This window comes from Meleagris gallopavo, chromosome 10, assembly GCF_000146605.3.
Source record: "Meleagris gallopavo isolate NT-WF06-2002-E0010 breed Aviagen turkey brand Nicholas breeding stock chromosome 10, Turkey_5.1, whole genome shotgun sequence".
Classification (NCBI taxonomy): domain Eukaryota; kingdom Metazoa; phylum Chordata; class Aves; order Galliformes; family Phasianidae; genus Meleagris; species Meleagris gallopavo.
The window spans coordinates 23,839,154-23,897,235 of record NC_015020.2 but is presented as its reverse complement, the minus strand read 5'-3'; the positions used below and the strand labels follow the sequence as shown (position 1 = coordinate 23,897,235).

Sequence of the window (58,082 nt, the reverse complement as noted above, 5' to 3'; positions counted from 1 at the left end):
TTTTTTGTGGGTTCCCCCCAGAATTATGCAACATGGGAAATGTTCACAGCTTTTCAAGAGGATCACCCTTCCACTTCTTTCTCCAGTTTCTTGTACATTTCAAAAATGCATGAGATCCTGAGAAAGAAAGCTGTAGTACGACACAGGGCATCAGCTTTAGCTCTTCATTTTCCCCCGTGTCATTGAATCCTTATTTCTTCTTCCTTGGTAGGAAATGTTCCCTCCCTCCTCTAATCCTTTGCTGATCTAGAACTTGAATTCCTCGGTAGTCTTCAACTGGCATTTCATCATCTCCCATTACTCATATGTAGACCCAGTTCTCTGAGTCATCTCTTATGGGATGGACTTCCTCAAACAACTGCCTTTTTTTTGGATGTAGTTCTGAGGACTAGCTGAGTCCTGTGGCTATTTACTCCTTTCTCTGCTAGTGGGAGATGTATGTGATGCATCACACTTTTCCTTACAATTTATATGTTTTATGCTTCTATTTGGTTTGTTTTTTGTTTAAAGAAGTATTGCTACTATAGCAACTGTAGCATCATGTGATACTTTTGATATTATCAAATGCCAAATACTTGTTAAGGAATAGATCAGTGTATCAGATGAAATTCACTGTTTCTTTCAATGTTTCTAAATAAACATATTTTTTCAGTGAACATACTTAGCACTGTTAATTTTTTCAGCATTTTTTCCTTTATGGTGATGAGTATTTTAGTGGAGAGGTTAGAAATTGTAAGTACAGTAAAAAGAGTAATGGATATTATTTTTTTTCCTCCTTTACTGCGTTTGAAACACAACTTGCATCTTTTTTCTTCTTTTATGTAGGAAAACTCTTCATACCTTCTTGGATATTTTTGGATTCACTAAAGGGATACAAAAAATTCAATTTCCATTTGCATCTGACAAGAATATATATCCTTGGAGGTTGTCCATGTTTAGGTAATAAATAAATATTCTTGAAGTAAATAACGAAGTTACACTTTTAGGTTCAAGACTGGAAAGAAATATTACCTATAAAACAAAAAAAGTCATATTCTCTTTTCCTACAAACTCCTAAGGTAATACCAGTATCTGGGAATGAGGGATCAATGTTCAGAGCCAGATGTTGTCTTCAGTTTTCTTCACTTGGTTTCAGAAAGGAGGTATAAATGACCTTGGTCTGATAATTGGATCTCTATCTGGATCCATTTTTTTTTTTTCTAAGATTTCTCATCATCTTTTCATGCTTAATCAGCCAGTAAGTTAAGTTGACAAGCACCTTTATGTACTTTTTTGTTTTTGCTTCCTTTTGGGCCTCCTACTGTCTGCTCAAAGTGAGCACTCAAGCAAAATGTCCTTTGCAGTACTACCAAGCCCTTCATACAGACTTCATGTGAACATCACTGATTATTGTACTTTGATATATTTGCATATAAGAACAAGACTTTTTCCACTCTCAGTTTTGATGCCATTCCTCTGCTTAAGTACATCAGTTTGGACACATATATCGAAGGAAGCATGAGGTATTTAGGTGTACTTGGCCTTCTGACTCAAAAGAAAAAGTTAATGGTGCATTAGCCAAGGAATCGCATTTAGAAGGTTAAGAGGGTCTGTTGCCTGGTAGCCTCTGTAGAAAAAGAAGCCTGCTCAGTAGAAGTAAAAACATACAAAAATGAAAAACAAGTAATGGCAATGCTTCCTTCTTATTTGCACAAGCTACCATACGCTTTTTCTAGTTGTTAACATGAGCTGGCAGTTTATTTTTCCTGAGCAGTTTCAGAACCTTTGCAAAATTCAGAATTTACCTGGTAATCTCTGCAAAAATTGCGTTTGTTTTTATTTTGTATGCATTCTTGGTTATGAATATCTTCTTGGTGTTGTGAGACAGTCTCTTGACAAGCAGTCTGTTGGTCAAACTGTGGGAGTAAAGTAATTGAAGTGACAATTACTGTAAAGATGCTACATTTCAAATTGTGTTTCTAAATAATAATACAAGATGTTACTATTTTTTAGAACTAGACCAAGCTGTGAGAGAATGTGGTATTATGGCATTCTAATTGTTTTGCTTGATCTGTAAAGCAGGCAGAAGTAACAGTGTGGGCACACAGTACCTGAACATGAGACATCAAGTATGCTTGGTACCTGGAGGGTATTTTTCCAAAATCTTGGGATCTGTAGTCTGAATGTAATTTTTCCTTTTCTCTTCTGCTTACAGATTGTGTGAGTTAAGTACACTTCAGATTGACAACATTATGCAGTGTGTTTAGATTCTGAGGATCATGCCCAGTCCCTTCTTCAGGATGTGTGGTTGTGAAGACCAAACTGACAATTGCTTTTTCTTCTCTTTCATTGCATTTTTGAAGCCAGTGGAATTGGAATTCCAAGTTCCTGACTGTTGCTGCTCATAGAATTTGTAGGATAGCTATAGAGCACTCAGAACTTGTAGCAGACATAAGTTCTACCAGTGTTGCAGAAGCTAAGGAATATTATTATCTGAATCTTTTAATTAAAATATTCAAAGAAAAGTGGAACATAATGAGCTATTAACAATACAGATTTCTTGGAATTCCCCTATAAATGCAGATATAAAATAATTTTGATAATATTACACTGTTTGCAGTTTTCTGATTGGTGGAGAAAACACTGTTATTGACATATCCTTCATAATAGTTTCTAGTCCAAAACATAAGTTGAATAAGATTCACCTATGGACTTGTTACATTCAGAAGCTATTAGGAACTATTGTTAAACACCTGAGCAAATTTCTGTTTATTGCAGACTGTACTGAGAGTCCATATTCACTTCTTTGTATGGGTTTACAACAACTGTATTGTTCAAGGCTGATGATGGTCTTTGCTACAATACTTGGAAACTCCTCTTGGCCTCTGGAGGATGAGAATCTGGTTATTAGATCTTTAAGCAGTGTAAGTTATCATCATAATTGGCCAATATCCAGATAGGGGAAAATTCTATAACAATTTTACTCTATTTGGCATTAATTTAGCCAAGTTTCAGGAAGTCACTCAAAATAAAACAGTTTTCACTGTGTATATTTTAGACCTATTGACTTGATTTTGATGTGTGTATGGGAACTGCTGAGTCACAGCCTGAAGCACTGATTGAGCACCTGGGGAAAGGACGGGCTCAGCCCTGGGAGCACAGGTGAAGGCAATTCAGCTGTGTGACCAGAAGGGGTGGAGCCTGGCTGCACCTCTTTAGACCTCATTTAAGGGATGACTGGCCCTGAGGAAAGTTCTCTGGTTGGAGATCCCTCTCTTGCGGTGTCTTTCTAGGTCTTTGGAGATAGGTGAGCACCTTTACTTTTCTTTTAAACTACCATACTATCCATGCAAGTCCCTTTCTTGTTACATTCCTGTACCGTCCTTCTACTGTGTTAATCTTTCCGATTGTAACAATGGGTCATTCAGAATTCAATTCCTATTCTGGACAGAATTCAAAGTAGAATATTTAGATTGTTCACAACTGATTAAAAGAGCCAGTCTGTGCTAGATTTGTAATCAAAGGTGAAGCAAGTTTGTTTTGCTGATTTCTTGTGAAGAGCACTGGATTTTTTTGACTTATTTTTTGACTGTACATAAGAGATGAAATTAACTTGAAAATTGCCGTATTTGGAAACCAATTTGTTTGCTCATCCTATTGTTAAGAGCGATAATTTAACAGCTATAGAAGTTCTCTTTTGTGAACAACAACAATCCTTATTTTGGTCCTGATAACAGAACGAGCTGAGAGATGTCTTGATGACATTTGTAATATTTAAAGAAACACTTTGACAAAGATCAGTTGCAGCTATTGGGTCTTTTCAGGTTATCTTACTTTACCACTTGTTTATACCTGTTAGGCGGTAAGCCTGATTATGAGTATGATGTGGGTTTTCCAGGCGAAGTTCTATCTGTTTTCATGCAGCTGTGCTCTCTGCTATTTAATGTTGCATGGGGATAGCTGCTTGCTGCCATCTCCCTGGAGTCTGAAGTTCATCACAGCTGGAAGTGGGTTTGTTATTTACCCAGTGCAGGGAATAACTATTACTTACTTTCTCTAGAAGCTGCAGGTATTTTTTTTTCTAAATGTACCTAAATTAGCATGATGTTTACTGTAGCAAATACCGTTTCCAGCCTTGCCTAAATTAAAAAATTGTTTGCTTTACCCTTTGAACTTGAGAATAGTAAGAAGCTCTGGAAGTTTCCAAAGTCTTCCTGCTAAGACAGGAAGTTCCTTGTAACTGATTCTGTTCATTCTCACTATTTTGATGTGAAGCTTCACCACAGTGACCATAGTGGTGCAGACACTGGAAGACACTGTCCAGGTTGTATTTTAAAAACTTGTATAACAAAAAACTTGTATAACAACTTACAGAGATTTTGTATACTTACAGATTTTTTTCTTGTTAGAAAATTGCCATTGAAGTTTAATACTGTGGTAGAAGTAAATGCTAGCGATTTGCTGGGGACTTCAGGTGTTTAAGATACAGAGAAACAGTATAAATAGCCATGTGCCTTTCAACCTATAAGGAAAATAATTGACCAAATAAGACCTACATTATGAGAGAATTTCTTTGCTAAGTTACTTTTGCCTGTTCTTGTTTTATCTGACCTTTTTTCCAAAGGACAACTTGTTCTTGAGAATAGTGCAATATGTTCTTCAGTTAATTCTCTTCTTCCCCTTTCATTTGGTTGAGGTTGGAGTGCTACCCTACCCCATAATGTTCAGTTATGCATCCTTGCCATCATCCAGGAGTAACTACATGGGGTTCCTAATTTGTGAAGGGAAGGGGCCTTCAGCACCATGTAACATGGTTCTCACTATCTAAATATTGTAATGTATTACAAGCAACACTTGCTGCATCTGCTGATCAGACAAGTGTGAAGCCATGTTTCATTTTGTAATACAGCAGTGCAAGTTCAGCTTAAGTGCTCTCTGTATCAGGTAAGGGAGACAGACCAATTGGGACATAATGTTGTGTAGTGTGGTCTGTTCATCCTACAGTAGTCTTGAAGTGGCAGTGCTGTTACCTTTCCTCATTTCACCTTTATCTAAGTAGTATTTCCCAGCAATCTTTTAAGAATTAGAAGCCTATAATTTTCAGTTGAGACTTGCAAGAGAGCATTTACGAAGAGAAGTTCAGTCTTCTTACTGCTGTACTCAGCTGCCTCCCATCTTTCACTTTGGTCCTTGGCTACCCCAGCATTCTTGGGGGAGATCTGCAGGTTTTCCCTGAATGTTGTTTTGTATTTTGGACTTAATGTGTTGAATTGTAAACAAAGATTTTGACTAACTGCTACAGATACGTGGGATCTCTTAATCAAAGTGGCACTGAACTGCAACTTAGGAGATTGTTTTTCTGTGGCTGCTGTTATTAATTGCATGATTCAGAGGGATAAGTTGCATTGAGTGATATGATCATGGCCATACAGACATATGGATGCCCTGTTCAGGTCTAGGTCTGCCTCTGGTGTTACCAGCCATTAGCAGCATTGCTGACATATTTTGCATAGACTCTACAGTGTTTTGTTTTTGTTTTTTTTTAAGGATGAAAATATGGTTCAGCAAATGATTTTATATTTAAAGAGAACAGTTATCCACAAATTGCTATCTATGGGTAATCATTCATTCTAAAACTAATAACCTTAAGGTTGCGAATAATAATTTGGCTAAAAAATGTTAGCACACAGTATTTAAGTTCTCAATTTTTGTATTATGATAAAATAGAAAAATATCTAAATTCTCTGTTCTATTACAGGACTTCTTGAAGAAAATAAGTTTCAAATTTCTTCTATGGAAGACTGCAAATTTGTATGCCAAGTATTGACATAGATATACGTATTTCTAAATCTGGATTTATATGCCTCTGAAAATATGGGTGTATAATGGAAGGGCTGCCAGACCCTTTAGCTGTGGTGTCACTAACACACTGATGTAATTTGTTACCTCAGCTAAGGTGTTTTGCCTCAAGAGGTAGAATATATTTATGTATGGAAAGGTCACTTTTAATTAATAAGCTGTTTTCATCATTCAGGGCAATATGAATTGCTTGTAACATTTGTGTGAAATAGTTTTCAATATAAAAATAAAACAAATTGAGCTTTATGTCACATTCATCATCGCCTATAACCCATTTAAATGTCAAAAAATCAGTTCAGACCAGAAGTCTATTTCTAGAAGCCTCAGTAGCTGTATTTATCAGAGTGAAATAAGATATTATCATCCCATTATTCCATCATGCACCTTTTGCACTTGAAGACATAAAGTTTACTTCTAGTTTTCCCTAACACAGAATATAGTTGTTTTGTTGTTAAGTATTGTTGTCCAAACAGTAATTAATGAAGAAAATGAGCCAGTGTTGGAAGAATGAACAGCAAATTATGTTATTATATATATCTTTCATTAAAATATATAATGCAATATACAAATATTAAATTATTTTCTTCTACATCTCTCAAACGAAAAAAATCACTGTTTTTGCATTTGTATTTGAAAACAAATTTTGTACACACTGTAATTTACTAGGCAGTGTAATTTGACTGAGAGGACAAGGTTTTCAATATGAGCACTATTGTGCATTCTGACAAAAGTTATGTGGTGGTATAAAAAAAATTGTCCTCATATTTTATTTTGAAATAACTGTATATTTTGAATTTTTTCTCTACTCAAGTTCACTTTCTGGCCTTGCTTGTTGAGAAAGCAAGGTTTGCACGATCACCCCTCCATGAATGTGTCTCTAAGAAATTTAAATCCACAAATGGGAGTGGGACCTGACTGTTCTCGGAGATTCTAAGTTTACAGTGAGATGCATGAAAACATGCAGTGGGATAGAGGAAAAAGATCCCATTAATGTCCATAGGAATATGATGTGATAGGTGTTCAATTCTAGGCAGTCCATGCAAAGAGTGTGTATTAGAGAGTTCCAGTCAAACTAGATCCAGCTGAAGATTAAATTTCTTTGTGTAAGGAAGTTCAGCTGTAGGACATGGAAAAGCCAAAAATCAGGCTGTGTGGTTTGTTAGAGAAGCTTTAATTTACAGTGTAATTTTAACCAAATTCTTAAGAGAGCTTTGAAAAGAGCTCATTGACTGGTGGGAATTCCATATTATTTAGAGAAGCACATTCATTTATTGGTTCTTAATTGTGTTTTTTTTTTTCCATGCTCATGCTTTATTTCTGCTTTTGCTGCCACAGGTAGTGACACAGGAGGTGATGAAATCATAGCAGGGAATGTGAACAAATACACTGTTCTCCCAGCTGGTTATTCTGGACAGCCTAAAAAAGGACATCTTGTATTTGATGCCTGTTTTGAAAGTGGTAAGCATTTTCAGCATTTCTTTGTTACCAAACTGTCAGTATAGTAACACATACATCACTTTTTGATAAAAAGCATATTAATTTAAAGACTTGTATTAAACACTGTTTTACTCACTGATTCGCTTCAGAGATGACATGGAGTGCCCAATAAGAGAGAATGTGAAGTCTCTTACTTACAATACACATTTGAATGGGTCTTTCTCTCTTATTAAAGGTAGATACATAAATGGGTTTTCCTCTAGTGCTACATGGATTATTATACATGCAGTACTTCTAGAAACAAATTGAAGATTCGGGATATTATAAATGTTATTAAAAAAAATTCTTAGGTTTGCTGCAGAGGTTCACCTAACAAAGTATCAAGCCCATCCTTATGTAGTTAAAAAAATGTTATAACAGTGTACTTATTTTCTTCAAATATATTTTTTGTGTTTCTTGTGGCTGAGTTCTGTGTTGCTGTGGTTGTTCCAAGTTCTGCCTCTGATGTCAATGGGAGCAGATTTAGTTTTTAGGAAGCTATTTCAAATTGAAAGAAACTATTTTTACAAAAGTTATAGTTAGTATACTAATTTAAATAATCTTTTTAATTGTGTGTTTATATGTATGTGAAGGTGTATAGATAATATATATATGAACAGATAGCTCAGTTTAAATCTTCATGTTACATATATGCTTGTCTCTAGATTTTTTAGCTTACATCTATTGTTACTGGCTTACAGACCTGCAGAGTGCTGTTAAACACCATATGTACAAAAGACATTTGGCAAGATAAACTATAGTTTCCAGCATGGTTTATATGAGGGATGTTAGTAATGCCAAAACTGCTAGAGTGTCATGTAAAATGAGGTTTTTATGAAGAGTTACATGCCTCAGGGTAGAATAGTGGCTGCCAGTTCCTGGATAAATATTAAACTGAGTTATTTAAATCCTCTGATTATTTTGTGTAAAAGGTGACAATGACAGTTACTACTAAATAGTATCACTTCTATCTCTGGAAGTTCTAACATTAGCACATTTCTTAAAATATTTTGCATGCTATTTCATAAGTTATCAATTTATGAATTTGTAAATCTAAAAATAGTTCATGAAATTTGTTCATTAGCCAAGTTAAGAAATTGAGTTTTTTGTATGAAGCTGCTGTGCAGTGAAAAGGAGGATCAATTGCAGCCATGAAATTATATGTGAAGTAATGTGAAGAATGCTGTGGTGGTTAAATTGCAATTCTTGAACAATAGACTTAACAGTATTTTTTAAAAATAAAGCTCTGATGTAGTTCAAAGGTAATGTTCTTAATTTGACAGTTATAGCATGTGGTAGAGGCAGATGCTGTATGAAATACTGTGTTTGTTCACACTGTAGCATGATGAGTCTCTGTTGCTTTGCATATTCAGACACCTCCAAAATAGAAATATGAATAAAATTAATAACTTCATTTATTTTTGCATGATGATGATGTATTAGAAAGAATACTAATAATGTTTTTATTTAACAATGAAGTGAATTTACAAATTATGTCAGCCAAATAATTGTTTACAGTAACTTAATGGGTCAAAACAAATTAACTGCTTATTGAATATTTGATCAAATTGTTTTTAAGGTTACAGTCTATCCCTTATATTAACCCAAGAGTAATATACAGCATTTCATAGAATCATAGAATATTCTGACTTGGAAGGGACTTACATGGATCATGGACTTCAACTCTTGACTCCTTACAGGACCACAATGAGAGCATTGAACTCCTGCAGGCTGGAGTTTTTCCCTGGAGGTTGTGGTCCTGATAAAATTGACAGGATGAAGCAAAACTGACTGACATTGATACCTGGAGAGTAACTTGATGATTCCCTTTCTAAATAAAAGCTATATTAAATGCAATTCCAGAAGTGGCTTTCCTATCCTTACATTCTGTGTTTCCTTGAAATATCTGGTTGATAGAACTGAAGGGTCCCTTCTGGATTTATTTTTCAATGACTCTTTAATTTTTATATTGCAGAAATGGAGGTATGTACCTTTTTAGAAGAGAAAGATTATGACACTTGTAGAAAACAGGAAAAATATTAACACATGTAAAAGAAATGTTAGTAATTCTTTGATTTTTTTTTTTGTGATGGCTGTCACTAATAAGTAGTATTGAGGTGTGTGAATTTGAGGCAGAGGTGTGTTCATGTAGTCTGAAAAGCAATGCCTATTTAGCTGTTTAAAAGGACCTTGTTTTATAAAATCATAAAATCGAACTGAAATAAATGTAGTTTCTTTAGTCCACTCTTTTATTGAAAAGCAAAATATACTACCTATACTATTCCTGACAGATATTTATCTTCCCTTCTCGCAGAGACTTAGTGAGGAATGTTTCAATAAGAAAGCAGCAATCCACTCTGATAGTTCTGTTTGCTCATTATAAGAATCTTTTTCTTTCAATGAGAGATGTTCTCACCGAAAATGCATTAGTCCTTTTCCAGTATGATGGGTACAAAAAGGAGATTACTCCTTTCTTTGACTTAGTGGAAAGTTGTTATCTTCCCTTGACCTTTCACTCCTCAGGTTAAATAACTGCTATTTTTTTCAATAGTTCCTCACTGGCCATATTTCCCAAATTTCCTATCGTTCTTTATTTCCTCTGCACTGCTTCCAGCTGTTCCATGCCTTTCTTGATGTGCAGTGATCCTAGATGAACATGATATTCAGATATGCTGATGCCAATACCTTGTAGACTTTATTGCATGATATGCTTTGCAATCTGTTTACTTCTGTGACTCAGTCCAATCTTTTTCACAATAGCATGGCACTACTGACTTTATTAAATTTGTGATCCTTTATATTCTCCAGATCCTTTTCAGATGAGCTAGCAACTAGACTGTAGCTTGCACTTAACTTATTCTAGATAATTTTAATAGTAGTGAAAGAATATTTACTGTAAAATAAATAAATAATTGAAAAGGAAGAATAGAAGTTGAATCATTTATCTTATAAATAACAGATGAAAGAGTAAAGCAGAGAGAATATAATCAACTTGCAAATATCTAAAGAATTTGAATTTGTGTTCCCATAGTTCAAGCTAATGTTCTAACAAATGGAATCTTCCTTGTTGTCTTTATTAATATTTAAGAATATGAGTCCAATAGGAACTTGTCACATTCACTTATCATTAGCATAAAAGAAGAAAATTTAGATTTCTTGTACTCATATGTCACAATGTATTTTTTTGGGTGCTGATTTTCCCAAGATATGAGTTGGTTGTGTTCCTATTCCATCCCAAAACTATCTCTACAAAGAACTTATAAAAGGTAATAAATCTCATATTTGAAATGTATGAGTTTGGGTCAGTCATAGTTTCTTTTTGCTATTATTCATTAAAACATTATCAAATTATCCTGCTGGAGTGTAGTGCTCTGTACTGTAAATGTTTCTCTTATCTTCTGCTTTAGAAAAACTGAGAATTTTGCAAAGTAAAATCCTTCTAGGAAAGGGTTGTGTTCACCCCTGCTGTTTGAAGAAGTCCTTCCTAATTGTGTCCAGTCCAAACTTTGATGTTCTTTAGGGAATCAGGTACTTTAACATCTTCAGGGCAAATTGGTATTTCAAGCATTTTATTTTGTGAGGACCTAAATGAAATTAAATTTAGTTTAGCTAGTTACCTGTACTGTCTTGTTTTGGCTTAGAACTTATTTCTGATGGGATTGGTTCGGTCAGTGGTCTCTTTAGTGTTGTGGCTAGGGTTTATTTTTATTTGCTCAATTTTGGAGATTATAAACTAGTATCCCCCAGTGATGAGAACTGTTTTTTCTTCTGGGAACTTATGTAACAGCTTTGCTTTCTTTTGCAGAAGGTAATAATTCTTTATTAATTTCATGTGACTCACATGAAACCTTTCAAATCTGTTTTGCGAAGTGAACAAAGAAAACATGAAGCAAATGTCTTGGTCTTTAAAAAGAATCTGGTATTTTTATGGTACAGATGCCAGTTCAATCTTTTGTGAAGAATGCCAGTCTGATGTTCCCTCTCTACAAAAGGAAGGGTTTGGGCAATAATCCTGCAGCATGGGAACTTCAAGGGTTTGACCATAAATTTTCCAGGCTACAGAAATGTTTTATCAGGACTCGGATAGAAGGAAGGACCTGAAAGGGACATCATGACTTTCTTCTAAGCCCAAAAGCATGACTGAGGAGGCCAGAGTATAATATTGTAAGGTATTAGAAATAATTCTGTAGCTCTGAAATGGACTACAAAACATGGAGAGATTGAAATCTGTGCATTTGAATTAATGGTTTTCTTCTGAGAGTGGTGGTTTATTGGGTTTCTGGGTGTTCAAACAGACTTCCTTGCACAATCAGCTCATAAATACGGAGAAACCTCAAGTGTGCTGGATTCTTGGATTACTCTAGAGGGTGCCATCAGACAACATGGATGACTTGTTCTTTTGAAATGCTGTCTAGAGACTGTTCCAGGAGGGTACAAAGCATGGCACATGCTGGCATGTATTCAAACTGTGTTTCTACAGCCTTGAAAAAGCCTGCAAGAGGTGACATCCACTGGGCAATCATCTTGCTCACTGCACTGGTCATAGTGCTTTGATAGGACCAAATTTCCCCTGAGCTGAGAATGCATGTGTACCAGAGAGGCTTGCAGACCATTTTTTGTACTATGCAAGGATTGTCTTTGCATGTTAGTCACAGGCAGAATCAAAACAAATGTGTCTTTTTCCTTCCCCTGATTTTTTGATGTAGAGACCTGGCAAATGAAAACTGTTGACACTGCCAGCTATGTCTTCACTGAAGGTCAAAGCAATGAGAATTCAAGTATTGCTCCTTTTGTTTAGTATATCTGGATTGTCAGTCTCCATAGGAGTGCTGGTTGGTCAGTCTGGCCTGTACATGTTTGTGCATTAACCACAGCACATGGTCTTGCCTGGAAGGATGTCATGGGAAGCAGGAGTTAGCGATGGACTGTTAGGTGCTGAATTGCAGGGACAGCTATGGCAGTAGAGGAAGGAGCAGTAAACAAAACCCTGATGTCCCAAACCTGACAAGTAGTTTCTGCTACTCGTAGCTCAAATTGCTTGCTTTATCATTACGTTTGAGGATTAAAGAGTAAGACTGGCTCACAGTGGTTCTTAAATCTCAGCGTTCATGCTGTTAAATACAGGGGCCTGTTCTAAGGTTTTGAAAATACATATTTTGGCTTGTTAGACGAATATAATGCTGTTTAAATGTTAAAAATACTGTGTTTCTTGAAATTAGAAATGAAGCAGCCGTCTGCTTTTATTCTCATTTCAACCAGAAGTGGAACTCCGCCAAGAGTCATTAAATCTTCCATCCTTTGGATGGATTCTTATTTTTTATGAAAAAAATGTTGTGATTGGGTAATTTGTGTATTGTGGCTTATGTTCAAAAGGTTGTAATTAAAGTTCTGTGAAATTTGAGATTCAACCTCAATTACTGTAAGCCTCATTATTATGTTGATAGATATACCACCACCTTACAGTGAATGTTTGACAAACATTGATGTGTCTTTTCCTGCAGCTGGTTTATAAAATATTTCATATTAGAAATCTGATAAAAAATTCAGTGCTGATGAAAACTATTTTAATCAGCTGGAAAAAAATTAAAACATACAATGTATTAAAAGATCCCACGTGACTGAGAAGTACCCTCATATCTTTTTTGTTAAGGTTTTAAATATCTTTCTGTATTTCAAAAATAGGATAATGCACTTATAAAACACTTTAAGCAACACTTAAACTTAAAGTAAGTGATTGTAATTCTGCTGATCTCATTGTAGCCACTTACAAGTGTGAAATAGGCCTTTAAGCTTTACCACCAAAGATATCTTTTGAACAAAACCCAAGATGGTGTAGGATGAATTGCCCTTTGGGGATACTTGTGTCCCAGTTGCTAAGGCTTGACATGTAACTTTAGATAGGTAATATTAGATGAGATTAATCTTACCCATGATTACAAAATTACTGTAAAATTTGAGTTATAAGAAATTTTCTGAAATGGGTGTTTGTTTGCATAAAAGTTTAAAAAAAAAAAAAGGAAATTAAGATGATACAGAAGATGATGCTTTTAATGTTATGGACAAAGAAAAACTAAAGCACGCCGTAGGAAGTAGTTGCATTTTGTCTATCTAATGAACTATTGTAATATGCTTCCAAAATTGTCAAACAAAATACCCTTCTTTCACCTTGATTTCACTGGCACTACTATAATGTACTAGATGGTGAATAAAACAATGCAAACAAGACTAAAAATAACATAGTAATAGAAATAGTTTTTTTTAAAAAATTACTGGTTATTTTCTTCCAGCACATTTAAACATTGCTGGTAGGAGACCAACCTGCTTGTTGGAGCAAAAAGTTATTTTTATTCAGACTTCCTATTTCATGGTAGGCCCTGTTTAGTTAGAATCGCTAGATCAGGTAGATTTTTTTTTAGTTTTTCACTTCTATAAGAATGCTCACATGCAGTGTAGAAGCAAAATAAATGAGCATTGATATATTATAATTAGTGATGATGCCTGTTTTCAGCCTAGTTTTGTGGCATTGAGGTGTATCTGATTAATGAAACAGTTTATTTTAGTTATTTTCTTATTTGTTGGCAGTAATTTATACCATATTTCACATCAAGATATTAAGTGGTTATTGCTTCCAGCAGGGATAATTTAACAAATGTTTCCCTCCTCTGAAAATGTCTGTTCCCAGTTCAAAGCAGTGTTATTCTATCAGAGTATCAATACTTGTGGGCTACTGCAGGTTAGAAGTCACAAAAAAATTAAGAACAAAAGATTGATTTAATATTTTTTATTTTTTAATGATGACCCTGGGCATAGATTAATGGATGTAGCATGCACAAAGTGATATCAGTTAACATATATGACATTACTCAGATGTCTCAAACTCCGGAAAAAGCATGTGAATGATTTATGGAATTGATATTAATCTCTTTCCAGTAAATGCATTACTAAAGTTACATGGGAAATTGATGTTACTGCTGTAATGCCAAATTAATTTCTTTCTTGCTAGGTCAGCATTTCAAATTGAACTAAATATTAACCTTTTAAATATCTAAACAGATCAAGTATGGAAGACTTTTACAAATGGAGGAGTGCTTTGTGTTGATGTGATATCAGTTAACAAATACAGTTTTAGTCAAGTATTTTAACTTAGGAGAAATGGATATCAATGACTTATGGAACTAATGACAATGTGTTAAGAACTACAGAGTATAATGGTATTGGTAAAAAGTAGGGGATTAGCTGTAGTTAGTGATATACATTTTCAGTCAGTTTACTTGATAATCTTCAAGACTTAATCTTTCCTTCGCCTCTTACCATGTTTGCATCCCCACAGCAAATACAAACACCGAAGTGGTTGATTTGTTGTTTGACTGGCCTGAAGAAGGTTGAGAATAAGCAGCTGGAAATGGATACAGAAGTGTCTTAGATTGGATAATTTTAAGTTCAGAGCAGAAATTCAATATCCTCTGTATGAGGAATAACCAAATAGAGTAGGACTCCTTAGTCAGGAAAATAGACAACTGACAAAGCATATATTGGAGGTGTATAAAATTATAATTCTCAGTCAAAATGACACTGAATATTGAGCAGTTGCTCCCTGTCTCTTTGTACAAAATGTGGGGGCTATTGGATGAAAGTAGCAGATAATATAAGAAAGGCAAACAAAGGGCAATGGTTACTTGCATGTTGTTTAATTAAGTTGTGGAACTTGTTCCTTTGTGATATTGTGGATGCTAGTTTGTGTCATGCTTTCTACCAATAAAACATCTGATAAGACCAGGGAAGAAAAATCATTTGAGAGCTACTATACACTGACACCATCTCTGGCTCAGAAGTTTCATAAGATGTTTATTGTAAATCGAGGGATTAATCAAAAGAGAGAGATTTAAATGACTGAATTGTTCCTGCTCTCTTATCTAGGGATCCCTTTCTGGCACTGTTTCTGCCTAGAACTTGATCTCACTAGGTAGATACATCTGGTTAAATGCTTAGTCATTTTTAGTTCATATGTTAATATTTTATATTTGACTATATTCTAAAAATAGATTAAAAGCTATAATCACAACATTAGCATCATTCAAAACTATAATTTGATAAGATAATTTCAAGATTTTCCTTCCAATTAATGTTTCCATTCAAAATAATTTCTTATGAAGGTAATGGTTGAAAATGCTTTGCTATCATTATCAGCAGTTATCCAGAAACACCTTTGATGCAGATCCTTTAAGATTTAATGCTATGTATTCCTAGTTCCTACTTAAATACATTTACATCAAAATTTCAGATTTTGGTGTTTTTTGTTCTAAAATTGCTCTTTGACATAAAATTAAATTATAGAAGATCAACAAGAAAAATATAGTGTACAGAGATGATAATGATGTTTTTCAGAATAAGTAGAAGAATTTTCATGTATACTGGGTTCTGAGATAAATTTCCCAGTTTCCTTTTTCTGGCTCCATTCAGATTTTTCCATCTGGAAAAATGATAAAGGGAAGTATAAGAAAGAATAACAATGTCCTTGCCAGTATGAAGGAACATTACATTACATTGAGCAAATACCCTTATCTGAATGTACAATCACTGAAATAAATGCAGCTGTGTTTATTTCAGCATAATCAGATATATTTGAATATAAAATCATTGACATAAATGCAGCTGTGTTTATTTCAAACTGCTCATGTTAATACGAACATGAATATAACATCAGTTAATCACTCATGAATGTATAGAGATAGGTATATACAGTGACACAACAGAGGGGCCTGTAACTGTTGAAAGTACCAAAAAAAACCCACACCCAATTGAGTTTGTGATTTACCTAAGAATATTTATAACAGCACTGGATGTGGAGATGCAGAGTTCTTTGAAATCCCTGGATTTGAATAAACCTACAGTTACTTCACAGAGAAACAGGTGATCTGTTCTTTGGTTACTAAGGGAATAATCACTTTGAAATATCGATTCTTCAAATAGAGAGCCAGGTTAATTTTCAGTCATAGTTGGGTTTGGGTCAATCTCTTCTGGTGGATGTAATTGATAGCATTGCAGACCCTATCTTTACCTTAGTTTTTTTCTCTGATTTTGAGCCTTGAGAAGAGCTGTGAACCACTATTACAGAATTTCATCTTAGTGAGTTCTCAAATCAAGGGAAAATCCAGAGAAGAGCAGTGCCAGTGGGGAAAAAAAATCAGTATTTTTTGTTTTATTAGGGATGCTTCTTGCCCTTTCCTCATTGTAGTTCTCTGCCTTCCCTGTGCTGTTTATTCTTCTCTTCCTTTTTGAATCAGAGCTGTCCAGAATTAGAATAAATTTGTAAATGTACTTTATGCAGATGATGGTATGTAGATGGAGGAGAAAGAATGGCTGTACTCAGAATAAGGTGAAGTGCTGTCAGAGTAGTAAATATTTTGTAGCTAAGAGGTAGTTGTAAAGCTTTATTTCCACCTGGGAGAAGGCTGGAATATTCTGCAAGACTCAATAGTGGTATTTTGTTCAGTTCAATAACCTGCATTATTATTCCTGTTATGAAGAAGATAGCAGCACAAAAGACTTGGTTCTTGACTGCCTAGCAGCTTTGTGAAATGAGTGCAAAGTGGTTGAGAAATGTTGAGTGCCTTGCATTAGTTTTGTATAAACCAAATGATGAATGAAATTTAGGAAATTTCGTATCTTATCTTGTATTATATCTAGTAGGATTTGATCCAGCAGTGATGTTATAAAGAATAAGGAGAGGGGCTGAAGCAGTGAAAATACAGCGTGATCTGAAGATTTCCATCGAGTCTGCACTCACAGGGATACTGTCCACACAGTTTGGTGCTGCTATTACTCTGCTCTCACTGACCTTGAACTGAATGTTCTTGGTCATTTCCAGAGGTCCCTCAAAATAATCTAGAAGATAGTCATCTTTTTTAAAGTTAGAATACATCTCAGGTAGATTGTGTTCATTTCCTTCTCCCTCTACATTGTTTAAAAACTCTCAACTGCCTTCTGTTCCAAAGTTAACAATCCAAATTAAGAGCTTTACTGTCTTTAGCTGCCACTGTAATGTATGAAGAGGCAAAAGACTGAGATAGGTAATGGTCTGTAGTCCTGAAAGAATAATTGTTGAAAAACATAATTCAGAATTGGTGTTTCTACATCAAATGCCAAATTTTTATTCTCTGAGTGATACTGTTTGATTTTTAACATCAAATATTTTGCTCAGCTTAACAGTACTTTAAAAACATTTTGGGTACATTAAAGGTTGGTTTGCATTTATTGATTCTGTCTAGTAACCTAATTGCCTTCTAGGTTTGGCCTTTAGCATACTAATTTTGATTTAGTGTTTGTATTTCTGAAAACAAACTGGGAAGAAACCATATGTTATCACATGTGCTCTTTAGGCAGCTACTGGAATTCCAGGAACTACTACGTACCATAATGGGAAGGTAAATTACCCTAATGCATTAAGGATTTATTATTATATTCCAACAATTAGTGGTAGAATCACATTTCTGTTTCTTTCAACTAAATCTATAACTCTGTGTTCATAGGCAGTATGATTTATTCTGTTTTTTAAACATTGTTTATTGTTGCTACTGTACTGTAATGAATAATTTATTTCCAGTAACTTTTTCCAAGTTGGTAAATGAATGTCAAATTTCTGAGATGAAAAACTTTTAATCTTTTTCATGAATGCAATATTAAATAAAAAAAAACACAACACACAACATAGAGCAAAAGAGTAATACATTTAGATTATTTTTTTTTTGTTCAAGCACTTTGGTCTTTAACTAAGAAATTACATTCGCAGTGAGTTTTGATAAGTTTGGATTTTTTGGAGACTTAGGTTCCTCCTTCATCTTTATTCTTATTTCCACTTTTTTATTTGTTTGTATTAAGGTTCATTTATGTGATGCCTTTCATATATCTTTCATGTTGCTGTTAAGTTATATGATTAAATATCTTCAATACTTGAGTGATCATATAAAAATGTATATATACCTGCACTGAGTTGACTGCCCCTTTTGTAGACACATGCATATTAGGTTTCATAGCAATGGTAGCATAGCCCCAAATGTCTTTAGACTAGACAAATACTGAGATTGTTATTTTACTCTTAGTATCGTGCTGTTACATTGCTGTCAGAATATCTGAACTGGCCAGTTTGTGCCTGTATTGGACAATGTGATGTGATGATGCACTTATTCCTCTGAAATGTGTCATAGACACATTCCCTATTAAATAGTAAAACTAAGACAAGGAGTAGATCACCAATGTAGTAAGTAATCTCTGCTCTTGTCCGAAAGCAAAAAGATGATAGTAAGTTGTAAATTCAGCTTTTGGCTGTTGCTCTGCATTTCCTCCAGTTCTCCTGTATCACTAACTTTAGAATGGATCCATTTTCACTTACTCCAAATAATTGCTAGTCTCTTGCTTGGTTTTCATAATCTTTTCCTGTGTTGGTTTTGTTTCCTCTCTGCATTTTTATAAATGTTGTTGCTGAAGTATCTTCTGTTTTGTACTGAGAGAATTTTGGGCTTCATTTCATGAGTGCATATACCCAGTGCTATATCAAATTAATGATTGTTATCTGCATCTCCAGGACTCTGTTATTTTCTTTCCATTAGCATCTACTTTGTTTTTCACTACTCCCGTCTGTGTGCTCTTTATCCTTTTGGATTTAGCGATATATTTGTTTCTTCCCTCGTATTTGCACTAAATTTTCATCAGGAAATGTTTCAGTCCATTTTATTTCAGTCGTGATTTCCATTCTGTTGTTTTTCTTTCCAAATATCCCCACAATTGCTCCTTGAAAGATTTTCTTAAATGTATCCTTCTAAAACATCTCTCCGCTTTTTTTTTTTAATGGACCAGGATATCCTTAATCTGTCTGTATGTTCTTTTGGATGGGAAACTTTTCCCATAAAAAACATTGACTGTGCATGTTAAAACTTTTCTCCAGCATGGAGGATTTATGCTTAAATCTTTAGAGCCTGGTTATAAGCAGAGATCTTTGGAAAAATTTCAGTAGAACTATAGTGATTTCTGTTGTCTTTGGATGACTCATAAGTTTGTGAAACTTTTGAAACTTTCTATAAATTAATAGTCGTGTGGCAGTTGGGAAAATTTTCTGCTGGTCAGAGGTCAATATGAGTGAATGCTAGAAGTAAGATAACTGATTAGATGACATGAAAATAAGAACATTTTAAGCAATTATAATCAGGTTCAATTAAAAGTGTCTGCTTGGTATGTCTATAGTGTAACAATCATTATGACATCTATGTATCTTTTAAGGTACTTATGCTTAAAGTCTCTTGTTACATATTTTTCATTATTAATAGAAATGTTTAAAAAACATTAACTTGCTCCTATTTCATTAATACAGTAAACATAAACATTTTTATTTCTACATGAATAAGCATACCTTGTAAAAGTTATACAGATAGAATATTAAAATTAAAAATCAGGAATAATTAGTTCATAAGGTGATAATTGTTTTTTTGTGCAATTCCTTGCACAGGAATGAAATAAATGTTTCTAATGCATTTAATATAGAGATTTTTTTATGCATTACAATGAACATGTTATGACAAGTGCATGCACATAAATTCAAACTCAAAGTTGCAATTAACCTTGGATATATTTAAAAACTAATTTTAATTAACCCTTTTATCTTCTGGTTAATGTGCTTTATATACCAAAGGACTTACATTAATACACCAGTAGCTTCTTAAATACAAACAAAAATTATTTTGTTTAAATTTCAGTATAAAATGACCTTGCTATGGATTCTCTGACAGGGTGTATGTACTATTAGTATAATATAGTATATAACAAAAGTACTGTTTTTGTTTTTTTATTTTAATTGAAAAGATTTGAATACACCTTTGGGTTATTACATAACTAGGTGAATTAGCACCTCTCTCTTTAGAAATCCAGTAAGACTGGTTTTGAATAGAAATAGTGCTATGTGTATGTCACTGCTTTTGGAGACTCAAAGTAAACATTCAAGCTGTAATTGATCAAGGTCATGTCATGCACACAAGAAACTATAATACAGCTCAACTATCACTGCATTTTTCTTGCTTCACAATATTGATTTTATTTTCCATTTTTCCTGGCCATCTTTTAGGAAAACAGTCTGTTTTTAACATATAGGACCTTGTTTTCTCATTTTGTATTACTATGGTCCTACCAGACAGAAATAACAAACTTGAAGATGCAATAAAATTAAGATTTTTTTTAAAATAATCCACATAATTGGAATCCTAAATGAAGCTTAACTGGACATGCTGATAGGCTGAAAACTCTAGATAGCAAAGAATTACTATAAGAGCAGAGAAGTCAGTATTGTTGGGATTACTTTAATACTGGAGCATCCCTGCACACCGTGCCCGTAGATAGCCCAATCCTCTCATTTAGCTCTCCTTCCAAGGTTTTGCAAATAGCTTATTGACTCAAATATGCCTCTGACTATACTGTGTACTTCAGCCTGTATATAGACATAATTAACAAGAGAATAATCTGACTGTTCATCTTACTACTTTCTTAATATGGAATAAAAATTACACAGATAAAGCATCTCAGCTGAAGACTTGCTGAAAAATAAAGATTGTTCCTCCTCAATAGGAACCAACTGGTTTCTGTAAAACCAGGTGCTACCTGTCTTTCTTAAGAGATTGATAGAAGTCAGACCTGCAACATGATGGAAATACTCAGAGAAGCTGACAACTTGTTTCTGAATTGTGAGGTGGTACTTCCCCTTCCAGTAACTCTGTGTTTCCTTTTAGCTTAGGAAGGAGAAGACTTGCTCCTATTACATGGATATAGTGAAGTAAATTCTCCTGTCTCTGTGTCTTAGACTCTTCAAGACCTCTCTGGGCCCTCTGACTCCTCTTTGCTGCCTACTAGCATAGCTGTAACATAAGTACTGTTTTGTCATAATGTTTTTGTTGTGGCAATTCTCTTATTTTTTGGCCATCAGAAAGGCACTGGGATTGTGGAGACTTAGTTGGGAGAGATTGTGAATTTTTTTAACTGTAGTGTCAATATTTGGCTAAGAATTCGATTATGGTTGTAGCAGAAATGCCAAGTCACAGCTTAAAAGAGTGATTGAACACCTGGTGGGCAGGCAGGGCCAACTCAGAGGAGCTCAAGAACATGCAGTGCACTTGAGTGACCAGAAGGGCTGGAGCCCTGATTCACCTCTTCCCAGACATCCTTTAAGGGTTGGCTGTGGAAGTGATGGTATCTCGTTGGAGATTCCTGCTTATCTGAAGCCTTCCAAGGCTAAGCGCCTTTTTTCCCCTTTTATTTCTGTATTCAGGCTGTTGCATTTGGACTTATCCTTACTTGCTGAAGCCTAGGACTCTGCTACCCTGCTATTATTGCTGTGCTTTCCATCACATTATAGTGTTACAAGGTAACATAGGAATTACAATAATAGTCATGTTTTAATGTGACTTTTAAAGTCACAATTTCCCTTTTTTATTTTTGTGTATTGAAGATAAATATGATAAGTATCAGTAAAAACAAACAAACAAAAAGGTGGGAGGCTTTGTTGGACTGGCTTTACCTCTTTGAAAAGGGAAACCTGAAATCCTGGGTTATGAAAGTAGTATACTGTAGTATCCTTTCTGCCTTTTGTGAAGACATGAAAACTGAATACAAAGGGCATTCTGAGAAGGATCTACCTAGTATTGAGTTATTTATTTAATTGTAGCACTTGCATTGTATCTGCATATATACATAATATTTGAGCTCTTATTTGAACATCTTTCCTACCAATTTCCTCTCTCTAACAGTCTTTTCCTCCATTGTATACCTTCCCTTTTCTTTGCCCTCTACCCTCTATATGCTTTCAGCATTACTTTCTGATGAAATCTTCACTTGTGTAAACCTGGGGAGTAAAATATTATGTTGATGGTTTGGCTTCTGTTGGTATTATGATGATAACCGTGGAATGTGCTGTCATTCTTACTGTAACTGTCCAAGGCTGAGAACTTTATTACATTTCTGAAAATCTTTTTACTTTCATCTGAAAATGAAAGGAAGCAGAATAAAATCAAGTTTACATTTGAACTAAGCTGCATGATCACTTATGTATATAAAACTCCTTAGGAAACCAACTTTAATTTTTTCTGTTAATACAGTTTTGTTCCCACTTTATGACAATTATCATATAAGATATTATTTTTTTTTTACTGCCACAGTTTAAAGTGAGAGCATTAAGTTAAATTAATTTAACTTCTGTTGGCTAATGGTAATAGTAGTACTTTAACAGCTGTTTGCTTTCCTGAATTGTCCTTGGTGCTGAAATTGCTTTTGTATCTAAACAGCAAAATGTGTTTATAGGGCTACAGAATATGGAGATAAATTCAGCCTGTCAAACAGATATTATTGGGGCTTTTTTTATACTGCATTTCTGGGAGTAGATCTTGACTACAGTGCTTTAATTCTAAGCTGTGTTGTGCCTTTGGACATCTTACAGAACTGTTCATGGAGCTTTTCTGTTTGATTTATGACCTTGCCTGCATGGACTTCTGATCAGATTTTATTCTCATTTAGTGCAAGAAGGGCTAATTATGAAAGTGACAAAGACTCTTTCATTGTGCTAAAGCTTTTTGAATGACAAAAAGGGGGCTTTAAATTAAAATGAACTTTAACAAGGCATTTTCACATTGAAGTGATACACACTCTACCACTGATAGAGTAATTCATTTTCAACCCTTTCTGATTCTATAAACACATTGTCTCACAAGATCAGTAATTTTTTACCTCTCAGGCTAATGAAGAGTGGATTGTAGACCAATGAATTCTCTTCTTGCAGAGCTGTTTTGACATTCTTAATTTTTTCTTAAATATCAAAGAAAGGACAAAGAGCTGTGATTTTATTGCATTAATATTAATAATCATTTATCTGCCAGAAAACATTTAAATATCACTTGACATTTGCAGAGAAAGATTAATGTTTAATTTACTACAAACATAGAAATACTTTGAAATAATAAGAAAATGCTTTTGGATTTGCAAAATGGAAAAAGAGAACCCCAAATTAAGACAGACATTCAAATATAGTAAAGTACTAACTATAGCAGAAGACAAAAACATGTTGCTGCCATTTAAATGTCAATATTTAAATAATCACTTATGATTGAAAAAATTACATCAACTAGCTTGTTTAGTTAAAGTTTTGACTAGATCTTAAAAAAAAAAAAGTGCAAGCAGTTTTTTTTCTTTGTACATCCATGTTGGTACAGTTAAGAAAGCTGCTGTAATTTTGATCAGTATCATACAAAGCAACATAGTGTAGCTTCTTGTATGTAAATTGTATATTATGCACTGGAATAAAGCTGAGTTCTAAATGGTATGGGTATTTTATAATTGCTGGTGAGACTGGAGTTCAAGGAGGGCTTCCAAAGCAGGCTGGTGACTGGAGAACTGCTAAGATAGCAAGCCACAGGAGTCTGAAGAATGTGCATGAACAACTTCCATTTCTGAAAGATCAAAATACAGTATAATAAATAGGAACACAGAAATCACCTTGTGTAAAAACACATCATACTAAGAAGTACAACAGATCAGCAGGTAGATAATGAAGCTGTGCATGTCTAATCGGATGAAATAGCTAAAAATGTGCCTAGATTGCAAGAAAACTTATCTGTAAATTTTATCATGGAGATTATAATACAGTGACTTTAGCTCAAGGTAATTAAATAATGGGGTTAGTGTAGTGAATAAGAATAATGTTTCTAGCCTTCAAAGTGTGGGTTTTTTTCCCTACTAGATTCATAGTAGCATAGATAACAAATTCAGCCCTAGTAGAAGTCTTATATAGGACAGGCATTTGTAATGAAAATCTATCTCAGGCCAGGGTTCACTGAAACATTTTTTTAAGTTACAGAAGGAAAATGTTAGCTATAAAACTTTCAATTTCTTTAAAAATCCCACTTGTGATCCATCTCAAATGCAAGATTCCTGTGCAAGATGATGATTGGAATCTTTCAATTTTTACTCATTATTTAAATAATAATAACAAAAAATCAAACTAACTTACAGCTGTAGAGACGTGTGGAGAGGTCTTTGAGGAAATAATTTAACTATAGGTCTTGAGACTGATTGAGGTTTCTATCAAATAATTTTCCTCAAGTGGCAGTTAGTAATTACATTGTGGAAGGATTCACCTGGAAAAATAGATCTGTAAGTCAGGTGCTAAACTAGACCAATTGCAGAATTACAGCAATGCCATAATAATAATGCTGTAATAAATGAACAGAAATATCTTTGCTTGTAGAATGAAATAACTGCTTTGTCTTTTGTCTTAGACCACATAGTCTTTGCAAAATGATTTCTGTACTGGGAAGTAAGCATTAGATAAATAGGGCTACTGTAATGTACTTCAGAATGAAGATGTGTAACTTTCATGTTTTAACTATTTGCAATGTGTTGCTTGCCCATTTGTGATGTCTAGGCAGCAGATAAATAAAGTCTTCTTGTGCAAGAGGCAGCAAAAGCCTTTAATGATACATATTGAGCATCACGCCTGGGCAAAATAAGTAGATGTATTTCTCTCTAATATGTACCAATAATGGCACATCCTGTTGTGGTACAATAGTTCATATTCTCTGATCTGTTTTCTTTTATGGTTAAGGCTGTGGATCTTATAATTTATTTATTAGCTTATTAATTATTTATTTAGGATAGCACCCATTATATGCTAAGTGACTTACAAAGAGAGATTTCCCCAAATGCTTTTAGTTTTAAAGCTCTACTTTGAAAGATGAGATACATACAAAATAGTGAGCTACTAGTTCTGATAACAGATGTATGTATTTTAAAACAGCTGAGTTTTGTGATACTAATACACAATTGTATTCTCATTTTCTTTTAACAAAGATTCACTGCCATGGGTAAATAACTGCCCATCTGTCATGGTGGTCTTTGGGGAGTTGATAAACAAGGAGCAAAGAAGTCAGTAGTACACTGTTTTTTCTGGGCATTTGGTGGTTTTGGTGTAGTGGGTGTACAATGGCCACCTTAGGATATGGGCTACCACTTTTAATGCATTCATGACACTCCCATCTACTCTTTTGCTCTTCTACTTCATTGCTGCCAATTTCTATATTTAAATCATTTCTACTTTATTTGGAGTATTTATACTGCAGTCTTGGACTCTACTGATATTTTTTGCAGTTCTTAAATATCTCACAGATGTCAGATTAAAAATACTGCTTTTTTCATTCTTTTCAATTTCTATACAAAATGAACATTGATATTTTATTATTTACAGCTTGAGATTTTTAGCTCCTTCAACTGAAAGCATCACTATTTATTGATAATGACAGTTTTGAAATGAGGTTCTTTGGCTGCAAGGGATTAAATATCAATCTGATATGATCAAAACTATAAAATTCCTGAAGCAAGATTTTATCATAATTTCATTATGTATACTGCTAAACCAGCTGTTTACACAATAATGCTTGTAGTATATGGGGATGTCCATTACTACATTGCTTGTGGTGGTTATTTTGAGCAGTAATCACAGAATTGGAGGGATTGGAAGGGACCTCTTGAGGTCATTGAGTCCAATAATAATATAGAATTGTTGCTTTTTGTCATTGTTCTCTAAACTGACGTCAATATCAAAACAGGTTTTGTTAATGAATGTACAAAGAAAAAATAATCCAGTTCTTAGTTCATGCTTTCCTGAAAATTATGGTAGAAACAGAACAAAGGTTGCTCCAAAAGTACCATGGACAGTACAACAAATAAAAATTGTACAATAACTACTTGATAGAGCAAATTCTAAGTGAAGACAGTATTTTCAACATACACCTCCATTAGCTATTTTCACCAGTGATGAACAAGAGCCTGCATGCCATGCTTGTAACAATCGATGTCAGTGGGGATGTTAACTACTGTCACCACTGCTTAAGTGTATCATCCACCACCTCACTGTTGTGGACATCCATCGTATGGTCTCCATAAATGTTTATCAAGTGTTGATGAATGTCTATGGGTTCCTTTTTTCTACATGGAGGAATTCAATTTCACACCTTTGCTTCATACATACTTCCATGTCAGATGTCATTTTGTCGTACTGCTCCTCTGCTGCCATCTGTCACACAGCAAAAAAAAAAAATGTAATCAGAATATTGTTGGGAAAGTTCAATTTCTACTGCCATACCACCAACATTCACCTCTGATACTGTGGGCCAATCTTATAAAACGGCAGGAATTACTTCTGGAGCAGCTCTTGTATACCTCATGTCTTTTTATAAATGAGATGTAGTACTTCTGTATCTTTTCTGTACGTTCTTCTATACATGTTTCTAATCCACCTTGTTTCACGTGAAACTCTCCTGCTTGTTTTCTTTCTAAATGATGTTGTTTATTCTTCTGAATTATCTATAAAGGAATGTACCAGGTAATGTGATTAAGAAGCCTTTGGGACAAATGCTTGAGAGGATTTAAATAATTTATTTTGTGAAATCTTTAATAGTGTCTCCACCGAAGGAGAACCTTCAAAGTACTGCCCCAAAAATATTAATGACAAGTCCTTTTCTTGCAAAGTCTTTTGCCTTCAGTAATTTTCTACTCTAAAGAAAACTCTTTGGCCTCCTTAAGTGGCCATTTCCTTTTTTTTTTTTGCTTGATTCAGAGGCTGATCACACAACTTTATTTCAATCAAATGATACAAATTAGAAGCTGTAAGTGATAAATTCTGCCTTTGACTCTAATTACAAAGTTTCAATGAGATTGTAGGTGTGATTTAGTCTAAACCACACTGTTTATCAAGTTAAATTTTGGAAATATTAATACAGAAGATTTATATGTTTATTCATTATGCTTCATGGGATCACTCAAGCAGTCGCTGTGATCCTTGATAGGACAGAATGATCTTCAGGGAATGGGCCTATGCACCTTACTTATATCACTTGCAAGGAAAAATATTGGAAAAAGTATAATTTGAAGTAGGATCCTGGCCAAGTATGGAGAATTACTTGAGAATCATGCTTTCATAATTATAAATCCAGAGGAACACCATTCAAATCTATGTTTCACCAAGAAAAGTTGAATTGGAAAAGATGAGATCGTTTTTAAGTTTTGGATTCAACACTCTCCATGCTATTGCTGAATCATTTCATAGTGGAATAAATAAACAAAGGGAGACCAGTAAATTATATATACTTAAAAGACCAACAAGATGTATTTTATGCTTTATTATTCATGGATAACAAAGGTGTAAAAGCTAGAACTTTGATATACTGTCAGTCACAATCAGATTTTATCATGTGGTCTAATTTCAGTCAGAATGGTTTCGCTTCTCAAAGTTGTGTATTAATATATACATCTCCCTTTCCAGTGATGGGAGCTGGCCTTTTACCAGTTGATGTTCATTCCTATAAAGTCCTTTTCCACAATTAGACTCACAAAATCTACTCATTCACTGCCCTTTGGATGTTGTTATTGATAGAAATTTTAAAATTTAATGAAGGCATAGCAATTTTAACTTGTTTAATTGACGTCGGGTGGGATAGAGAAGAGACTATCAATAGAAGTCTGAAGCATCCAACGTATACTTTTGAAACACTTTGCCTGTTTGATAACACCAAGTATTTTTCTAAGGCTTTGTGGATTTTGATAGAATGTTATGATCATCAGTATTGTTTTACGAGAGATGTCAGGTTCTCAAAATGCTTAATTTTGAAAAGTATTGTGATTATTTTCAAAATATTGATTTAACTACAGCAGTGTAAATACTACTTTGCTGTTTATAAATACAATTTCAATAATTTAAATATACTTAATTCTACACTTTTTACTTATGCATATGTGTGTCTTATGGTATTTGTTTTTATTCAAATTGCGTTTTTTGCAGTTTCATGAATCTTGATTTGACATATGCTTTGGGCAGGAGTCCAGATGATGCTAAAATAATCAGAGGTTTTCAGATATAGTTGTTACTTCATCATAGTTTTTCTTATTTAAAAATCAAATTGTATTTACAAGTTGTTTGGTCCTAATAGTGCTAAACTACTTTTTATAAAATCTTTCCACAGATAAAAAAGCATAAAGCTAGTGAGAATTAACAACTTATTCTTAGATGTGTGAAAGATTTTTTTTCTTCTGAAAAAAACAAAGTTTTTACAGATCTTGGTCCCAGTGATTCTGCTTCTATTTAGGATATATCGGTAAAAATTTCTTTGCGTTATCATCTGAATGTGTTTTGTGTTCCTTAAGTATGAATACTATTGGGAGTATTCCACTTTCTAGATTTCACCTTATTTTGTAAGATATGGAATTGTATGAAAATATAGATTAATACTGTATGGTCATCTTTGGACTTGATCTCAGGTTCAGCTGGTGAAGATGATGTATATTCTAATATGTTCCTTGGTTGTTTTTGTTTAAAGAATTTGTATAGATTGAAATGCAGCTGCAAGTGTATTAGTGATTTTTCTATTTCTTACTTGTCAAGATTTTTATTGTGTGGATGAAAAATAGTATTTCAAAACCTGGCAGCATATTGACAAAAACAGAAGAGCACTTTATGTAATTCTTTTTGAAAAACTACCTCTTTTAGAGGCAGAGATTGCCTCGGCTCCTTCCATTCATATGTAACTTGATCAATAGATTTATTGATAGCTTTTAGCCAAGGTTAATTTTCCCCCACCTTTCCACAGTTCACCATAGTGCTCGCTATTTGGAATTAAGAAACTAGAATTAGGCTCTGTAAGCAGGGCACGCAATATGCAAGTGTGCTAGGTGTAAAAGGAGGCATTTGACCTTTTGTTGCTAATCTGTGACAGGTGCAGGCTATTTTCTTCCAAATGGTGTTAATTTTCATGTGCAAATCCACCCCCTGAAACCTGCATTCTATATATCCACCACAGGGGAATTGGTGGTCATCATGAGTACTGTAATGGACAGCTGAGAGGGATAATCACTGATATTTCAGCACATTCATGCTTTGCAACTTAGTCGTTTTTAGTGCACTTCTGTTTTCACTGCTTATTAGGGAGGCTGAAGTTAGTTATTCATTGCTGGACAAAAAAGTGTCTGAGAAAGTTCATGTGCAGGGAACAGCACATTGTTACAAATTAGTTTCCTTTACCATTTCTGGCAAACTCATTACAAAGTAATCGCGCCCTGTGCTGAAGTGCACTTCCTCTGGGACCAATAACTGTAAATAAGCAGGGCTGCAAGCTGGCTGATAAGTTGTTGTTCTGAAGATAACGGTCCTTTTTAGCAGAGTGTTTGACCTTTTTCTTTATATTGCCTCAGGCTTGTCTAAGACCCTCAAGGTCTATTTTTCATCTTAAAATTCTCTGTAGGAAAGCACAATGTGTGGTTTAAGAAGATTTTAGGATTGCTTAACATATCTATATTTTTCTAGCATTTTTATGATAATTGTTAAAATGCATAGTAAGTTTAGCTAGTGTTTTCTTAAACAGGTTTTCTTTCTTTGTGTAAAGTATACTTACTATTGATGTAGGAAGCAATATATGTTAATATTTTATGAGGACTAAGTGTGTGTTGCATGATTAATAAATAGTAACATGTTTTTTCCCTGACTTCTATAGAAACTTGAAACGTGTCATTGACCCCTTTTACCACTTGCATTTTGAGAGCATTGCACTAAACATTACTCTGTAAAGCAAATATAATTAAAAATTTCAGCTTGAATGATTAAAGAAAAGGATGTCTCTTCTTTTCTCAGAATGTAAAGAATATTGAACAGAACTGTGACTGAAAATTGAGCATGTCTTAAAAACAAACCTCAGGGAGACCTCAGGGCTAAGTGAAAGTCAGTTTATAGACATTTGGGAACCTAATTTGTTCACATCTTCCTTCGAGTTTAAAACCAAATCTGTGCCAGTAATTCTGTGAAGTAAAATAATAGGGGAAAAAAACCCACAACTATTTTCAGAGTGACCAACTCCATAATGGTTTGTAAATGCTGACTACTCCAGCAAATTTTTTATTTTACTTTTAAGTTACAGTCAGTGATTTCACAAACGCAAGTGCACCCAAGCTGTAAAAAGAGAAATAAAGTAAGAAATACCTTAAAATGACAAAATTCTAATCTTACTGCTAAATTTGTTGTTTTTCCTCTGCTGACTGCATTATTTAATTAATAATAGTATTTAAGATAAATGAAAAGTTAAAATCTTACGTTTTACAAAGTTATTCACAAAATATGCAAATCGCAAACTGTACAGTGATGATCTCTTAAAATCTCCTAGTTTACTATGCATTTCACTGTGTTATGTGTAGTATTGAAATATAATTCTCACACATTAGAATATATTTCCCAGTGTCGCTGTGAAATTGTTAACTTAGATTATGATTAATGTTGGGAGGTTTCTTCTTTGATACAAAAAAAAAAAAAAAAAGAAAATGAACGTCAATTTTTTTTTATGAGGCATATATGAAAATCAGGAAGTGTTTTGTTCTTGCAGTTCTAGGCTTCTTTGTACCAAAACTGCTGTCTTGTTTAGTGACATCGCTATGTGGGTTGAAATTAGGCTGACAGATTGTGAGCAAAGGCTGTGATACCACGAACAATAGCCTATTGAGCATGAGGAACTTGTTGAATTGGTTACCAGAGGCATTAGTGTTAGGTCCAGCCTATTTAGCATCTGGAAGACAGAGAAGAAGTACTGTGCTAATGGAAAGTACAAATGATACTAAACTGCACATGGCTGCAGGTGACTGCAGCAGCTGAGATGTATTGTGCAGGAACATAGTAAGGAGCAGTTCTAAAGGCAAAAGGCAATAAAGTGAGATACAACTCACAAAAGGAAAATAGTGCATTAAGCAGGTAAGTATTCAAACCGAGTATTTGGGATAAATAGAATAAAGCGGTGTTGGGAGTCTCTGGGAAATCCTTCACACAGTGTTGCAGCTGCTGCTGGGTTTGAGTTGAGTATGTAGCTCTCCCAGGGCAGACTGGGACCAGCTTTTCACCATCAGTGATTTCACTGACCTGTTCCAGTTCAGGAATCCCCTGGGCTATGCGAAAAAGTAGCTGTGAGTGAGCAAACTGTCCCTGGAACAGTTTAGATCAGTTCAATGTTAAGACAGAAGCTGAGATGTGTGATAGGTCAGAAATCAAGATTTTGTTTTCGATGGCTTGCAGTTGAAGTTCTTAATGGTCTTCGAACTTAAGTAAAAACATTCAGACTTGAATTTTATTTGGAAATCTTTCCATCAGATTTTGTCTGCTGTTTTGTGCTGCAGGTAATTTGCTCTGCATGGGGGGGTTACTGGGATCATTGGAGGCTTTTATATCTTGTAGTTAAGAAGCAGGACCTATTCCACAGTCTGTATTCATCAAGCCTTCTGCCTTCATGTTAAAGGATCTGTCAGTACTGCACAGACCACTTGAGTTGCCATGACTTTGGGTGCCTATGCATTAAGCTATGTTCAGAGAGGGCTTGTGACCCCGTGACCTGAAGAGTGGCCTGTTCCTATTCTTGTTTCCCTGTGGCCCTATGTGAGGTAACCGGAATCCAACCTATGCTGCTACACAGCTTGGACCACCCAGCTGTAACTCTCACTGCTCTTCCTCAACAGGAGGGGAAGAAAATAAGATGAAAAAATCTCATGGCTTGAGACAAAGGCAGAGAGATCAGCTAGCAAATACCATCAAAGACAAAACAGAGTCGATGAGGAGAAAACTTTTAAATTTATTGCAAATTAAAATAGGATTGGATAGTGAGACAAATTAAGTACCAACTTTCCCCACCCCTCTCTCTTTCCCAGGATCCTTTGTTCCTGCCCCCACAGTGAGTGGCACAGGGGCACGGAGAAGGGCAGGTTCTCAGTTTCTAACAGCCCCTCTGTTCTCTGTTTTTATCCTCACACATTTCCCTGACCTGGCGTGCATCCTGCCCAGGCAGCAGGGCCTTCAGGAAACAGCCCCCTGCTCCAGTGTGCTCCCTGTACAGGCTGCAGGTTGTCTGGCCCTCAGCACCTTGAGCACCCATTGCTGCCTCCTCCCCTGGCTGTGGTGCTTGCAGGGCTGCTCCTTATCTGTTCCCTCAGAGTGTATGCCATGTTTTGCCTTTCCTTGAGCACTCCTTCACCCCCAGCATTGCTGAGAGACCTGGCCGTATGCTGAGGAGGGGCTGTTGGAGCAGGCCCAGCATCTCCACAGTTCCTGCACAGCAGGTGATGTTATCTGTTTGCAAAAGATATTCTTGCTGCACAGCATAGCTTTTCTCCCCACCCCCCCCCAATATTTCTAATTCCAAATGTATCCTTCAGGCAAGTAGTTAGGAACAGATTGTTTGCATGAAGAGGTTTTCTGAAGTGGGAATCGGTGAGAAGAATCTTCCTCTGAAAAGGAGGCTGTGGGCAGGAAAGCAGAGGATAACATTAAAAATAGGGAAAGTTGAAAGTTCTTGCTGTTCAACTGGTAAAGCCAGTAACAATTTAATGAAGAAATTCTGCAAATGTATTGGTGAACAGATTTGAATTTTATTTACAGCTTCTTCACCCAAAAGCAGTTTATGATCCAAATTTTCGTACTTCTGCTCGTGTTTAGTAGCATGCTACTGATGATCAGCTACAGTGACTGAGATGAGACTTGCTGAGGAGGAAGTTGTTTAGTTTCAGTGATGTTATTAAGTAACTATTTGAACAGCTTATATCCAACTTGGGAATATATATTTAAATCCACAAATATATCTGAAACCACAAAAACAGATTGGGTCATCTTATAGTGCTAGTTTGTTTTACAGGCATATATTGTAACAGAGCAAAGTTCAAATGATAAGGTGTGATAGGATGATATTTGTTTTGGATGAGGAAAATGTGAAGCTTGTTTTTGAATTAGTATTTTTGTAGTCCACTGTGAAGTGGACAGTCTAAACCGAGTATTAGATATCCTAGCACACTTCAAAGGAAAAATGCCAATTTAGCAATTTAAAAGCACTCAGCAAGTTTTCCCAGTGCTGAACTTCGCTTCTATAGACTGTGTTTGCTTGCTGAATAATGCTATGGGGGAAATTTGTCTTGATTACATTTAAAATTTTTATTCCATGAAGTTCATCAGGAAAAAGATGAAGGCTTGTAGCCTCATTTGTTTTGTGAGCTGATACTCACCTAGATTGCAAAGAAGTATTAGGATGGCTCTTGAATCATGGAAAATATAAGGTCCTTGCCATCTGAGGAAAGAGTGGGCAGTGAGCACCAGCCTGAGGTTCCAGGTGGAAGTCTGAGGCTTTCAGAGGTTGCTCTGACACGAGCAGCAAATGGAAGGAAAGAAATCCATGCACAAGGGACTTGAAAGAGATGAAGAGATTTTTTTTTTTTCCACAAAGTAGGAAAATAAAGTTAATACAAACCATCCTACTATCATTTCTGTTAACAGAGAGAATCAAAGAAGAGGTCAATTTGAATAATAAAAGCCCTTGCGGTTGTTTTTTTTTTTTTTGTTGTATACAGATACGTTTTGTTTACTGGTAAGTGTGAGGCTGCTCTGAAAGTAATGCCTCCTAATTTATTGTGTTGGCCCATGACATCAGAAGTAAATGTTGGTAGTATGGTAGTAGGCTTTGAACCTTCTCACTGGTATTCCATTATGTTTTGTTGCCATGTGGTAGATGGCAGCGGAAGGGCAGCCTGACAAAATGGCGTCTGACATGGAAGTGCATACCAAGCAAGGGGTGTCATTGAGTTCCTCTGTGAGGAAAAAATGGACCCACTGAAATTTGTTGACACTTGCTGAATATTTGTGGAAACCCATAGGTGTGAGTGCAGTGAGGTGGTGGGTGGTGCGTTTCAGCAGTGGCTACAATAACATGAAATACAAGGCACGTTGTGGATGGTCACAAACATAGCATGCAGTTCTTGTTCATTGTTGTTGGAGACTAGATAGAAAAATACTGTTTTGTAGTTGAGAATTTGCTCTATCAAATAGTTATTTTGCTCTTTGTAGCTATTGAAGTTTGTGGAAATAAACTACTTTGAGTGAGCTATGTATTTTACTCTGTGACCATAATTCAGTCATTTAAAAATAATTTTTTTCTATTGCAAAGCCCGTTACACATGCAATATACATTTTAAACAGCAAAGTTAAAAATTTTTAAACTTTTCTCTTTGTAGTTCTTGTTCTAGGACTTATCCATTTATTCAAATGCATTATTTTTCAAATGCTTTTTTAGGTAACCTTGGAAGAGTGGACTACATCACAGAATTTGAGTATGACCTTTTCATCAGACCAGATACCTGTAACCCACGCTTTCGAGTTTGGTTTAACTTCACTGTTGAAAATGTAAAAGAATCACAGGTAAGTACATATTAATTTAAATAACATGACAGCTTTAAACATTGCTTACACCAGAATATCTTATATTTTCCTTCTAAAAGAAAAAAGATGTTGTCTAGGGCTTGTAACTATCAATTTGTTGTAAAATACGTTTCTGTCCTTTGAATTTTGGTAAGTAAAAGCAATTAGCATCCTGACTGGATATCACTATGTCTATTTTCTGCTGTCTAAAACATGTAATCATTACAAAGACAGCATAAGAATTACCACCTAATGTTATTTGTATTGATAATGGCTGATGTATACTAATATATATATGTTTATCTGATCTATATATGAAAACCAAGTCCATCATACGTGTTGAAGTCTTAGCATTCAAGCCTTCATTTAAAACATCTAGAATGAGTTACCATTCCAAACAGATATTACTGTTGTGTCGTGTAACAGAAGAGAGGTAGTCTTCATGTGGGTCCTGTAGAAAACTTTTATCTTCAAATGTGAAAGAACTTGATAGGAAACGGCTTCATCTACTTTTAAATAACATATATTTACATTAAAAAATGAAACCAGGACAACAAAAACATGATAGACAACTGGAGAAAGTAAGTATTTTTGTTAGTTTAAAACAAGTGATAATAAAAAAGTCTTTATTTTCACATTGATAAATCAGCAAAGATTTATTTCCACTTTCCACGTGTTCCTGGTATTTTATTGTTTATCACAATCAGACTTTGATTTTTCACCTAATGGTGGGAAAAACCCCATGCTTAGTAAGAGAAAAACTGGAGAATCTTGATACTTGGATTTCTACAAGACTAATATCTTTATATCCACCACTGTACTATTCCTGTTACAACTAGAAATCATGAAATTTTGTTTATCTTCCTGGAGCCTGATAGTTTATCAGACAGGCCCTTTCCCCTGCTGTGCCTTAGTCAACTATGATCAAATTATATAGTCACGAGATGAATGAGAATCTGTCTCAAGGAGGCAAAGAGATCTGGTAGAAAGATACAATATATATCTAGTGCTTACAGGATATTTGTTTTCATGGTTGTCTACATGAAAGAGAACAGTTTCACTATTTAGTTTGACTTGTGAGGTCTGTTTTTATAATGTGTCTTCCTATAATCTTTTTTTCATCTCTCCAATTTCCGTTAAAATGAGACCTGCATGAACTTAATCTAGTCTGGAACCTTATTTAGGTCTTTGTGCTAGCAGACACGGGCAGTATTAGTCATTGCATCTCAGCTATATTAAATGAATTCTAGAAATTGCTATTTCAAATGTTCTGTGTAACCTGGTTTGTGCATCTTGATTATTTTTATTGCTGTAAAATAACAAAAACCATCTCATGCCGTATTTTACTTAGAACTGTTGCACTAATGTGCAAGTAACTTCTATCTCTTTACTGGCAGAAGCACATATCTTAACTCTATGAAACTAATTGTCTGTATAAATTATACTTACTGTTGCTGTAACATATAGATAATGTGGCAGGTAGACAGTTCTTTGTGTTAACACATCTCAGGTCTGATTTCAGCCATTTAGATGAGGTTACTAAACTTACCAATTTTTTTTCATATTACGTATATTAAATTTCCTTCTTACTGTTCCTTTTCATTGTTTAAAAATCTTAACTTAGATTTAAAAAAAAAAATTGAGAGTTTTCATACAGTAAGAATCTCTTCAGCCTTGCTTAATATTTCACACTAAAGCTTTTATTCATAATGAAATTTATTTCAAACTTATCATGAGAAAACAAGTAACTTCCTTTCACTATCTAGCTTAGCAATCATCCATTTAATCTTTCTTCTGTTGCATCAGACAGTGACATCTAACAGTGGCAAACTGATAAAAAGTGAGTGAAAAAGGCAAGGTGGAAAGGCAAGAATGATACAAACGCTGAATTTTTCATTTATTTTTCAGTTTAACTACTAGAAAGTAGTGATTTTTATAGTATGTTTAGTACACTGTGGTGTATTATGAATCTAGAGAGAAAAATGAGGAGAAACCTTGGAGATATTCTTGTCAATCTCACTGTCCATGTGTTCCGTTTTTTTATAGTGCAATTTTGTCTTAAGCTGTGGAGCTTTCACCACTTGTATTTGGAAACCTTTCCTCTCACTAATACCGCTGCTTGATATTTAGTCTAAAACTTTTCTCTATTAAATCACTTTATTCTTAGTTGTAATTCTGCTTAGTAACTTCTGATACAAAAAAATCTTCTCTATCTTTGACTAACGTACATTTGTTATCACATTCTTCAGCATTTATCTCTTATCCTAGCTATCATGTTTGGTTCTTTCTGTCCTGTATCTGACTGATCACTTCAGCTTAAAGTATTTTTCTGCTTTGGGACCTTTGGACTTTCATAAGTGAATCTTTCCAACCCTTTGATAATTAGCCTAGTTTCCTAGGGAAACAAGTCTTATATGATCACACAGTCTATGTTATACTTGCTAGCCCAGATTTTTGTGTAGTTAATGATCTTTCTCCACTCCCTTCTCTCTCAATAGCTTTTTAATCTTAGCCCATTTCAACCCCACTGGACAGGAATTCCTGTAAGTTTTAGGGAAGTAAACAGCCAGATGGGCGAAAGACCCCATTAGTGTTCCCACTGGCAGAAAGGCTGTAGTATGAGATCATTTCTTATTCAACATCAGAGAATCCACAGAGGAGATGCACAGGAAAAAGTACTCATTGGAATTTGCATATTTTTAAGATAGCAGAGAATCCAACCATGAAATCCAAATCCATAGCACTTAACGGTTTTACTTCTTGGAGAACTTCTTTTGTTATTATTCCTCTTCCTATTCCTACAATATTTTCTTCATAATATGGAACTGGCGTTTAACAGCCAATTCTGAGTTCACTAGCATGCCAGCTTACAGACAAGAGATTCTGGTCCCTTTGCTCTGTTGCTCTCAATATAGACAGCTGAAAACTGCAGCAGCCTTTTGTTACTTTGTCACTATGGAAACCCATACCTAATTTGTTGTTCGCTATCGTACATAAGTCTTTTTCAGAGTGATTGCTTCCTTTCTTATGTTACACATGTGTTAGTTCCCTGTTGTACTTCACTAACAGGGGCAGGTAAAAGAGCTGTTGTGTAGCACAGCAGTGAGAGCCAGAATCTTTTCAGAATTACTTTTAGAAATTTGTGATGAATTTATTTGATGCTTTTTGCTATATTACGTTAGAACCAGTATAAATTTTCTTTCATGGGGAAACTGGTAATCAAACTCCTTTATCACTTGGGCTTTCAACATCACACGTGATTTTGTTAGGCAAATCTTACGTTTTGTTTTGTTTTTAACAAGGAAAAATAAAGTAGCTAATGGTTTATGTTTATGGGTAGAAAGAACCATTATATAATATGCCTGTGAGGTGTAAAATTTGGCCTTCTGTCCTCCCCATATGGTTTCTGACTTGCAAGTCAATTGGTCTGATAAGATCTGAACTGTGGATTCCTTTAGTAATTTGTTCAATGAATTCAATTAACAAGGATATGGGAACAAACAACAAAAAAAACCTCACAACTGATGTGTTCTATGTAAGGACTGTAACCATGCTATGATTACACTTACAATAACCTTGGAGAATGAAGAAAATAGGATTTTCTGTAGAACACTCATTCTGATGGGCAAAGCCACCAATTTCTCTAATTATACATCTATCACAGGCTACTGTCTATTTCTGGACAATGCTCTTTATTGGGTAAGATTTTTTCCCATTAATTTTAACCATGGCCTCTACAACACTCTGTGATTTTGCTAACCTTCTTTGTGAAATTGAAAACTGGATGAACAAATGTCACATCTAGTTTGCATTTCAAGTATTTTAAATAGACAGTGCTTCAGATGCACGACTGCTTCTGAGCTAGAATGTCATTAAAGGTGTTAGAAGCAACAGTGATTAATTTGAGAACTAAGGAAAAAAAAGTGTGTACATGTGATAAATTATAAAAAAGAACTTGCAAGTATACCTCAGAAGATTTTACAGATGGAAGTAGTAATTATTTCATTTTGGGGCCATAATTAGGAATTCTAGTTAAGGTGTAGACCATCAGTGTTCCAGATACAGTAGCCACACTAGGGAAAGATGATCTCTGTACTGGCAAATTTACTTCTGCTGAATTTGAGAAGAGATAAGAGATGAATGCAGCAAAGTGATGAGAAGATGAAAAATATATTTGAGGTTATAATTACTCTAAAGAACAGCAGCCATATTATACCAATGCACGTTTAGGCTATACAATCTATTTTGTATGTGTATGTACTCTGAAGAACTCTGCTGATGAATCGTGCTCAGAAGTGATATTTTCACTGAGATTAAAAAAAGAATTTCCAACATAAGGGGTTTCCTAATAGTGCCAAATTTTGTTCAGTAAGTGTTGATAAATATGTTAGGAGTTCTCCATCATAAAGATACTGACAAAACATTGAGAAGGATAGAGGAAAAAATTGGATATCTGGTGAAGGATTTGATCATTATCTCTTGTTAGGAAGCAAACCAAGGTTAAAATCAAAGAATCGAATGTTATTTACTTAGAAGGCATTCTCCCTCTTGTAACATTCTCCCTCTTGTAATGCAGTTGCAGCTGGATTGAGAATAGAATCTTGATTCAAGTTTTCTTGTTATGTGTTTCTATGGAGTAGGGCATAAGTTATCTTTTCTTTAGAAGTTAAACAGGATGCCAAGTTAAGATAGTTAATATATTTGGTCATTATAAGTTCACAGAGATCTCAGTAATAGTTTATTCTCTCTCCCCCACAAAATAATTTAAAAAAGAATAAAAAAAAAAACCCACAAAACAACAGTAACCAAACAAACTGCAACCTGTACAATCTTTAATTTATTTTTCAGTGTATTTTCAGTGCATATTCATCACTGGCACTGGGCTTTTTAGTTTTCCCAGGTCTCTATTACTGTCCTAAAACAACTTGGAGATCATTATTTGAGATGCTTTTTTACATATATATCTGCATGCCTTTAAAACATGAGACAAGCTATTTTGAGTGCACTTTGACATCTTTTATGTAACTGCATTTAATACAGGGTAAGCAAATTTTTATAAAACATATGCCATTCAACTTGAGGGGGGGGAGAAGGAATGACATAACCAGATTCATGATGCAAATTTTGTAAGATCTTATAGGACTGTAGCATCTGATAATATGGATCCATTACATTTGTTATGAGAAGGGCTTGAATTATCTGAAATGTGTATTAGAAAACATAATGGATTATTTTGAAGGAGCTTCAGAACTTCTAAAAAGTAGTTTCACCGATCTCTTCATTAGAAAGCCTTTTAATATTGTTGTAAGTTGAATGTGCAAAGTGCTTAGGGTTAGATGATATGTACAGTAGTAATTGAAGTCATTATTTACTGAAAAAGCCACATGAAATGTTAATTAAATAAAAAGCAAAACAATGACATTTGAAATAGATTATATGTTCATCTCAACGTTAAAAAAAAAAGAAAATCAATTGAACATACCGCAGTTCTGAAGAAAAATAGTTTTTCCATTTTTGAAACTTGTGCCTATGTCGGTCATGTATAAAATTAGATTTGTAAACAGTAGTTCTTCCAAGTTGGAATCCTTTCAAGCATGCATAATTTTATTTTGAATCAATAATTTTTGTTGTGCTTGTAATAGGTTGAGGGTGCATGCAAAGCTTTAGTAAGTTCAGTACAGTACGCATGTCCATGAAATTATCCAAAATTGTCATGATGTGTCATCTTCTGAAAAGTTACAAAGTTTAGTAAATACAGACAATATTCAGTAAAACAACTGCTATCCAGATGAAATTTTCTCTTGGCATGATAGTGTTAAATTCATAAACTTTTCCAGGTGTCACAAAGAAAATTTTTAGATGCCAGTGTTTTCTAATTATTGCAAACATACAGTGTGTTTGAGATATTACTCTGGCTTATGCTTACAGGAGACTAATGGCCAGGTGTGTTTAATTTCCTATTATGATGGCATCTGTCACTCTGAATGTCAAGAGTATGTTATAAATGCCATAAACAAAATCAGCATTATGTCGATCTCGATGTCAGTGATGTGACATGCTTATTTTCTTTCATTTTAAAAACTTTATGATTAAAACTTTATGATTAAATACCTCCTTTTTTTTATTTCCAGTGTTAATTTTCATTCATGCAAATCTGTTTTAATTCTATTTTTATAAATGGGAAGTGTTTATGCAAGGGTTGTCATTGCAATATTTTAAGGGGGCTTGTAAGAAAGATGGAGAGGAACTTTTTTTAAAGGCATGTAGAGATGGGACAAGGAGTAATGCTTTCAAATTAAAAAATGGTAAATACAGATTTATCATATGGAAGAATTATTATTTTTTCGTTATGATGGTGGTAAAATCCTGAAACAGGTTATTCAAAGAAGTTGTGTGTCTCATCCTAGGAGATGTTGAAGACAAGGCTGGATGGGGCTTTGGGCAACCTGTTCTCATGAAAGATGTCCCTGCCTGTAGCAGGGGAATGAGACTAAATGGTCTTTAAACATTGTTTCCAGACCAAACCCTTCTACAGTTGTAGAAAGTGAAGCTAGTGCTGAAAAATTTTCTTTTTTTCTGCCAAGAAACTCTAAGAAAGGAATGATATTTTGCAGGACACAGTTAGCTTAGAAATAGTTTGGAAAGAGCAGTGAAGCAACCAGTGCTATGGCAGGTGATTAAGAGTGAGTCTATTAAGCATATGCCTCTAAGAATCCTCTATTCTGCTTTTAAGTGTTAGAGATGAAATGAGAGCTAGATCCTGCAACCCGTTTCCTTCATCATTGTTTTATGCTACCTGTGATTTTAACACTTGAGCCCAGTATTGGGTCATTGTGCCCAGAGTGTTTTTGTGTTTCTAATACAATAAATGGGAGGGAAATCAGAAAAAAAAACCTTGAATTTTGGTGTTGTGAGAAGTAGTAAATCCTTCACTATAGTGAGCACCAATAGCCTCCATCAGAATAATAAGTACTACATCATGCAGTACTGTCGCTGCGTTTTGTTGGAAAGAATGTGTAGTTAGGAGACCCATTTAGCTAGCATGTATTCACTCACTGCTCGCCAACCAGCAACTCACTTTTAGTCCAAGTATTTCACACATTTTTTCAGTAAGTTTTGTGGAAATCCAGTCATGACTCAGGGCTTGTGAATTCAAATCATATTGCTCTTGGATTGCACAAGAAAACCACAAGCAATTCGTCCTACTTTTAGCTGAAGTAGCCTGACTCACTAAATAATAGAAACTTCTTCAAAGCATAAAGTGACAAGGACTACAGGTCTGGAATGTGGGTCTGGAACTGCTCTGGAAAGCTGAGGGGTATTTGTCTAATAATGAAAAATGATGGAAAAGCAGCCCACCTGTTCCTGCTGTGTTCTGCCCTGTGTCACTGATTCTTTTCCATCTTCCCTCTTTTAGCATTTTTGTCTTGTTATTTTTGTGGAATTTAGAAGTGGAATCATACTTACATAGCAGGTCAAGTTAAGGATACTTCTAGTCTGGTACCCTAATCTGGACAATGTCCAGTTGATGCTTAAAATACTATAATGAATTAGGAAAATATAGAGTAATCCTCATTTTAAACACCTCTGTCAGCAGTATAAGCAGAACTGATCTGTGCACATTGCACACACTGCAGGAAAATTCTGGTTACCTGCTGGTCAGCCTGATTGATATTCATCATGTTGTGTGTTGTGATACCACAGAGTTCTCACCCTTCTAAATGATCAGAAGTCACCAGAAGCTGCCTCCAGATTACTTTGAGCAGAGGCAGGTGTATCCTGTGAAATATTTCATGTCTGTCTAACTTGACTGTATATTTTGTGAACTTGAAGCAATATTCCTGCAGGTTAATTACGTGGTTTATATAAAGACTATTTTCTTTTTTAAATGTGCTGTTCAATATTCAGTCTCATTTTTTTCCCATTATGAGAAATAATGGATCAGGTATTTTGTTCTATTGATATATTTCTTATAAGCATACAATTTGTCAAATTCTAGAGATAGTAAGCTTTAAGTTATACAACTTAAAAAAAAAAAAATTACAGGGAGGAAAGAAAACGAATAGCCCCTGGTTTTATAGCTATTATTTATTTTTACATAAATTGAAACTGGAAGTTACCTCTGCACAGTATAGGTGACCAGGATATTACAATAAGTATAATTAAATCAGTTTTTTCTAAAGCCAAAAATCCTTAAATCTTCCTTTGAAGAAACTGTGAGATCTTTTTTTGGGAAAGAAAAAAAATCAATTTTTTGCTTTGGGAAATCATGAAGGATAACAGTGGATTTATATATTGACTCCTCCCCCCTCCCCCAAAGAGAACCACTGGCTATTTAGTACTTAATATGATATCACCAACTGATTATAATTATATAATTGTAATTATATAATTAAATATATAATTGTGTATAGTTGCACTGGTGTAAGATCTGGCCTGTAAGCCTTAAATAGCCAATGTCTGCTTATACGTGTCTGCTCATAATGGCTCTGATAAAGCTCTATAGAAGCTTCTAATTTTCATACTAGTGCTACTGTGATGAACTGCAGCTCATTACTGTAAACTGATGGCAGCTGTTAATAGTATTACAGGCAGACACTTTTTATTTAAGGGAAACATTAGCCAGTAACTGGTAGATTTCTGACACAGTATTACATAAAGCTTCCTGTTAGGAAGGAGAGCAAAGAGAAATGGATTCGAACCCATTAGTATCAGAATTACGTGTCAAAAAGCTAGAGCAGAGTTCAATTTATTTCTGCAATAAAGTGTAAGCTAGAGATTGACTTGACAATTATTTTACCTTACATTGCTCTGGTTGTTCTGAGATGACTATTCCAACATCAAATCATCTTGTTTGGACATCTTTTACTAAATAACGTGCTAGTCTAAATATGCATTATGTTATGTTGTAGCTAAAACTCAGAAGGCTTTTCAAGAAGAAATGAGTTTTTTATTACTGTTTTTACTAAATTATGCATATACAGTGGAACGTATTCAGTGTAAATTTAAAACAACTCCAAGTGTTTCTGTGAAATCTGGTGAATGTTGCTGACTATAGTTTACATTGTCATTGAAAGGATAATATTTCTGAAGCTTTTAGTAGATTGGTATAAGCAATATAAATAATCTGCCCCAAACTTTTGTTTTCTTTAAGCCTGCTACTGTATGAGATTATTGCTTCTGCTTGCTGTTTTCCCTAATACTTTTCCAGTGTAAATGACTTCCTTACTACAATTTTTAAAGGTGAGAAGGGTATTCTTAACACCATTCTTGTGTGTTTTATATGTTTAGCCTCTAACACTGAACTCTAACACTGAAGACCACGAGTTCAAACCTTAAACTTACACATTATAACAAGCTTTTCTTGGAATGTCGAATCTGACTATTTCTCTTACAATGAAACAGTGATTCTCTACACAATGCTTCTAGTAGTATGTAGTATTTTTTGTTTTGTGGAGGCTTGTTTACGGTGCTCATACAACCCTCTGAAAACTCATGTGAAGCTTCACACACAAGATTATTATTTTTGTACACTGAGGTATGGTTTCTCCTTGCAGGATTTACACACTTTAGTGCATGACTGTCAGAAGTGACGCAGAAAGTAGAATGTTGCTTACACTGCATCATCTTGTTTGTATTCTGTGCAGTTATGTGGGCAAAACTAATCCCAACGCTTGAGGACTGCAGAATATCATGGGATTTGTGGTAGGACATGTTTGCTCCTTAAAATTTGATACTGAGTTCCATATGTTAGATTAGAGTTGCCTCAATAGCCAGATTAAACAGAATATCCTTCCAGCAGGCGTGTGGAATGGCAATTCCATGGGTTTGGAATAGCCAGGATTCAAGTATAATAGCTGTTCCCTGTGGGTTGTGTCCTCCCTATGGCTGCAGAAGGAGAAAACAAATTTATGTGAAGCAGAGGCTAATACAGCTTCCTACCTAAGTAAACTGTTATTTTACATGAATTCTAGCTGTTTTTATCACAAAACTAATTTGAGTAATGTATACTTATTTTATTGATTTAAAGACTGCTAACTATAAAAGCCTGCAGAAAGAGGCTGTATGCATAGAGGAAAAGAATTTCTTTTTGCCAAGAATATCTCATGCATAAATACAAATGAATATTTTAAATGTAAATGTTTGGTTAGATTAGTCTTCAGAGATGCATATTGATTTCTGTTGTTACCCTTCAGTGAGATTTAATGTAGGTTACCAGGAAATCCTTTCCAAGCACATACTGGAGAAAAAAAAAAGAGAATATTTCCTTGACAGTCAGTGAAAAGAGAACAGAGTAAATATTAACAAATTAACTGTGTTTACTGCATCATCCCTACTGGGAGTCTCTTTCAGCTTTTTAAAAAAATTACTCATTTGATGCTTATTGCAGAGAGGTTCAAATTGTGGTTGATGTGCTTGGAAGAAGGTTTTCCAATTCATAGCTCAGTGAAAACAAAGCTTCAATGTTCTTGATTTTTCTTTCTTACACTGGATGTAGAGTTGTGGCTCTGGCTCTCTCACTGTAGCGGTAGAAATAATGTGAAAGTTTGTAGTTTAGACGCGCAATAATTTGGATCTCATGGTATTGGAGGTCAAGTTCAGTACTAAAGTGTGTTCAATTCAGTTCTCTAATAAGCCTTGTATTCAGAAATTTCTGAATGTTTCATTGGGTCTGATAATTAGGGATTATAGTAATTTTACACCTCAGTGGTTAAATAAACATTGTTGAAGAAATAAGATACTTTTTCCGTATTTTTCTTCTTTGTTATTTAGATGTTACAAAGTATTTGAAGAATTGCATTGGTCGGAAGAGGAACCCAATAGTTTTCCCCCACAATTTATATTATTTTATATCTATCTATAAGAAAGTATCAATTTTAAATCAGTCACTTTTAGTTTTCAAATACTTACTAGAAGATTTGAGACTCAGGAAATATTCTTAGGTCACTTGGATAAAATTAACTTTGCAAACCGCATCTGGCAAAGCAGGGATTTTCCCCCTCTTGTTCTGCCAAATTGGAAGTTTTAGGTAAAGCTATTTGAATTAAAACAAAACCCAGGCAGTTACAAGGAGTCTTAATATTATCTTTAAACTCTTATTTCTGCTAGTTATGGCCAATTGTGTAGTTGGGTTATTTAGTTTGCAAGTAATCCATAGAATTTTATATAAGAAATGCAGTCGTTCGTACGTGAGTTTAAGAGGTATAAATATACAATGCAACCAGGTACAAGCAGTATCCCATATCAGCAAATGAGTAAGAAAACAAGCAAATGCAGCCTGTTGTCGGTCACTTGTATTTTTATTGATACTGATTGTGTGAGTAGAAATTAAAGTTATTTTAAATCTTACGTAGTGTTTTTGTCTTGACAGCACTGCTAGCTTTAAGTGTTGAACCTTGATATTTATTATAATGTACATCAACAAATCCTAACAAATCATACGACAGCTACAAAATGGAACAATTTTGGCTTTCTTGACAGTGCTATTGCTAACCTTCCTCTTTTTTTTTTGCAAATGGTTTCAAAACTATTAATGTTATGTCACTTAAAGGACTGTCAATGATGCAGGAGAAAACACTGCAGCACTCCTGTATATTACTTTATTGTAATAAGGTTAAATCAGATGTCCTATGCTCCACATTGCTTATTGTGTAGAATAACAAACATTCAGACTTGTTAGTAAAACTCTGCTTCTGCTATTTCAAAGTAACAGTGATGCTTGTAGTTGTATAGGGATGGTTGTAAAGTTAGAAATATGAACATTAAGCATCTATGTATTTGTATGTTCTCAAAACATCTGGGAGCATTTGGAATTTGGCTTTTATTATGATCTCTCTCAGATGTACTTGAGGAAACAAAGCAGAAAGACTTTAGGAAAAATATTAGTCTTTGTGGTAGAACTGGCTTTATAAAAAGTCAGCCAAGCAGAGGCTTTTAATATAATTTTCTCCTGACTTAAAACAATCTGAATTTTATCACTTTATCAAACTGCATTCCTTTGCATGAAGTATGTGCAGGAGATACTTCTGAATTTGCATTTTCATTAGATTTAGCATTCAGTACCTAATGCCATAAATTTGTTTTTGAAACTTTAATTCCCCTGAGTGTTCCAACATAGTGAATGCTATTTGCTTTGTATTATGTTGGCAGCAAATCTGCAGTGAAAATGCTGTCAATATATATTCATAGCTAACATTGTTAACTAAAAGCAATATTGTTTTTCTATTGTAAGCTGTCACAAATGTTTGGCACCCTGTTGTGCAAGCCAAAAATATGTCAAAGAAAGGAATGAACGTTTCTGAAGAAAAGTGCAGTGATAGTTTCAAATTTTCTACATTGAAATACTTCTCTGTTTGTACAGACCTTTACATTACTATGAAGCACAGTTTTTAAGGATTCTAATGTTAGGATATTGGGAGAGCATGCATTCTGTTAGAGATATTATGTGACATGATAGGAGCACAGTAAATGATACAGCTATTTCAATTTCCAATGCAGTACTAATCGAGCTGTAAATTCTGTTCTATTAAACAGATTATTTTATTAAAGATGTACTATTTATGGAAAATGAATGAAACTTTAAAAATACATTCAGGTATAGTTATTTTTATTCTAGATCAAGTGTATAAATAACTGCAAAGTTTTTAAACATTCCTCCAGGAGTTATTTTTTTGTAAGTTACACTGATTTGTTTATTAGATTTTTCCTCAAGCATTCATTCTCTTCTAAAGAAACTGGTATATTTTTGTCTGCATGCATCTCTTGCTTAGGGACATCTCAGAACAAAGTACTTCTGTGGGTAGTAACAGGTGTAAGAATAAAAAGAATAATCTGTCTACCACACAAATAGCCGTGGTAATGCTAATAAATAATAAATGCCTATAAGTTAAAATAAGACAAATTGAAATCGTTTATGCTACTCTTGCAAATATTTTTAAGCCAAAGTACTTTTGACCTAGGCAATGTAAATTGAACTTCTAAGATAGTGGGGGAAAAAAAAAGGTGCAATGAAGACTGCTTGCCAGTGTCATTATTGGGATTTACCTAATCATAAGGTCATGTATTTGGGAAATGTTTTTGGGAGAACCTTAACACATGGAATGTTCAATGAAGTGTTCAAAAACATTCCTTACATTCTACAGTATTCTATTCTGCTGTTCAAGTACAATCCTTGGTAAGTCTGGTTGACCACCTCTTTACACCCAGCAGTATATTGGTGATACATACTAATGTGCATTGTCTTTTATAATATTGGCATGTATCCCAAGTACACTGATTTAGCTACATGCTGCCAATAATAACTTAGTTATTCCTTTCAGCTGGTTTTACCAGTCTGCTTTATAGTAATCTCTGCTTTCTTATGCAGTTTACCAGGGGAATTTCTACCACAAGTGATTTCACAGAGTCTCTGTTATGGAATCACGATTTTCACACATTCTCTGAGAATGACAAAATGACAAAAGTTTCCAACGACTTCAGTGAGATTAATAAAATACAATCAGTATGTTGGAAAATTGGCCATTTTATTTGCTTGCACAGTCTTCTATACGTTCACTAATGTACTTTCAAATATGATTGCAGAAAATTCAAAGCTTCCTGCAGTGATAATGGAACAATATATGACAGTAGCATAATTGTGGTGTACGTGGCAAATATTTAAACATCAGGAGACATTTGAAGTAACTATCTTTAATGCTGTTTTGCTTTTTAGTCTCCAGTAAAGAAAGTTAGGAGAGGCATTTTTCTCAACCTGTTTAGAGCCCACCTTTCTGGGATTGTGCTCCTACATTCATTTTGAGAAGACAATCACCCACCCATAACTTTAGTACTTCAAGAGAAGAGCATTCACTAGTAATCACTTTTTCTCTTAGAAACTGTGTACACAATAGATGCAGTAATGTGAGGCACAAATTAGAGAAATAGCAGAAACATAAAGGCACGTACTGATGGCTCCCTTTACAACTGGTGCCTGTGACTTAGTCCTACGAACTTCTATGAGAAAGACAATACTTAATGTTCACTTTCCAGGGAAATTCATAGGCTTTACCCACTTCAAAATATTTTTTGTCCAGGTGTAATCTTGATGTGGACTGAGGGGACAACTGCATCCATGCAGGGAGACTCACAGTACTTCCTAGTATAATGTAGGTGACCATGTCAATAAATGAGGTTGGCCAGTGCAAATGAGGATGACAAAAATCAGAGCCGTGAGCATGTGGCATTTTCTGAAGACTGGTAAAGTAAAATATACTGAGTGTGCCATCTCTTGTAACTAAGTTTTGTTTATTGTATCAGCCAGCATGGTGTAACTTAGAGACAGAGAAGTAAAACTAGGGCTTATTCATTTACAGACATAGAATGCACTTCACAGACAAAGGAATAGTAGGTTCTGGTTTTTCACAAAAATACGTCATTAACAGTAAAAAAAGACACCAATCTATGATTAAGTAGACTATAACTTTGCATAGCTACTTTCATTACAACATCAAGAATGTAAAAAAAAATCTAGAAAATATTTTTATTTTCAAGAATGATACGGCAGTTGGAAAATGGAGTTAGTGCTGAGAGACTTTAGAAAGCGAGTAGATTTTTTTTCAATCATTCAGCACCTTGGTTTATCATGTCTAATGAATGTGCTTGTGTACTATGGTAGTCAAGAGATAGTAACAGAAGCAGGCATTTCTGATTATCGCATGTTCTGTTTTAATTAGGTTACATCTTTTACCTGACTTTCCCACTAATGTCCAAATTATTGACTATACTGAAAAATAGTGTTTTGTATCTTAGAATTCACTCCATCAAATAATGCTGTTGTGCTCTTGGTACTTGTTATAGCTTCCATTGAAATGAGTAGGAGACATTACTTTTGGTGCAGCCTACAAACTTATTGTTCAGGATCATTTTCACTGTTTTGTTTTACTGTTTTGTTAGATAAAAATTTGATGCTGTACCAAGGATGAAATGTGTACAACAAGCTATTGTGCACAAGCCTTTGTTTCTATAGCTTGTCCACATGAATTTCTTTAAACATTTGTTCTTTGACTATTACCCTTGCATGAAAAAATATAAACATTTCTATTTTATACTGTTCAGTTTAGCCTTTATAAATGATGGCCTGTTGCCAGTGTCCGTTTGGAGAAGTGATGGCACAGAAATGAGCAAGACACTTTTAAACTTTTTCTGGTAGTTAGATTTATGCTTACCTATTGAGGTATTTATATGAAGACTTCTCTGTGATGTGTTACCCTCTTTTTCTACTAGAAGGAATGACTCAGAATTATCCTGTGGGTGGCTATTGCTGCAGTGGAGCACGAAGACTAAGAAATTAATAAAGTAAATAAGAAGGTAAATATAGACCAAAACATCCTCATTTACTGTTAGAAATCAGAGAGGAACAGTATTAAGGTACATAGATGAAACAAACCAGCACTTATCCACAGTGAAATCTATAAAATGTCTTCGATTGCTCAAGGGATCTTTAGATATAGCATTATTTTCTCTATCTTATGGATGACTTGACCACCTCCGCTATGAATTTTTCATGATTTTCCTGACCCAGCAGCTCTTGCCTGTGGAGAGAGTAATACAGTATTGATTTGGGTGTTAGGTTTCTGCCTTTTTTTGCCACAACAGGATTTTTGTAGACTAGAAACCTCAATCCCTGATTACTCATTAGAGACTTGAACAACTTTTCTTAGATTTGGAATGTAAAAGGAGAATCACTTAGTTATATTGTCATAGGTAGCCTTTGTAGTGGAATTTCATCTCATCTTGATAATTAGTGTTGTTGTTATTAAACTTTCCTAATTGAATTGGCACTGGTAGGCCTTCAGATTGAAAAGATACTGTTGTCTGTTTAACAATTAGTGTATTTGCAGCAGAAATTATGCTGGTGATTGTGATTAGTTAGAACCATACTGAAAAACAGTAGAATAAGTAGGGGTCTGTCCTCCTGCATTCATCCTGGCGTTGAGATCTTAGTGACTTATTTTCTGTGCTTCTCAAGCATATTAGAACAATATTGAAAAGAGGCCACGATGTTGCGATTTCTCATTTAAACTGTTTTGGTTTTTAAATAAAAATCCATATCTTACATCCTCAGAAAACTTACTCGCAGCATTGCCATGGAAACAAGAATTTTTAAAAGGGACTTAACTGAAATTTAGCAGCAGTTTTTATTTCTTTGTGATTCATACTTCATAAAAATGCAAATGTCAGACTAATACATGTTTTACCTTAATATTTTATTCTACCATTTAGGCTTAATTGGTCTAATGTTTTTCTTAATTAAATTTTGAGCATCTTTGAATGATTTCAAAATTGTACTGTGGACCTATCAAGCTTTAAATTTTGACTGTGTGACAAACATTTAAGATATTGTCATAGAGGAAAATCAATCATTTCAACCTGTAATCACAAGCACAGCAAAAGATTTAGAAGATCTAAAAAGCCTTTTCTTCTGGGAAATTTCTTGTCCTTTGTAATCTTCCTTTCTAGTGAAGTATCATACAGCAAAAAGCATCATTTGTTTCTTTTTCTCTTTATTCCATCCTACAATGGATTATTGGATAAATTTTGTTGTTCTCTTAAATAAAGCTTTTATTCATAGATACCGTAAGAGGCATATTCTGATTATCCGAAGTCACAGCTTGTACTTTGGTATACACTCATATCAATAGGTGTAAATATGCTACATAACCTGAACGTTTTCATTAAAAAATGAGTATCAAGATCATTAGAGTAGACAATCTGATCAAGACTGAAATGCAGTGTTGATGTAGAAATGCAATCTATGTGCTTTTACTTTCAGTGTGCTCGGTTGAAAGAATACTATAGTACAGATTGAATATGACTTTGAAATTGTTTAACTTTAGCTGGCTTAAAAAGATAGAAAGATAGAAATGCATTATGTTAGAAGACAGTTGTAGCTGTATCTCATCTTCCTAAAGAAATGTACTGTTGCCTTTGAGGATGTGTACATAGTCCTTTAAAATAGTGCCACAAAGTTTTGAAATTTAATCTTTTTGAAAATTTTAGATATCAGAAGTCTTACTGCGATGTCTTTTTTAAATGAAGAAGGTTTTGGGCTACTGTTAATGATTCTGCCTGTTTGCTAAAAGTTAGGAAGCCAGCTATTTTTCTTATTCTTTTTTGGCTATTACAGACTTAAATATTATATGAATCTTATGAATAAATGCACTTTTTTTTAACATTGTCATGGTATATTTACATGAGCAAAATTCCAAAATTTATGGAAGGTGAAAATCAGTTCCTTTAGTTCTTTATTTTATACTTGCGTATTGTCCACACAAAGCAACTTACACAGTGTTGTAGCTACACTAGTTCTTCACTGGTGAAATAAGAATTGGTCCTTTACTTCAGTAAGACAGCCACTTGAAGCCAATGTCTTTTCTATGATGGTACACTCAGCTATGCAACCTTAAGAGTTTGTATTACTAGTAATAGAAATTTTAAAAAATAGTGTTCACCAATGCACTCACTTAAATTGCTTGTGCAGTACTTATGGTCAATAGATGCTACAACACTGAACTGTAAATAAACTACATTTCCTTTTTTCTTTGTATTTTAACATGTTTTGAACATATCAACCAGGGGAAGATTCATGTAAAATTGTTTTACTGAAGAAAAGAGAAGTGTAGTCACATTAAACGCAGAAATATGAAAGCTTTTTCCTAATTGATGTAAATCTTATATTAAGAAACTGTCTGTAGTAATTTACATCCGTTATCTTAGTTTAGATTTGCATTAGACCTAGTCAAGATTTATGAACATAAGCATTTTCCTCTCTCTACAAATACCTTGTTGGGATTATAAAGGTTATACATGTATGCTGAATGATGAGAGTCCAACAGTATTTGAAGCTAAATTTTATGGTAATTTTCACTGAGATTAGGCAGCATTAAATATTTATAGTAACCTGCTAGGAAAAAGGTAAGTTTTCCCATCAGACAATGATTGCATGAATTTGACCACTCAGTAGAGCCTGTGGAAAAATGTTTTAGATATATTTGTGATGTTTAGTGCAAGTGAAAGATAAGTGCATTTATTCTGAAGTTGTCCATTATTTAAATACATGAACACATCAAACAAATGTATCATTTCTGTCTATACTACAACTGCATTTAAAAGCTCAGAAACATGTTGGTCAGGTTCCCAGAGCTGCCCACTCAGATTTAGATGTGTGTATAAAAGCTTTCTGTTGTAAACACAGCAAGTCCTACAGTCTGAGCAGTGTTTGCCCATTTTTACATGCTCAGCTTATGTACATCCTTTTTAGGATTAATGCTTGACATTCGAGACTAGTTGTACTTACCACAATGAAAGATAAAATTCTTCAATATTCAGACAAGTGTGCATTTGCAGGAATAGTAGTAGAGAACCAAAATAAACATACTGAAAACTAATCAAATCTGACTTTTGTACTGAAACAAGCAAATAGCATTGTTCAGCAGTGTATCTACAGACACTGTTGCTAGCATATTAATACCACACCTAATTGACATGATTCCTATTTATGCTTTGAGCTTGGTACTACTTGCAACATTCAGTTTTCTTTTTCAAGGCCTTGTTTTGGTAAAGTTGAAGCATGTTCTTCCAAGTTCCTGTTTTACTGAAGATACATATTAGCAAACTTTTTTTTTAAATGTAATTGACATGAATGTGTTTAACAGTTAGTCTTGAGTTCCTCATCTTGTAGTCCTTGAGTGAACTCAGAATATGTATTTGCCCATAAAAGAGCGAATGATCAGATTAAATGCTTGTTATCACATACAAAACTGGAAAGGAACATAATTGTTTCACTTTCCTATTTCCTCATATGTGTGCATTCAGTTAGTTGTACATAATAAATTAACTTACACAGTTTCATTTCCACTTTGCTTTTTAAGAAGAAACTAAGGGGTAAAGAAAAGTTAATGACTAGATTGTGATCTCTTCCTGAAAGGCACATTTCTAATTTCTTCTTCACAGTGAGGGTGACGGAGCACTGGAACAGGCTGCCCAGGGAGGTTGTGGAGTCTCCTTCTCTGGAGATATTCAAGTCTCGCCTGGACGCCTATCTGTGCGACCTGGTGTAGGGAACCTGCTTTGGCAGGGGGGTTGGTCTCGATGATCTCTAGAGGTCCCTTCCAACCCCTACAATTCTGTGATTCTGTGATTTTCACTTTGCATAGCATCAGGGCAGAAAACACATTTCTGATAAATGTTAATAACTGCACGTTATTCAGAAAAAAAGTTATCAACAGGGGGAAAGAGGTCATTTTGGCTTCAGGTGCTGGTGTGATTCCTACATATACTCACGGTATAATGTAAACAAGGGATATGCAAAGATGTCTCCAAACTGTAGAGTTCTTAAAACAAAGCAAATAGACAACTAATGATTGCTACCTTTTATTTTAAAATTTGTAGTACTAAGTCAAAAATAACATGGATATTATCCTAAAATTTAGATTACCAATTTGATGTTCTTTTTCTATTTTGATTCAAAGTATAAGGAAAACTAAATGCAGTTCAACCAGCATGTTGCTTGATATAGTTTTTATTTTTGTGGGATTGTTTTTCTTGTCCCTAGAGAAATCTAGCATTATTGGGTCTGGATATCCAGGCCTGTTTGCATGGACTTATTGAGCAGTAAGCAGTTGCTTTGCCTCCATGAGGGATTCCACTTGCCAACAGCAGGATCATAAAAAAAAGTGCAGTAATTCTGAATAAAAAGCCCCAAACTTATGTGACTGCAGACTGTTTTGATAGACATCAATGAAAAGAACTGTAACTATAGAGAAGAATGTCATATCAATTCATACTAAGCTGATTCAAGTTAAATGGAATGGTAAACAGGAAGTGGTGCAAGATAAGATTTTGATTTTAAAAGGTTAAGATTTGAGAATGCAGGGAAAGTAGGACATAGTAAGAACCTAGTGGTCACTAGCTGGTCATCTTTTGACTGTCCTTCCTCCTGCTTCTGATATACAACAATAACACAATAATGGATGTAAAAGGAGCTTCTAATTTAGAGAGTTCAGTGCTTTGTTATGTAAATCTTGAACATATGTCAATGAATGTCAGTGGGTACCATTTTTTTTGCATGGAGGAATTCAGTGCCATACCTTTGCTTCATATGCATTTCCATGTTAGACTTCCCATCTGCTGTCATCTGTTGCATGACAACAAAATGTAATGGAATACTGTTGAAAACATGCAATCTCTACTGTCATACCACCAACATCTGCCTCTGATGTCTGATGGTGACCAAACAGTGGATATGAGCACAGTAAGGTAGTGGGAAGTGTGTTCACTAGTGGTGACAGTGATGTGAAAGACAAGCCATGTTCTGGATGGCCATGCACAACTGTCCCATCAGGAAATGAAGAGTGACTTGGTCAGCACATCTCCATTCATTGGCTCGTGGTGGTGACTATGTTAAACAATAATATTCTGTAGCTGAGAATTTGTTCTATCAAACAATGCTATTGTGCTCTTTGTATCTCCTGTAGTTTCCATAGAAAGAAATAGGAGTCATTACTTTCAGAACATCCTATGTATTCCTATACATGCTGATAGCGTCAAATCATTTTAACATGTAGCTTTTAGTGAAAGTAGCAATTAAACTTACAGTGATTTGTATTTCTAAATGTTGCAATGATTAAAGGTGTTACCACGATAGTGAGAACAAGACACGTTTCACCAAAAAAAAGGTGAAGACTATGTCTGAAAGCAATACATTTTATTTTGTTAGTGCTCTTATAGTTGCATGAGTCTGCTAGTTCAAGTTTCTGTGTGTGCTTTTAAAGGTTCACATAAAATAGTACGTGTAGATTTTTAGTTTCTTAAGCTTGTTTAGAGCACTAGAATTCTACTTGAAGGGAGAAGTGCAGAGCCAGGACTGTACTTCAGTTTGATCAATACATTCTTCCATTAATATGAACTCTGGTCTCAATATTATGAGATATAAATAAAATATTAATGCACATAATTTGTGACCTAATATTTTCCTTGGGTAGCCCCAGAGCAATAAAGCATTGGTAGAAATAAAACTGTAAGCATGGCTGCTGCAGAAGGACAATTTCAGATTAGTATTGAGCAGGAACTGTGTCAAATATGGGAAATCTGTGGAATGTGGTTCTTTTCTCATAATACTAGGTTTTAGTTGTTTAGTTTTTCTGTGTGAATCCTGAGACCACACAAACACATTATAACCAGTAACAGTTATTTATAATCTTTCACTACAATTCCTGGAAGTCTCACTTTTCAAACTGCAGTGCACTGCAGTCCACTGATACCGTTTTGTTGGTTCAGAATGGTGATCTGAGCGACTCTAAAAGGCTGAGCATAGTAGCATTATAACAACCAATAATATGAACTAATAACCAGCATCTTCCATCTACTGGTTAGTCAGCTAGCCGGGGGTTGAAAAGTAAAATATTATTAGTCAAAGGTTAATATCATATCGTGATATCAGATGCGTGAATAGAAAATACAAATAGATAATGAAATACTTGTTTAGCAGCCTAAATAATGCCAGTGAACAACTACTTTTTAATGACATGCTACTAAAAAATAAGATAGCACTGTATGAAAAATGCTCTTTCTGCCTATCCTGCAATCTTGAAGTCTATATTACGTCAAGATAAATTGGAGAGTGTTAATAGATAGAAAGCTTGAGAATATGCTGCCTAATAATACAGTATAATGCTTGATGTGTCTGTATGGTGTGTGTAAGGGTCTACCAAAAGTGTGCAAAAAGGAAAAATCTGACTGGCCAAAATAGTTGCCCCTTGTTTCTCTCTTTTTTCTATAAATGTTATGTATGTGGCTATAATTTACTTGGCCTTTAAGATTTCTTAGAATAGCAATAACTAAAGATAGGAAAGAAATATTAGCTGGTGGTTTTTTGAGAACCAACGAAAATTACCAGCTAATCAGAGAGGAGAAAACTCTAGTTCATGCATCAACAAGACTAAATTTGATAGTAACATTTAATATTCTTTACCACACTGAAACATTCTGTTATTTGTGGTCTCACTTACTCTGTCTTTCTCCAAGACTGAAATTTTATTTGGTAATGATATATTGATGATTGTTTTTCCAGTTTTTTTAAGCTTTTTAATTTTTTTTTTGTTCTTTTCTCCTCTGTTTGGTGTTCAGAAATTCCACAATTATGTTATAAAGGAAAATATTCACTATATTAGTTTTACATTCAGTGGTAGATTTTCTGCAGTGAAAAATTGTGCTGAGAAAATTTTAAATCTTTATTCCTCCTTATTTTAAATAATTTATTTAATATTATATTTATTTAATGATTTAAATATGAAATATATTTTTTTGTAATAGGAATGACAGGAATTTTCCTGGGCAGCCAGTTCTAGTGGGTGGCAACCTTGTCCTTGTCCATGGCAGTAGGGTTGGAATTAGATGATATTTAATGTTTCTTTGAACTTAAGCCATTACTTCTATGGATTGTTTTCAATTCATAGGATTTTCATAATCCTAACTCTTAGCACTTTTGTTGTGAATGGCAATTCTAGTTTTGCTGTATGAACAGTGAACAGAGTGCAAGACCCCCTGTCAGAAATACAGACTTTCATGTAATGTAAGGAATTTTTCAGGAGTAGAGAAATAGACTTTATTGGAGACAATCTTCATTTCAGGAAGCAAATTCTTATAATTATTGATTAGGTTGGTTTTCAGCATAAAACAAAATTTGGACAAATGAAATTTAATGTAGTAGTTGAACTTGTAAGTAAAAATCTGATTTTCATAATAAAAGCTAAAAGGCAAAGAGTGTGCGAACACAAAGAGTAGCATTTTGATAGTGATTTGGAAGTAACAGCATTGGGAAGCTTCTTGTGAGAAGGGGAGGTGAGAGCTGAAAATGCAAAGGAGGCCAAAGTGGACTTCTTGCAGGTGAGGGAAGCAGGGAACGACTCAGGATGGTAGCCAGATTTAGCCAAGTGTCCATATCGCCATGCATGTCCAGAGTGAGACGCCCGTGTCAAGACCGAGGGTCAGAGTGGAGTATCTGACAAGGCCTAGACCGTGTATACATACAGCTCATGTGAAAGTCAAAGTTGAAGCATGAGCTTAAATGCAGCTCCCAAATGAAGTGGCCCATGCCCCTGTACCTAGCAGTATTTCCTTGAACAACCTGAAAGAAGATTGCACATCAGGTCTGGCCTTGCTAAATGGGAGCTAAAAGCTTTCACAGAAACTGAGATGAGTGTTTAGGGGCCTTCAGGTAAAGTTTCTTAACAAGAGAGGAATATTGGAAAAAATAGGGGATAAACTGTAATAATTTTTTTGTTTCCTTTTTCCCAACTTTGAAGAGCATTCAGAATCATGATATAATAGGGACTGAGGAGTTGAGATTAATAATTGTTTGAAAGTTAATAGTCTTTGTAGCATCAGAACTTATAGTTTTTACCTTCTCTAATGTCAGAGGATCTTTACTGTCATGTATTAAAGAGCTAAA

General features: G+C 34.6%; 1 protein-coding gene across 3 annotated transcripts; it reads left to right on the top strand.

Annotated features, from left to right (window-relative positions):
* The first annotated feature begins 3,199 nt into the window (after positions 1-3,199).
* AGBL4 (ATP/GTP binding protein like 4) lies at positions 3,200-45,310 on the top strand. Of its 3 annotated transcripts, XM_019618779.1 has the most exons (5): positions 3,246-3,286; positions 5,738-5,799; positions 7,174-7,296; positions 34,470-34,594; positions 44,152-45,310. In XM_019618779.1, exons 2-5 carry the CDS (start codon positions 5,793-5,795, stop codon positions 44,185-44,187), a joined length of 291 nt encoding a protein of 96 aa, XP_019474324.1. In that variant the 5' UTR covers positions 3,246-3,286; positions 5,738-5,792; the 3' UTR covers positions 44,188-45,310. The 3 variants fall into 3 exon arrangements, 1 of the variants encoding a protein (XP_019474324.1); XR_002118276.1 differs by lacking the exons at positions 34,470-34,594; positions 44,152-45,310 and adding an exon at positions 9,015-10,582 and having other exon boundaries at positions 3,234-3,286; positions 5,738-5,790; XR_002118275.1 differs by lacking the exons at positions 5,738-5,799; positions 34,470-34,594; positions 44,152-45,310 and adding an exon at positions 9,015-10,580 and having other exon boundaries at positions 3,200-3,286.
* The last annotated feature ends 12,772 nt before the right edge of the window (positions 45,311-58,082 follow it).

Bases quoted from the DNA above. Each gene is read 5' to 3' on its own strand.
- AGBL4 (XM_019618779.1), top strand. The intron at 7,297-34,469 runs GTAAGCATTTTC...ATGCTTTTTTAG, and splicing joins TGATGCCTGTTTTGAAAGTG to GTAACCTTGGAAGAGTGGAC. The intron at 34,595-44,151 runs GTAAGTACATAT...TTCTCCTTGCAG, and splicing joins AAAATGTAAAAGAATCACAG to GATTTACACACTTTAGTGCA.